Source organism: Pogona vitticeps, chromosome 1 (assembly GCF_051106095.1).
Source record: "Pogona vitticeps strain Pit_001003342236 chromosome 1, PviZW2.1, whole genome shotgun sequence".
Classification (NCBI taxonomy): domain Eukaryota; kingdom Metazoa; phylum Chordata; class Lepidosauria; order Squamata; family Agamidae; genus Pogona; species Pogona vitticeps.
This window is the reverse complement of record NC_135783.1, coordinates 284,242,164-284,314,252: the sequence shown is the minus strand read 5'-3', so window position 1 is coordinate 284,314,252 and position 72,089 is coordinate 284,242,164. Positions and strand designations below refer to the sequence as shown.

The 72,089-nt window shown below is 40.7% G+C and overlaps 1 protein-coding gene across 1 annotated transcript; it reads right to left on the bottom strand.

Annotated features, from left to right (window-relative positions):
- Positions 1–34,313: 34,313 nt before the first annotated feature.
- LOC140707508 (uncharacterized) lies at positions 34,314–41,555 on the bottom strand. Its single transcript, XM_073001211.2, has 2 exons — positions 39,598–41,555; positions 34,314–36,091 (listed from the first exon to the last, which is right to left on the bottom strand). The coding sequence occupies exons 1-2, from the start codon at positions 40,091–40,093 to the stop codon at positions 35,481–35,483; spliced, it is 1,107 nt and encodes a 368-aa protein (XP_072857312.2). The 5' UTR covers positions 40,094–41,555; the 3' UTR covers positions 34,314–35,480.
- Between the last annotated feature and the right edge of the window lie 30,534 nt (positions 41,556–72,089).

Sequence of the window (72,089 nt, the reverse complement as noted above, 5' to 3'; positions counted from 1 at the left end):
AAAGCACCTTGTTTGAGTTCCAGAGGTGGTTGGTTCAAGTCCCTGCTGGGGAGCAACTCATTTGTAAAAGTTTGTTTTACAGGCATATATTAAATGCAGGATTCTAGGGATTCTATATATATATTTTAGGGAATTTTATAAAGGGATACACACTCCTTAAGATAGCCTGGACCCAGGCTAGAATAAGTAATAATATCATTAACAATATATGTATAGCAATACTATTTACAGTTTGCAAGTTGCTAATTTGAATTGCCTGTACTGTTTAGGAGAGCTTAAATTCATCATAATAATTGAGGTACCCATTTGGATGCGTTGTATCGGAAATCACTGGCAATTTTAATTGACAAAAGTCATTTTGTATCAGCTTATTATGTAATTCATCATAATACAGTTTGAGAGGCAAAGTTTATTGTTGTTGTTGTTGTTGTTGTTGTTGTTGTTGTTATTATTATTATTATTATTATTATTTAATTTTTTTTTCTTGCCATTGGGGTTAACAGTAACAGATATGGCCTCGAAAATTAGTTTAATTAGCATTTACTCTCAACTGTCAATTAATATTGATATATAAGGAGCAGCAATTAATCATGGGATTTAATTACGGAATGTTGACTATAATAGAACAGTTGACTTAGGGCACCTTGAACACCCTTGTTGGAGTTGGCCCTATGTTCTCGGAAGGTTTTGGGACAGGAGTTGCAGATAGTTCCCACAGTTTGCGCAAGGCCATGACAGATAGATTGGACAGGGGAACTAAGAGCATCAAGAAGGCCAGACTTAAATCATTAGCACAGAGATTAACAGAGATTTATTACTTTTGAGCCTGCCCAGGTCTCGGACTGCGGCTAGGCGCGAGGAAGGCACGGCATCGGCGACTCCGAGGGTTTATATTACGGAGGAACGACGTTCATCTGCTCCGGTAGCGTCGGAGACAGCATTACTATATCCTCGTCCTACCAAGAACGGGCATGAGGAGGTCGGATTCAGCACCTTCACCTTGTGATGATTACTGGTAGGACGAGGATATCTTTATGCACGTACACCATTGCACTGGGAGCATAGACATTCAGTGGTTCTTTCTCCTTCTCAGAGAAAGATACCTTGACATTGCTCTTTGTGGGTGGTAAGGAATCTGATTGCCATGATGTGCTGAAGAGACGTCAGGCCTTGCAGAGAGTCTGTACAGAATCAAAATGTGGATTGCGAGCTATGAAGCCACCACTGGCATGGCATTTTACTTCAGACTCTTTCAGGAGAAAGGTAGAGAACATGACAGCCGCATTGAATGCCGGGGGCTTGCTCTATTTGGTAGCCGCCCCACAAAATCAAGGAGAGCCCCAGCCAGTACACCTACTAATTGATTATTATTATTATTATTATTATTATTATTATTATTATTATTATTATTATTATTATTATTATTATTATTATTATTATTATTATTATTATTATTATTATTATTATTATTATTATTATTATTATACACCTACTAATTGATTAGGATGGCGCTCACCATTACAACATTATAAGGGGGGGGTTGCAAGAAACTAACAGGGGCTAAGGTAACCCTGGAAAAGGGACCCGGCCATTTAAAGTTGAATGGAAAATTAGGCAAAGGGTGTATAGCAATTCTATGGCCCATTGCCTGATGAATTATTTTCCATCAATAAGGATTAGGGTAGCTGTAGTTTTAGGTTAATATTCATTTTATTTATTTATTTATTGTATTTATACCCCGCCTATCTAGTCATTTCGACCACTCTAGGCGGCTTGAATATGTATTCAAATGCTGGCAGCCAATCTGGGGTGACTCCTAGCCAAACACATATACAAACACACAAAAGAGTGCCAGTTGCATCTCTAATTTATATCGGTATAGAACTTGACACAGTACAACAAATGTCAAGGCTACCGTAGAATAACGGGGGTGACCTTAGATCTGAAGTAGGGGGCTTATGCTTAGAAGACTGTATTGCTCAAAGATTTACAAAATAGTTAGAGGTAGATGCTGCTCGGCTATCTGGCCTGATCCATGGCAGCAGGATTACAGCACGGGATTTCTAACCTTATGGCATTATCCACTTGTTGGGGACTCCTGGCTTTGAGCTGGTGAATGGGTAAATTCAATTCGGGCCAACACCTTGACGGTTTATATTGTGAGCAACCCTACATCGCAATCAGAGTGGGTGATGAGACTGGTTAGGGCCTTTACACTGTGGGCTTGGCAATTAATATTGGTGCATGTGCTGGGCATTGACAACAAATGATTGCCTCAAGGAAGGGGATGGAGCCAGGTGATATTCAAGGTAAGTTATGGCTGGGCCTTCTATCCAAAACAAATGGGCAGGAGGATTTTCTCAAAGATTTCAGAATTGGGAGAATGCTGGAAGAATGGTCTAATGAGAAGGGGCTGTGCAGGGGATGTTCAAGTCCCCATTGCTCCTGTTTATCTGGAATACACATGGGAGTAGTGGGTGCTCCTGTGTAGGAATGAATCAAAAGGGTTTTGTTACTGCAACTTCTCTAATGGCATTTTGATGCCCTTAATGATTAATGAGCTGTTTGATGGGGGTAAGGCTATCAAATCGAGGCCAGTGTTATAGGGTTAGGATGTTAGACCCTTAGGTGATAAGTTGGAGATTCAATTGGACGATCCAAGGCTGATCTAATGAGTAGAGGAAGGAGATTAAGTTTGGGGGCTATGCAGTATTGCTGGCATACGCCAAATCCATGTGTCAAACGCATGTGCTGCTAGGCACGGGTGAACAGTAGAATATTCCCTTCAACACACTGATCAGTCCCTGACTAAGTATCGGTTTGGAAATTGACCAATTTAGTCTTAACTAGGGTAGGAACTTCAGGCCTACAGTTGGGTACTTGTTCATAGAGGATAGGTGTAGGATCCACTGCGGTGGCCCAGAGGAGTAGAACTGTTAGGCTGGTGATCACCTGGAGGTTATACAAAGTACACTAGGAGCTTACCTAATGTGTAGATAAGGGCATGGCTTCTGTCTTTTCAGGTCCCATTGGGTACAGAAGGCATGGCAACTAGTGATCATTGGTCATAGTTATTTTCATAGGCAGAGCATTATGCTGCTGCATCCCCATGGGGGAACATTTTGGCTTAATGCCCAGGCACATGTAACTTGGAAAGGGTCGAAAAGTAGGCAGTGGATCCAGCTAGGGGGGATGAGGGCATTTTGCCAGTTACCACCAGATGTGCTTGATGTTCTCACTCGAGGCAAGGAATGGTCTAAAATTCAGGTATGGTTTTGAATCTGGATATTCTACATGACCTTAAGTCGTTGAATGCCAGGTATCCTACAAGCCGGATCCTGTGGTCCAATATTGTTCCTCGATTAGCCGGGCAAGGTTGGGTGAGGACTGTTGCTGGTAACAAGGCTTGAGTGAGCTTTAACGGAAAATGCGCAGTTCAGAGAATAGGGGACCTATGCCAATTAGAATTAGAACTGAGAAGGGGGATTAGTGAGTTATCAAAGGAGAGAGGGAGCAGAATACCTGATATTTGGGGTTGCCTCAACAGTGGCTACCACGAGAGGTAACACAGGTCAAATTTAGCAGTGAGGAAATGGGTCATCTGGTTACCACAAATATATAAGATCACTACCTAACCTATGGCAGAGGCTGTTTATATCATTTCAGGTGGCGAGACTTGGCAGTGACGAAGACACTTTGTGATTGGAGGCACAGTTTCGTCCATTGGGCGGCACATGGTGCTGCATCTTCCCCATGTGGGAATGATTTGGGGGCTTGGTGCCCATGCATTATGTCTTGGAATGGCATGCCTAGCATGAATTGGTTACAGCTTGGAAGAATGACATCGTTGGAAAATGGGCCTGCCGGCATTTTGGTGGTACATTTGGTTGGCAATGGTTCAGATTGCCAGAAAAGGCACTGATGTCTTGTTACACACACACACACACACACACACACACACACACACACACACACACACACACACACACACACACACACACACACACACACACAAAATGTGTGGCATGCAATGGTTACAATTTGGAAGGATGACCTCTTTTGGAAATATGCCTCCAGACACCTTGGTGGTTCATTTGGGGGGCAATGACTTGCCCAGAGTGCCGGGAAAGGCACTGATATTAGATATTTTAAGGGACATGAACAGGCTACACGCATTATATCCCGCCATGCGAATCTCCCGCCATGTGGATCGTTTAGTCAACAATTATACCGCGCTTAAATTGGCGTGGTGCACAACACATTGATAAGGTAAACAAGGCCTATCGTCAGGTCAATAAGGAGGTTTGTAGAGGCGTCAGCGAATGCGGCCTCGGATCTGTGATTAATCACAGAATCCAAATATCCAACCTGGAATATTTTCATGACGATGGAGTCCACCTGTCTGATGCAGGTTTGGACATTTTCTTGGAGGATATAAGAGGGGGCCTGCTGGTGGTACTTGGTCTGCTTGGTGGGTACATGGGACATAGCTGATGCTAGTCCTCATGCTTTGGCGGGTAGTGCGGGAATAACTGGTTGTCACGGTGTCTCCCTTTTGTAATTATCATAAAGCAAACAGTGCGTCAGTTCTGACGGTTCTGCGGATTGTGCGATTACAGGGCCGAAGGCAGCTGATGCGCTGGACCACTTGCGGACCAAAGGTCATCAAATACGATGGCTAGAGGTCCGGGGTGTTTAATTGAGGCCTTCCAGGTTCCTCCGGTCGTTAGACAGTTGGAACCTGGGGCCTGGGACTCGCCCATTGACTGATATGGAATTATTTGGCATTATTTCCCCGCATTACCGCAGGCCCCCTCAATTTTGGAGTTGATTTATTTGATGGCATTTAATTTGGTTTAATAAAGTGTGGCCCATATTTAAATCCAAAGAACTGTTGTCTTGCATCTTCATTTCGGGGCCTGGGGGAGCAAAAGCAAATACAATACTGGATTTTTCCCTACAAAAGGGTAGTGTCCAGATCAAAGGAAACAATGGTACCAATTCTATTCTGCTTTGGACAGACCTCACCTGGAGGACTACGTCCACAGGGACATTGAGTTCTGAGCAACACCATTTCAGAATGTGTCTAGCTTCCTGTTATCCAGGATGGTGAAAGATCTGGATGTCAAGTCCTGTAAAGAATGCTTAACAGAGCTAAAGATATTTAGCCTGGAGAAATTAAGACTGAGAGGTCGCAGGAGAGCCATTTTTAAATATTTGAAGAGCTGTCACTTAGAAGTTTGTTTTCATAGCTTCAGAGGATAGAATGCAAAGTAATGGATTGATAGAATCATAGAATAGTGAAGTTGGAAGGGAGCTATAAGACCATCAAGTCCAACCCCCTGCTCAATGCAGGAATACAAATCAAAGGACATCTGCCAGGTGGTTGTCTTAGTTTCTCTTGAATGCCTCCAGTGTTGGAGCACTCACCACCTCTTGAAGTAATTGGTTCCATTGCTGCACTGCTCCAACAGTTCAAATTACAAGAAGGGAGATTTTGTCTGAAAATTAGGGAGAACTCCTTGACAGTAAGACAGTGGAATGGACAGCCTCAGAGGGTGGTGGACTCTCCTTCATTGGTTATTTTTAAACAGGAATTAGAGGAACACCTTTCATAGATTTTTTAGCTGTGGATTTCTGGCTTTGCTTAGGGTTGGACTCAATGACCCATGCCATCTTTTCCAGCTCTACATTTCTATGATTATTTATTCTATAAAGATTCTAGCTTCACAAAAAAGGTGCTATCAAATCATACAGTGAACCTATGAAACAGTGCTTTGCATGCCTGAAAACTGATGTGCTGGGACTTATTCATAAGTAAGCATGCATAGGATTGAGTCTGTTTTGTACAGCTGGTAGAAAAATGCTGTGGAAAGAATGATCTTTGCCTCTGCCTTTAGCCTCATCCATGCTTAAATACAACCCAGAAGATTCTTAAAAGATTGGAAAGTGGTGATAGGTCAAAAACTGTTCCTAACCCCTCCATATAATAACTTAATATTTAAGGCTTTTCATAAACCAATGAATTTTCCTTGGAATATCAAAGCATTGCCCATTTAGAATGCTTTTCATTCTATTCTGAAGAGAATTAAAAATGTGAATTATCAACGAGATTAAAGGATCTATTGAAGTGGTCATCCTACCATATAAGCAGGACATACAAAATTGGCAGGTTATATGATAAGAAAAAGATTAAACGTGAGTTGGATTTTGCTTTATGACTCACTGGCAAGTTAAACTTTATTTCCAGGATCATAGTTCCAAACTGAACATTTTTATGATTATGAATCGGGTTGACTCATAAAATTCACACTTCAATAATACCCCGGCTGGTAAATGATACAAGAGGTAAAAGATAATGCTGTCAAAAATCTTTGATCAGAAGCACAGCTATTAAAGGATCAAATGCTAAGGTGAAAATAGGAAGAATCTAGGTAACAAAATATCTTGTGTGTCAATATCCAGAAAATAGTTCCACAGCTAACTCTTACTGTCCTGTGCCAACTCTGAGCCATATCCCAAGTCTGGATTCAAGACATGTAAGAGGACACATTCTCTATTATGGCACTACCATGGACAGAGGTGGTCAAATGATACTATTTTTTGGGTTCCACCACAACCACAGGGACTCTACCTACTTAATAAAACAGTAACTTTGCTGGGTTTTTTTCCTTAGACAGGCATGACAACTTTATTCTATTGGCCCTTTTATAAGGGCAGGAAAAACATTTCCTTTTCCCTCACGATTTCTAATTATAAGTTAATGAATTATCAGCTGATGGTCTTGTTCACATCTAATTGTTTTTGCTCTTATTGATCTTTGAATTTTGTAATAAATGTTAATGTTGTAAGACACTTTGGGAACCTCCAGGTTAAAAACCAAAATACTAAGTGAAGAAATGAATTTTTTTGTAAGAGAAATATCAGTAGGTTTAAGAGGATACATTCCTGGAATATGATACTAAATGAACACAATGCAACTAAAATTAAGCAGTTTAGGTCCCTTTGGTTATCCTGGAGGGGCTTCGCACATAAAATCAGATATAGGAGGTAATAAATGACTCTCCACCGCATGTTCCAGGAGAGGAACCAGGCCTGTGTAGCTGTCAGTGAGCACCCTCAGAAGCAGGGAATGGAACACGACTATTGAGTACTCTGCACCTAGAACACCTGGAAAGGATTGCCATAATTCATAATCGCCTTGACTGCCCATAATAATTATTATTATCAATTTCTACATAAAACAGATAGAAATATATGGAGCTTGGGTGGACTATAGCCAATGGATTGGATCCAGATTTAGTCTGATTTAGAGGATAAAGATTTATCAGCCAAGCTGGAAATCAATGGGATAACTTAAAACCTGTCTGAAAAATCAAACCGCATTGATTTTTAATGGGTCTAATCTAAGCAAGATTAAGAGCCGACCCTATATATTTGGACAGGAAGAATTTCAGGCCCTCTAAAACCATTGCAGTCACTCTCATCTGGCGGTAGTTAGCAATTAACAAGCATTTTTATTTTTTCATATAAGGTGGCAAGAAACAAATGATGATCACCTCAGGCAAACCTCGGGCAATCCCCAGGGAACAGTTAGTTAGTTAGGCATCCTTCAGTCTCGAAAGACTATGGTAACGTGCTCTGTGTGGAGGACTTGGAACAGCGTCTAGTGTGGCTGAGGAGGCCAATTCGAGAGTGACAATCCCTTCCACACTGAAGACAAATCCAATCTGTCCCCTGTCCAGCTCCCTGGTTTTGCTGCTTTTGTGATTTCCTCTTTGCCTCGGCCTGCTGGGCAAGGGTCGCTTCAAATTGGGAGAGGCCACGATGCAGTGCCTGCCTCCAGGCTGAACGCTCAGATGTCAGGGTTTCCCATCTGTTGAGGTCTATTCCTAAGGCCTTCAGATCTCGCTTGCAGACGTCCTTGTATCGCAGCTGTGGTCTCCCTCTGGGGCGATTTCCCTGCACTAATTCTCCATACAGGAGGTCCTTTGGAATCCGACCATCAGCCATTCTCACGACGTGCCCAAGCCAACGTAGACGTCGCTGTTTCAGCAATGTATTCATGCTGAAAATTCCAGCTCGTTCTAGGACTACTCTGTTTGGGACTTTGTCCTGCCAGGTGATGCCAAAAATCCGTCGGAGGCAACGCATATGGAACGTGTTCAGCTTCCTCTCCTGCCGTGCACAAAGGGTCCAGGACTCGCTGCAGTACAGGAGTGTGCTTAGGACACAGGCTCTATAGACTTGGATCTTTGTATGTGTCGTCAGCTTCTTATTGAGCCATACTCTCTTTGTGAGTCTAGAGAACATGGTGGCTGCTTTGCCAATGCGTTTATCCAGCTCGACATCCAGAGAGAGGGTGTCAGAGATGGTTGAGCCAAGGTACACAAAGTCATGAACAACCTCCAATTCTTGTGTAGAGATGGTAATGGAGGGAGGTGAGTCCACGCCCTGGCCCATGACTTGTGTTTTCTTCAGGCTGATTGTTAGTCCAAAGTCTTGGCAGGCCTTGCTGAAACGATTCATGAGTTGTTGGAGGTCTTCAGCAGAGTGGGCAACGATGGCTGCATCATCTGCGAAGAGGAAGTCCCGCATGCATTTCAGTTGGACTTTGGTCTTCGCTCTCAATCTGGAGAGATTAAAGAGCTTTCCGTCTGATCTAGTCCGGAGATAGACACCCTCGGTTGCAGTTCCAAAGGCATGCTTCAGCATGACAGCAAAAATACTGACAAGATTGCATAGAATTATACTTTTTACAAATACTGAGATATGAACAGTGTTAGACAAATGATATAATCGTGCCAAGTGAAAAGAGAGCTGCTGATTGTATATTATGACTCTAAAGGACAGAGGGTAACAAAGGTCAGAATTGTTAGCTATTTTGTTCTGCCTTATTTTCTTTATTAAATATGACACCTACTCGTGTTAGTTGAGGATGCGTTCATTTCAATTAAGACTTGAACTCTAGGGATGTCCTTTTGAAACATTGTGTAAATTTCTGCTGACCTTTGAAATAAGAGTGAAATTGGTGGAGAGCACAAAAAAATCAATGTGATTTTGTTCCATGCTCAGTGCTTTTCTGTCAAAGGTTAGCTTTTGCAAGCCAGTTCTAGTTGGGGTTTGTTCACATGCACATGGCCAGCACTTGATAATTGCAAACTTAAGGGATAGCTTACATATGTGAATGGGCCGTGACAGAGATAATGACGTGGAAAGAATTGCTGAAGAGGCTGTCGTGGAAAGTTTGCGCTTCAGTTCATATATTTGGAGCTTCGAAACATTAGTAATAACATGAACATGTTAACATTGGCATGCTAACCTTAAATCATGAGAAAAATAAAAACAGTTTGCTCCATTGCTGTAGCCATTCCCTGTTGAGAATGGCTTTCTTACTAGGAAAAAGAGTACTATGGTGTAAGGGACCAAGGGTTTGCTTATTTATTTTATTTCTCTCATTTATAAGCCACCTGCTTCCAAATGAGGGGACAACAAGACAGCTCATAGTGTTAAAACAAATAAAACTAAAAACACAGTAAATTACACACTAAAAACAATCAAACAATAATAGTCATTATAAGTACATTAAACAACTAAAATATTTAAAACTTTATAAAACAAACTTAGCTAAAAGCCAGCATCCAGGAACTCAGGCATGGTTATTAAAATCCAAGCTGAAGAGATGGGTATTCAACTGTTGGAGGAAGAATAAAAAAGAAGGGGCTATTTCAGACTCTGAGGTCTGCCCAGTCCCCAGCAGTAGCATGAGTTTGCCTGTCCTGCCTCCTTGTCCGAGTGGGCGACCAGCCAAGGAGGTTGGGCAGGGAAGCCTGTACTCCAGCCAGAGACTGGTCAACGTCTGAAGACGAGGAGAGGAACATGCACCAGCTGGTGAGTGGGGGATCCAGTCAGGGAGGCAGGGGAAAGGAATGTGCAGCACCTGTGACGCTGTGCATATGTACCAGCATGAATCTCTCAACCAATCTCTAGTTGAGACCTGGGCATTCAAGCTTATGGTTGAATTGAGAAGCACACCCAAGCTGCAAACCTGATTTTTAGGGGGAGTGTAGCCCCATACAGTACAGGCTGGATCCTTATCCCTTGCCTTGCCTTGTGACTGACCAGGAACACCTCTGTCTTCTCTGGATTGAGTTTCAGTTTGTTAGCCATCTTCTTGACTGTGTGGACCACAGCAAACTATGGCAAGTTCTTAAAGAAATGGGAGTCCCTGACCACCTTATCCATCTCCTGAGAAATCTGTATGTGGGACAGGAAGCAACAGTTAGAACTGGATATGGAACAACTGGTTGGTTCAAAATTGGGAAAGGATGATGACAAGGCTGTTTATTGTCTCCCTGCTTATTTAACTTATATGCAGAATACATCATGCGAAAGGCAGGACTGGGTGAAGACCAAGCTGGAATTGAGATTACTGGAAGAAATAGCAACATCCTCAGATATGCAGATGATAGCACTGTAATGGCAGAAAGTGAGGAGGAATTAAAGAACCTCTTAATAAGGGTGAAAGAGGAGAGGGCAAAAAATGGTCTGAAGCTCAACATCAAAAAAACTAAGATCATGGCCACTGGTCCCATCACCTCCTGGCAAACAGAACAGAAAGATATGGAGGCAGTGACAGATTTTACTTTCTGGGGCTCCATGATCACTGCAGATGGTGGCAGCAGCCACAAAATTAAAAGATGCCTGCTTCTTGGGAGGAAAGCGATGACAAACCTAGACAGCATCTTAAAAAGCAGAGACATCACCTTGCCGCCAAAGGTTTGCATAGTCAAAGCTATGGTTTTTCCTGTTGTGATGTATGGAAGTGAGAGCTGGACCATAAAGAAAGCAGACCGCCGAAGAATTGATGCCTTTGAATTGTGGTGCTGGAGGAGGCTCTTGAGAGTCCCCTGGACTGCAAGGAGAACAAACCTATCAATTCTAAAGGAAATCAACCCTGAGCGCTTACTGGAAGGACAGATCCTGAAGCTGAGGCTCCAATACTTTGGCCATCTTATGAGAAGAGAAGACTCTCTGGAAAAGACCCTGATGTTGGGAAAGTGTGAGGGCCAGAGGAGAGGGGGACAAGAGAGGATGAGACGGTTGAAAGTCCTTTACTCACAAAAGGCCCTGGTTTAGGCACAGAACAGCTTTCTTGGCATCAAATGGAAATGAGAGACAGAGTGGGATGTCATCAGCATAATGATGGCATCAAATCCCAGACTTCCGGACAGCCTCTCACAAAAGTTTCATATAGATGTTGAATATTTATTTATTTATTTATTTATTTATTTATTTATTTATTTATTTATTTATTTATTTATTTATTTATTTATTTATTTGATTTCTACCCCGCCCCTCTAGACAACGTCTACTCGGGACGGCTTACATATCTTAAAACATATTAAAACAGCTTATAAAACGTATATAGTGCAATTATTATAATTAATAGTATCCAAGACAGCAAAAACTCAAAAAGAAAAAGAAAAGAAAAGAAAAGAAAAGAAAAGAAAAGAAAAGAAAAGAAAAGAAAAGAAAAGAAAAGAATAGTCTGTGGGTCAGGACTGAACTGATTTCTCCTAGCACTCTCTGAGTTTGGCCATCAAGGAAGTATCAGAGCATTATGTTCGATACCCATTCCAGAAAGGCATCCCAGAAGGAGACAATAATTTTCATTAAATGATATATTTTTAACATAAATGCACAAACTTAATCTGAAAACTTTAAATCTCTCCAGGGCAGATTTTAAATCAGGGAAAGAAATGTTGTTGTAGGGTTGTTGTGTTGTGGTTTTCTTTTTTTTTTCTTTTTTGCTTTTTTCCCCCCTTTGGTGTTGTCTCCTTTACCAAGTAATGACAATTAAAGTTAGGATTTGCATTTCGTATGGATTCAACAGGTGCACATTTCAAATGGCATTGTTTCCCATTAGGTGGCAGGGCACACAACTGACTGAAAATACCAATGGGATGCAAGAAATGAATCACATGGTCTAGAAAATCTTGACCACATTCTGAATGGTGCGCAAGGTTCCAAAACAAATAAGAGAGAGAGAGAGCATACCAAGAACGTAAGACAGATGGAATTGATTTTGCTATTTCTATCTACTTAATAATCTACAATCAGAGAAAGGAAGAAGCATAAGTGAGAAAAGATAAGAGATTGAACCATTTACGAAGTTTAAAAACGAAGCAATACAATTCATGAGTACTATGCAGCATCAATGCTGGAGAATATTTTATTTTATTTTACTCATTCTTAATTGAAACCTGGAAAGCATGGTTGTCATATGGTGAGACGAAATCTTGCCCAGGGAGACAATTTTGTTGTTTTTGTTTTTAAAAATACAAGCATTTCTGAAATAAATATGCTGTTAGGACTGTTTAATTTCAAACATTCACATGACTCATCCTCCTGCCAGCATCCTCTTTCATTGGCAAATTGTTTATCACTAAGAAAATATCATATTTTTCTTCTCCGAAAGGCACTTTTATGGAGCTTTTAAAGATTTGCAGCAGTTAAATGAATATGATACAGTGTTCATACAAAATGTGGGGCACCATGCCTTAGAATTTCATTTGAAATAAATGATAGTTACATTATTTTGCTGCGATGAATATACATTTTTCTTTATTACTTTCTGACAAAGCCATAGATACAAAGAGATACGAAGAGACACTTGCTGAACCAGCAGCAACTCTGCACTCTTGCAGTCTTACAGATGTGTTATATTGCACTTGGCACAACACATACAAATGCACACAAGCTATAACATCCTGTTCTTAAATTAAATATGTGCTATAATCTTAGAGAAAATGGTTCAAATGAGAACTTTCATACTCAACAATATGCAAAAGAAATCTCTTGGATCTTTTATGGCCAGTGTTTATGGCTAACGATCTTTATCATCCTTATCTTTTTTGTATGAAAAGAAAATAAGTGGCCAGCTGGCTTGGCCTTGACTTAACAATGCCATGCTCTGAAGCTGATATCTCAGAATGTAAGATTTGAATTTCAGAACAAAATTTCCATTAGTCAAGTCTCAAGAATATAAAAAGATTAACTTCTGCTGGAGGAACAGTGGAAATAGGAAGCATACTCTTTTGTGCCCACTACAGCCCCTCATCCACCCAAAAACAAACACAAAATATAAACATTTTGAGAAGGTTTGGAAAACCCTCAAGAGTTGGTTTTGAGGCAAATTCCTGCAAAGGACTGAAGGGAAGGAAGATCTGTCATATTTGTTCAGTAGCACCAGTAATGCTGGGTTCAGGCCAAATACTGCTAAGTTAGACCAGATCTATGTCATCATTCTACACCAAAGGCCAACTTGTCATTCTGCATCTTTGCATAGGTTTGCCATAGTTAGTTGTAGATACTTTACAGTGCAAGTTTATACATGACCCATCAAGAGTAAATTCCACTATCCCATTCACTTATGCCTGAATTATGCCACTCATTCTATGTTCAATAGCTAAGCAGAACACTTCTGCTCTAAAGAAGACCAAAAAGGCCAAGAAGACCAAAAAGACAGCAGACTGGTACAAAGTGCATTTGGAGGAGTTGATGCCAGCCATCGAGGATAAGAGGAGAGCTCTAGCAGCATACAAAGCCTGTCCTAGTGAGTACAACTTGCAGGCTCTTCGACTTGCTCGTAGCAAAGTCCAGTAGACTGCCAGGAGATGGTCTAATGATTATTGGCTTCAGCTCTGCTCTCAGATACAGACAACAGTGGACACCGGTAACATCAAGGGAACTATGACGGTATCAAGCAGGCCTTAGGTCCAATACAGAAGATATCTGCTCCTTTGAAGTCTGCTACAGGCGTGATCATTCACGACCGAACACAGCAGATGGAACGCTGGGTGTAGCACTACTGTGAGCTATATTCCAGAGAGAATGTAGTAACTGAAGAGGTACTAAATAACATTGAGTACCTGCCTGTCTTGGAAGAGTTGGACAGCAAACCAACCCTAGCAGAAATAAAAGCGACCTTGGATTCGCTCGCCTCCAGCAAAGCACCTGGGAAGGATAACATCCCTGTTGAAGTACTGAAATGCTGTAAAGAGATCACCACCACCGAGCTGTATGAAATCTTTTGTCTTTACTGGAGGGAAGGTGGAGTACCACAGGACATGAAGGATGCAAACATTGTCACATTGTATAAAACAAAGAAGACAGGGGCGACTGCAATAACTACTGTGGCATCTCTCTTCTCAGCGTTGTAGGGAAGCTGCTGGCCCGTGTTGTGCTGAAGAAACTGCAGGTGCTTGCAGACAGAGTCTATCCAGAATCCCAGTGTGGATTTCGAGCTAATAGATCCATCACCGACATGGTATTCTCCCTCAGAAAGCTGCAGGAGAAATGCAGGGAACAACAACAGCCATTCTTTGTGGCCTTCATAGATCTCACGAAGGCCTTTGATTTGGTTAGTAGGGACTGCCTTTTTGAAATACTTCCCAAGATTGGATGTCCACCTCAACTTCTTAATATCATTAGGTCCTTTCATGAGGGTATGAAGGGCACTGTAGTTTTTGATGGCTCAACATAAGATCCCTTTGACATCCAAAGTGGAATAAAACAGTGCCGTGTCTTCACGCCGACCCTGTTTGAGATCTTTTTTTTTTGCTGTCATGCCAAAGCACGCCTTTGAACTGCAACAGAAGGTGTCTATCTCTGGACTAGATCAGATGGAAAGCTCTTTATTGTCTCTAGATTGAAAGCGAAGACCAAAGTCCAGATGAAATGCATGTGGGATTTCCTCTTTGCCGATGATGCAGCTGTTGTTGCCCACTCTGCTGAAGACCTCCAACAATTGGCCAGATAGGCGGGGTATAAATAAATAAATAAATAAATAAATAAATAAATAAATAAATAAATAAATAAATAAATAAAATGAACTCAAGGCCTACCAAGACTTTGTATTAACAATCAGCCTGAAGAAAACACAAGTCATGGGTCAGGGCATGGACTCACCTCCCTCTGTTACCATCTCACACAAGTATTGGAGGTTGTTCGTGACTTTATGTACTGTGGCTCAACGATCTCTGATACCCTCTCGCTAGATGTTGAGCTGTATAAAGGCATTAGCAAAGCAGCTACCACGTTCTCTAGACTCACAAAGAGAATTTGGCTTAATAAGATGTTGATGGCATATACGAAGATCCAGGTCTATAGAGCCCATGTCCTGACCACACTCCTGCACTGCAGTGAGGCCTGGACCCTTTGTCCGCGGCAGGAGAGGAAGCTGAACACTTTCCATATGCGTTGTCTCTGATGCATTTTTGGCATCACCTGGCAGGACAAATTTCCAAATCGAGTAGTCCTAGAATGAGCTGGAACTTTTAGCATGTATACATTACTGAAACAGTGTTGTCTACATTGGCTTGGGCATGTCGTGAAAATGGCTGATGGTTGGATTCCAAAAGATCTCCTGTATGGAGAATTAGTGCAGGGAAATCACCCCAGAGGGAGACCACAGCTGCGATACAAGAATATTGGCAAGCGGGATCTGAAGGCCTTAGGAATAGACCTCAACAGATGGGAAACCTTGACATCTGAGCGTTCAGCCTTGAGGCAGGCGGTGTAGCATGACTTCTCCCATTTTGAAGAGACACTTATCCAGCAGGCTGAGGCAAAGAGGCAGTCCTGAAGCCAGCAAAATCAGGGAACTTGACAGGGGACAGATTGTATTTGTCTTCAATGTGGAAGAGATTGCCACTCTCGAATTGGCCTTCTCAGCCACACTAGATGCTCTTCCAAGTCCTCCATTCAGAGCACGTTATCATAGTCTCTCGAGACTGAAGGATGCCTAATCTAAAAAGCTAACCAATAGTGAGGCCTGACTTAAGATACTTAAATGTCCCTCCAATCATCCATAAAGAAAAGCCAAGCAAAAGGTAGGATTGATGACAACATTGTATCTTCTATTACCCTGATTAATGAGTGATCCAAGTTGCCAAAAGTTTGCATGGCAGAATGTCTATCACTCACAGCTATGTCCCATAAAATATCACTGCTACATCTTCCCCACCCGAATCTGCCACCTACAGTACCACCTCATTCTGCCTAGTCTAGATTTCTACATTTAGTGGCTGAAAACCTATTGACATAACTATGCCTTGGAAGGGTGATAACTATCAAAAATTCTACTTCTAGATAATGTTACCTGCAAGGGAAGATCTTCATGCGTTAAAGACTTCCTTCTCCCTTCTCACAGTTTACAAACTATGGACATTTGTAACCAGTCTATGAAGCTGAAAGTCACTTTGATTTTTTACTTCAGCACATAGCATAACACATGATCTAGAGCAACCAGCTCACGCAATGTAGTGACACTCAAGACCCCATTAAAGACTTCCAAATAATTGTGGATTCTGAAATGGTGCCTCAACAGACCTTTCAACTTGTTTGGAGCTCTCTCCTTCCTACTTTTGAAACAGGTATGAGTTTTTAAAGTTGGTGAAAAAGCTTGGCAAGTAGACATGACAACCCTTACATAAAAAAATGGGCTTATAGCACTATGGAGGTTCACCAAGAAAAGTTATAGTAAAATTCTGAAAACAGAGAAGGAGTCAATATTTATCAAAGCCCTTCTGCGAATATGTGAAACCCTTCCTTTTTAAAGCTGGTCTTTGATTTCTCAGTGCAGTTCCAGCATATTTTTATCAGGTACTTTAAATTTGCTTTTATATTTGCTTTAATTTGTTTTCACTAATGATGTTTTGGACACTGTTTATGCTTAACTATATAACTTAATTTATTACGCTTTTAACCACGTATTTTTTATCTATTGTATACCACTTTGAGTCCCATCCCTGAGAATAAATAAAGTAAGTAAATAAAGAAATAGTATCTAATCAAAAGGATCCATACACAGCAGAAGTCTTTTCACTGAACAAAAAGTGTGTATAGATAACTTCCTTTATGAGCTCATCTCATTAAAACCTGAGTGAGGCTAATCTGCTAAAAAGGAAATGCTCATTATGGGTCCACCTAACAGATTGTACCTTAAGAGATCTGCGTGGGTTAATTATAGTATAATATTTAATGATCACTATCCTTTTAAATTTTGTCTCCTCTTCAGTCCTTCCAGCTCAAGCCATGACTACCTCTGCTACTTTCCATTCCATACTTCCTAGTTTTACTTTGATAATAAACTGTTTTAAACAGAAGGGTAAGGAACCAATACACTAATTCACCAGACCTCCGGCACATAATTTTCTACTCTAATGAAGATGTTATTGAAATTCTCATCAAGACTAATGATCCTCATTGTCAGCTAATATTAGAGGAAACTGTGTGCTACAATTTTGCACCATTCTGAGCGATGTCATTCTGGATGGGACCCATTTTGCCTAAGGGCCATTTCCCTTCCAAGTTACAGCCAGCACATGGAGATCAATTTGTGCAAGCAGCTCCCCACATGGATAAAGCCATTTCTTTAATGCAGTCTCAATCTGCAGGCAAACCGTATTTGCACAGACACTGGGACAATATCTGAAATAACATGCAGTACTACTTTACAGCAATTTTAATTTATTTTATTTGTTCCTGGGATAGCCTCCATGGGATGGTCATATATACCTCTTAATTCCTCATCAGCACCAAGTGATTAAAGGAGATAAATACTGTAATTCCAATCTAAAGCATTATGTAGAAGTTCATATTAAATTATATGAAATCATTTCTTTTTCTGTGATATTTGATATATGATGGCGCAGTCACACACACCATCAATCATGAAGTGAACTAACTCTGTGCTCTGGTATTTCAGCCAGCCGGTCATGAGATTTCCTTAAATAGGAAAACTAGGTATTAGAGGTACCATCTAGGCCTTCTTTAGTTTAACTACATCCTAGGATGCATGGATTTCCTTTTATCTTTGCCCATAATTCCAGAGACATCTTTTCAACATCCCTATAACCACACAACATCCAATTTTTATTATTACTATTTAGTCCTAGTAAGTTTTTTCACCATTTCTTCTCGTGCTTTTTAATTACATGTCAGGAAAGAACAATGCATGTGAAACAGAGAGCGTTCTGTATTGATTCATTGAGACAGCCTGATTCACCTCCTGACAATTTTTCTGCTTTTCTGTATCCAAGGTAGTGTATATGGGGGATGTATGTGCATGTGTATGTATCTGTCTCTGCAAAAGGTCTAAGAAAAGGAAACTGAGACATCTGAAATTGAGATATGTCACACGTATGAAAAGATCTTGGAGTGCTTTGGTTTTTAAAATTGATATTTGGTTTTTAAATTACATTGATTTTAATCAAATGTCTTTATTGCTGTCTTATTGAACCACTAATGGCAGGAATTATGATTATCAATGGTACGGTGGGCTGTTCAGGAGTGAATGTCTCCTGAAAAGTAGGAAGCCTCTATTTTTTTTTTCCAGACACAGCTAAATTTGGTGCTCTAGAGAACCATGCTACTTACAGGTCTATCTACAGCCCTTCCACTGCTGGAATAACAAGGGTTTTGTCCTTTGCAGCACAGATATTTGGTTAACCCTCTCTGTGCCGTACTTCAAGTATCTACCTATCAATCAATCAATCTATTGATCTCAAATGAGGGGAAAGGGAGAATCTTTTGTACAGTGCAGGGGAAGCAGGCCTTGTCTACCTTGGTGTCTGAAGAGAGTACAGAGGCCAGGTTTTGGTCTAAATGAGAAACAGATAGAGAAAGTTGCATTTGGATTTAGTTGATTAGCTGCATCTGGAGAATTGTCTGTCTTTAGAATAGGTCCTCAGTATTCTACAACTATTAAAATGGATTCACCCTTCAGTATTATCTTGAGCTGTTGCATGTCAGATATTCCCTAGACTGCCCTGATTAGTGAATTTTCACTAACTGGGTTATAAAAATGTGACAAACAAACAAACAAACAAAACCAAATAAACAGAAGAGCCAAAGTTGGAGGCATGCTTTAGTCACTTTTCTACAGAATCTCAAGGCAGCTCCACATTGTGCTTTCTTCCACACAGGCTCTGAACTGTTCAAAAATGAGAGAGGGAGCTGCTGCCTGATAAGAGGAAATCAGAGTCAGCAGAGACAAAGGCCAAATGAGCATCAAGAGGTAAAATAAAATCAGAAATAAAGCAAAAGAAGAGGGAGACAGGAGGAAAGAGCAGAGATGATGAGAAGATGTATTAAACATACTTAGAAATAAAGATATAAGCAAGCCTAGCATTCATTGGGAGGTGGATTGTAGGCAACTTCATGTAGTGCTTCTCTCTGCTGTGTTCCTGAAGTCTTCAAACAGTTACAAAGAAAGAGAAAAAGAGAACGAGAGATGCTGCTCCTTTATAACATGTCCTGCTTACTGGAGAGATATTTTCCAAGAGATCTGAGTCTCCTAACCAGATAGCACTCGAAGCAGATCACCCCTGAATATCCTGAAGCTCTGGCAGAGAACATACCTGCATCTCTTTCTCAAGAGGCAGGGATTCCTACTCTCAAGTTGCATAAAGAAGTGAGACCTCCACCCAGCCCTCAAAAGTACTGCTGGTTGAAAGCACAGGCATGGCCTGTTGCTACTCAACAGAGTACCTGTCTGCAAGGAAAGTCTCATTGGGCAGAATGGACTTCCTATCAAGAGGGTCTCTCTGTTGCAGCATTCTGGCAAAGTACCTGCAGTTTAGGCCAGAGTGAGATTCTGTAATACTCCACTGTAATTACAAACCTGTAAGGTTAATAGAAGCTCTGTGTCTAAGCTATTGTGGAACCCTGTTCTAAAGTGCTTTAATTAGGACTTTGCTTGACCCTTCCTCTAAATGGCCATGCCATGATAAAGCAGGACTCCTGCCTTTGGGTCCCATAATCTATAGCTTTACTCACATTGGACAGAGACAGTGTGTCCGACTTTAGCAGCTGAATAACACTCCTTGAATTTTTCTTTTATTTATTTTATGTCCAAAACAAATACAAGAATACAAAATGCTTACTAATACAATCTAAAACACAATGCACCCCCACACCCACGGGACCCTTCGGAGCAATACTTTTATTACAAAACTCCTTTCCAAAATTGTATTGATTGTTGCTTAGAGGCTTTCCCCTTTCCTTTCACTAATACAAATTCAATAAATCTACCCCACATAGCATAAAAATATTTAAACTTATTTCCCCTCTTTTCATCTTAAGTTCAGTAATCAATTTATCATTTAACGCAATGTCCCATACTTCATTATACCAATCTTCTAATTTAATATCATTTTATCTTTCCAGAATCTAGCTATTAATATTATAGCACTTGTCATAAAATTTGAGGAATGATCAAGTTCTATCTTAACAAAAATTGACAGCAAAGCCATTTTAGAATTAAGTTCAATATATTTTCCAAATATATCACATATTTCCTTTAAAATCAATTTCCAAAACTTCTGAATCAATTTACACTCCCACCACATATGATAATACATGCCAATTTCTTAATCACATTTCCAACAGGCCTTAGAATAGTCTGAATTTATTATGTTCAATTTCACCAGAGTCATGTACCACCTTAAACTAATTTAATATTTTCCCTTTATTCTTAGCAACATTAATCTTAAAACTCTCATCTTCCAAATTTTTGTCCAATCCTCTGTTTTAAGTTCTGTTTTTAAATCATGTTCCCAAATTGATTTCAAACCTTCCATTTTAGTCTCTTTTTCTTCTTGTTCCAAAATTAGGTTATAAATTCTACTTACTACTCCCTTCCTCAAAGCATCTTTCTGCACATCTTTATGTGATGATAGAAATTGTTCATGCGTAGTACATTCTCTACATTTGCCATTAGTCTTCAATCATTCATTTGTCCAACTGTCTAATTGGATATAATTATACCATGATAGTTTATCAGTTTGAAGTTTAATTATAATCTGATCCTTCGATCTCATTTTAATCATCCAATCCTTCAATCTGGCAACTTTTTTTATCCTTAAACAAATTAGCTGAACCCTTCAAGTTTGCTTGGAAATTTTCTACTTTGGTTACTAATTTTTGTGGTGAAGTAAAGGGACATAACTTCTTTTTATATCTGTTCCAGACATTTAACATGTTTCTTAAAAAGGGGTGTTCACCTGATTTATTGTACTTCTTTTTACTACATTAAACAAATATTTTTCAATACTCCCATTTATTTCTGAGGATTCCATACCCCACCAAATTAACCTTCCTTTGTTATGTATAATATCTCCAATAAATCTTAGTAAATTTGCTATATAATTTTTATATTAGGAATACCTAAACTTCCATTTTTAAAGCCTTATACCAATATCTTTTATTTATTTATGATTTTTTATCTTGATTACAAAATCCATTAATTAATCCTTGCCAATATTTAAAATATTCTAATTGAGGTAGAAAAGGGGAAAAACAAAGGCAACTGTTTTATCACTAGACATATATAATGCCTTTGATTGTGTGGAATGGACAACATTAAAGCTGCTTATAAAGGGTTGGGGATTTGGTAGAAGATTTATTGGGGCTATAGGTCAATTATATTCAGATAATACTTCAGAAGTAATAGTTAATGATAGTTTAACAGAGCAGATTTTTCTACACCGAGGTACAAGACAAGGCTGTCCACTTTCACCTATATTGTTTTGTATGGTTATAGAACTGTTAGCTAATGCAATAAGAAATGATGAATTAATTAAAGGATTTGGTAAAACTGATACAAGTAAGATTAATGTATTTGCTGATGATTCATTATTAACTATTAAAAAACCATTAGAAAGTATGAATAAAATTAAAAATAATGTACAAATATTTGGGGAAATAACAGGATTAACTATTAACTGGCAAAAACAGAAATAATGATGTTTAATTACAATAAATATGAACAAGAAACATTTATAAATAAATATGGTTTTAAAATGTGTAATTATATTTAATGTTTAGGTATAAATATAGTGACTCAAAATTTAAACGAGCAAAATTTTAAGAAATTAAAAAGTGATATTAAAGATAAATTGCAGGAATATTTTAAATTGAAACTATTGTCATTTGGGAGAATAGTTATGACCAAAATGAAAATATTACCAAAAATTACTCTTTTATTCAGGATGCATAACACTACTTGAAAGCTCTTTGTATATTATACTGCAAAGTCTATTATAGCTATTATAGCTATTACAGCCCTATGGAGGACTTTTACTATAAAATGAAAAACCTACCATGTGTGACATACTCTTGAGACAGAGCTGGGAGTGGCTGTCTTCCTGTCTGAGAAGATAGATGTGAAGCAGACTGCAATAATACACATAATACATAGCATACCTGCCAGCAGAAAAGGTAGCAGGTGAGTATTTGCCTAAACTTGGGCAACCTTTGGACCTCCTGATGTCTTGGGGGGGAAACTAGCATGGTTACTTACTAAAGATAGACATGAACCTCAGTTTGGAAGTTTGTGCCGATTTGTACATGCGGCACTACAGGTGCTTCATGTTTCCTTTCCCCACCTTCCTGGCCAATAACCCATTCACCAACCAGCACACACTTCTCTCCTCCTCCTCTTTGGCTGTTCGACCAGTCCCCAGCAGGAGCATGGGGTTGCCTGTCCTGCCTCTTCGGCTAAGTGTGCAAACAGCCAAGGAGGTGGGGCAGGGAAGCCCATGCTCCTGCCAAAGACTGGTTGAACAGCCAAAGAGAAAGAGGAGAGGAATGTGCATCAGCTGATGATTGGGGGATCCAGCTGGGGTGGTGGGGGAAGGAAATGTATGTGGTGCTGCGCTTATGAACTGGCACAAATCTCTGAACTGAGGTTCATGCCATCTCTGTTACTCTTTGACATATTTCTCAGGATTGTGCCTCACAGATCACAACTCAAAGATACACAAATAAATGTGTATCTTTAAGGAAAAGCCCCCCCCCCAAATGTGTATCTTTAAGGAAAAGCCCCCCCCCCAAAAAAAGGTGTGTGTACAGCAATTACACACGAATACGCAACTGTATCAGGGCAAAAGTATGCCCATTTGGAAAAGTGCATACAAAATTGTGCATATTAGGAAATAGCTCAAATATGCTACAAATTTTTATGCAGGCTTTTTGCTGCACAATGATGCTAATGTGTGCCTAAATTAACTTACTGTTGGAGAGATTAGAAACTCAGTAGAGTAAAAATGTGTAGATTTCTTATTAAACTGGAGTATTACTGCTTGCCTTAAAAATACCTGCCATTACTACTCTGAGTACACATATCTTGGCTTTTTACTATTGTTTTATATACACTTACCCCTTATTTAGGACACAAACCATTGTGCTTTGCTTCTATCTTAGACTCTGTGCTCATTTTCATCGCCTTAGGAAAGTTTTGATTCTTAATTTTCTGTAACTTACATAAGTACAAAGTGTTGCAATGAAATGACAGTTTAAGGCAATTTGAAAAGAAGAAAGACGTGTCCTTTATTTTGTTGTCATGGTAATAGGTCTTTCTTCTACTTATTCTTCTTTCTTTAACTTGCTGTTTTTATTTACACTGTCTTCTCCTCCAGCAGAATCTTTAAAGAACTAGCATCTCAGCAACATAGTTTAATTAATGATTTTTTGTTTGTTTTTTGTTTATCTAGTGGAGCCAAGTAAAGTCAATGAGATCTCTTAAGGCTCAAAGATGAACAAATTGAGCTCATAATTCCTTAATATGCAATATTCTATGTGGTGCAATTTATTTGCATATTTATTCTTCAAAATTAATATAAAATTCCATCGTGAGCTGTAAAAAGAAGGGGGGAATATTATCAGCCTTTTTCTGTAAGTTCATGAAGCTGCAAAATCTTGATTAACCAAGGAATGCATTCTTCAGCTGAATGAACTGATTTGTCTACCAAAAACACATCTTAAATTTGAAATTCAGTTCAACGTTTCCTTAGACTCTTGTCAATTTAAAAGAAAAGATTTGGAAATCAACAAAGTGACTTGAAACATACCTGATTAATGATCTTGTTAATAAACTAATCTAAATGCATGATCCTGGCCATCTTCCAAAGAAAAGACTTTGGGAAACAGATCAAGTGAGAGGAAAGGGTAATGGATTTGTTTGCTTGCATCACATATCTTCTGCTTGTAATGATAGACTTTAATAAATAAAAAAAATAGCAAGGAGTTTCAGTTGAGAGATGGTTTTGTATCTCAGCAAACCATCATTCAATGAATCTGACAGATCATTAACTTGCATATATATAAACAAATCAACTTGCCTAGAATTTACAATTATTATTGGAAGTTCTGTTGTATGTAGCACCTAGAAATGTTTGATGGGGACTATACAGTAGACAGAACCTTTTCTGCAGCAGAACCGAAATTGAGAACTCTCTTCCTAAGGGAGGTTAGATTAGCTTCCTCTTTATTATGCTCCAGACTGGCAATTAGAGTAAAGCCATTAAGACTCTGTTCTGTTCACATTTTAATGGTGACTAATGCTACCTTCTGTCTCTCTTTAAGTAATGTTGCTCTTTAATTTTACTGAATGTGATATTTTTACTCCTGTGTTCGTTTTTTTTCCAAAGATGTATATGTTTCATTTCATTTCTATCATAGCTTTATTGTATATTGTCCCCCAGCAATTAACAGACAGAAGACAAGATTCAAAGATCTGTCAAATAAATAATATATCACTTAATGTTCTGTAAAGTTCAGTGCCATTTTCCATGGCACATGCAGCACTAAAGCTGTTAGTTAGTCCCAACTGGAGTAGCCATTAAATCAATAGGCCGTGGCTTAAAAATCCTGTTAAACTCACTGCCAAGTATGCTTCACATGCTTCAGCTCCATAGTTATCACTTAAAACTGTGATATGTCTCTGGTTATTCAAAACTTCTGTAACTTCCATTGATTTAGTACATTTATGCTAATTGGGACAAACTATTGCATTGAATCTGCGACAGTCCATTTATTCCAATGGAAGATGTAGATCTTTGATCCTATGTGTGCCAGATCTGTTTCTTCCACTGAATTTAATGGAGAAAACCCGCAGGGAGTGAGCAATATTCCCAGCACTCACTGGGCCTCTTAGGTCCATAAGATACCAAGGGTTGAAGGTAAGTTCCAGAAAAAGAAATGGTTATCTTAAAATTTTCATTTCCCCACCACAGTAATTTCCCACAGTTGTGAGAGTATTTGCAGTTACCACTGTGGAGGAAGAAATAGTTTCTAAGATTATGATAACTGTGGAAATGGTAAAACATTGGGTATGAAAAGTACTTGGTGAGTTTAATGGATATTTAAAGCTGTGTTTGCGGGGGGGAGAGAGAAAATATTGATGAGCAGCCCCTGAATATATAAGAACCATTTGTCCAGCTCTGCAGAAGCATTATTTAGTAAATAAGTTTTTTCTCACTTTCACACATATTCCATTTCTTACCAGCTGTCATATCCCTTTGTATGAAGTCCTTGTCAATGCCATATTAAGATTCCATTAGTTGTCCCTGAGGGCCCACTGTTCTTGTAAAAGCCTCTATTGTAGTCTTGAGTGCAGCTTGTATCCATTTTTTTCCACTGAAAAAAAGAAAGAGGATGGATTCTATACATTTTGCCTAACTTTATTTTTACTTTAGGAGAGCTACTTGACAGTTTGAATGGATAATTCCTGTACCTTCTAGAAAATGGATTTTATGAAGCTGTTTTTTATACCGCCACACCAAACAATTAGCTGCATTATATTTTCAGCTGCATCGGATAATGATCCTCTTAAAAATTATTTTTCTGTAATGACTGGACATTTGAATCAATATGTAATGACCACTCACAAAACATCACTAGCATGCTACATTTTTAAACTTCAGTTGTTTCCACTTCTGGCTTTTCTGTATATTTTCTGATCTTTATATAGCTTTGCCAAAGGTAGCTTGTCTGATTGGTAGATAGTTAAAATGGGTAGATAGTACACCTCTCAACGTCTCAGAGCCAGAAAAGATTTTCAACTTCAATTTTACAGCTAGCTTTTTTCCAGCTGGGAGATCACCAGGCACAGCCCTTCTGTATCACATAATTATCCAAACAGGCTGGGGGAATCCAGCTGTGAGAGGGATTTTTCCGTAGGTAACATATGGCCGCTTGGAGAGTCCCACCTGCGGTGACTTCAACAACTGCTGACTGCCACATAAAAGACTTCCAAAGAGCTAAGTGGCTGAGAGAGAGTTCTCTTCTCTCTTGTCTTCTCTCATCCTGTTTTCTGTTTCCATCCAGCTTTGATTCAGAGGCAACTGTACACTGCAGAACCATTCTTTGCTTTTTCAATACTACAGGATTTGGGAAACCAAGACATAGAGTTATTGAGAACCATCTATTTAACACCACAAACTGAACTTGCCACAATATTCATGGATAGTATATGTTACAATTAGAGATGGAGGTATTTGTATATGAATACAAATATCCCTGCACAGTTGGACTTAATGAGGGTCTGGCCTCTGGAGCCGGACCATCCACTCATGTGTCCCATAGTGGCAGCAGCCCCACTCAGCCTTCTAATCACTCTCGGAGCCCCACTCTCTTTCCGCTCATCTAGCCAACCCCAGGCAAGAGGAGGGGGGATGCACGGCTTCTGAGTGGCCAGCTGTCCAGCTGTGCAGGGGTATTCTTACACAAATATGAATACCCCCATCTCTAGTCACAATCATTCTCTTGGCTAGCCTTCCTAGTGGAGAAGCAAATTTATTCATGGTTGTACTTGAAGCTCACCCTAAAAGGAATCCATTCTTAATTAATCTAGGTTCTAAAATGTGCAGCACCGTATTTATGGACAATTACTTCATTGAGTGAAGCATCGAGGGATACAAATGTTGAGTTTTCTGACTTTTGTCCAGACAGACCATGACCATGTCCAGTACCACCACACAGATACATACACAAAGGAAACAAGCAAATTAATAATGTGTAACATTGAAATCAGGAGTGGCCAACAATTCTATTGGGTCAGCTCTCTTCTTCTTTAACAGCCTTAGTCATCAGTCTGATCCTGATGTCATAGTTGACACATCCTTTTCATTAGAGATGTGAAAATCTGTTCATTTCATTTTCATTATGTTACTCCGAAGCCTTCCATGAATAAATACCATATAAGGTTACGAAGTTTTTTAATGTGTTTGTTTTTTCACATAGGTATGCATGTGTATTTTGGTAGACACTTTTCCTATTGTATGTGTTTCAAATTATTTTTCTTTTTTAAAAAGTGTTTGTTACTTTAAGACTATGGGGGCATTTAAAGATGAATTGCCATTAAGGAACATAATAAAGGGATTGTTTTACAAATACAGTACCTCATTATTTCTACAGCCTCAAATCATTCTCACATTGTATTTTTCCCCTTTCCTTGGAAATGTAAGTGTCCTTTCTTCTCCAGCCGCCCTCTATTTGTGGGATTCCTAGAGTATTGCCAGTGTGATTTCCAAATGTAATTAACATGTTTTGGTGCAACTAAGGATAACATTATCCTACAACTTCTTACTTACTGCTTTGTCACTTGAGATGTAAAACATAGTACCTGGCCCCAGAAACCATAAACTATTGAATACTGAACCATATGTGTAGATGAGTGCCCATCTTTCTGCACCTGTGCAGTCGAAATATTTTCCTTCTCCTTGTTGTCTTTTGTTCTGAACTTTCACTTTCTCTTGCATTTAATCCATCATTTACAAGATGGTATAAATAAATTATTTATTAATTTTATTTTTATTTATTTAATTTATACCCCACCCATCTGGTCTTGCCCATCTTTCCCAGTCTTCTCTTTAAAATTGGAAGCATATGGCTTTATTTGCCTGGATGCTAAGAGAGGAAGCCAAATTGTGCTGGTTTGCAGGATTGTAACATGCCACTACTTCCTTTATTTTTTTGGACTGCAGCAGCGGAGTGCTGCTGCTAGGCAATAAATCATAGGCGAAAAGACATAGAAAAGAAATGGAATTATTTAGCTGGTTATGTAAAGGTAAAGTTTAGACAGTCTAAATCAGGTCATAAGGGAAAAGGTCTACAAGATAGTTGCAACTCTTCTGTAGAGTGGATACAGAAAATAGGGGAAGGAAAATATATCAAACACACTTAAATTATGGGGTAATTATATACTTTATCTGACATTATCTTTTGATCTATTTTTCCTCACATGAAATACCTCAGAGAAGTTGCCCCTGTGTTTAATGAAGAAGGAGAAGCAAACGAAGGAGAAGATTGTGGCATGAAGAAGAGAGAGACAGAACAAGAATGCCTTTTGATTAGCAAATGCTTCACTACAGTAAATTCATTTCATGAGTAGATGGCAGTTTCTTCCCAAGAAATAAATAAGCAGAAAAGCAAAGTAGAATTGAAACACAATCTAAATAAGAGTTGAAACACAATCTAAATACTCGTCTGACTCAAAGCTTCCAGTCTGACATCTCATGTTATAAATAATCGAGGGTCCTTGTATTATCCCTGATGTAGAGCACTGGTACTCATGAATACTTAAAAATCCACTGACAGCTGGTAAAGTACAAAAGGCAAATTAATATTGTTTTTATCACCTTTGGGAGGAAAGAGATCAAAGAGAAGATTTTCCCACCTGCACAGGTCTGCCAATCTTTTTCCTTCCTTGCTTTGTCCTTGGCAAGGTGCATTAAAGTTATAGATAGTAGAATAATGGTCTCCTTTCCCAAAAGTGAGTATCTCTGACATCTCAAACAGGTGTTTACAGGTATTTCAGATGATTTATTGATTGACTGATCGATTTAACACAGAGAACCTGACAAAATGATCAGTATGTATTATTGCCTCAAACTGTGCTACAGGTAAAGTTTCTGGTGTATAAATATAAGTAATACAAGACTTTACTGCCATTGTCACAAGTCATATATTTTATTCCCCTTAAGAGCACAGCTATTTATTTGATAGCTGTAGTGCTAGATCTAGTATAGTTAAAAGAATCGTCCCAAATTAATAATGGCCAAAATCCTGTTCCATTGTTGCACCTGTGGAAGGCAAGCCATGTAACATGTGGTGGTTCTAGATGCTAATTAAAGAGTCTCACTTGGATTTTTGGGTGTTCACCAGCCTGGTGGATTGGCATGTGCCTGAAATTAAAGCTGGGGACCTGTTAATTGCTATTGAGAAGTCATTGCAAATTATACCATTTGCCATCTAGAGGTGTAACTACACAATAGGATTTTGCTCAGGATGAATTAGAATATGTATTTGTAATCAGGTGTTTATCTAACATGGAGCACTGTCTACACAGACAAGAAAAAAATACTTACTGATTTTAAAATTATTATCTCATTCAAAAGACTGAATTACACTGACAACTTTTAGAGAAGAATAAAAATGTCATCTGAGGGGACCCTTGTCCTGTGAGACCAGAAAAGATTTGCTGAAACTCTGGGTTTTATTGGAGAAGTGTCAGCTTCTTACAATCCTACAGGTTCATAGAGGTACCACCCCATCCTTTTCCCAACACTCACCACAGTCCAGGGACTATTTCTAATAATGCCATTTCACCTTCCCTGAGACATTCCACTCATATTTTCAGGGAGGGGGAGGGAGTATCACCCTTACCCATTGTTGCCACAACAGTCCTCCTGGGGAGCTTCACTAGCTCATATACCCACAACCTTCCTCCAGGCAGTGTCCAGTTGGTCCAGTTGCTCATTTGCCAGTGCTGTGTTGATTCTCATTCCTTGGTGCACTTACTCCCATACCTTACACCTCCATCTATGTCATCTACCCTTTTTTACCCATCTTTGGATTCCATACCCTTTCTTTCTCCTTTGCCCTTCTTATATCCTATCCAACTCTCTTGCCAGTCTCAAAAAGACTGTTCCTTGTCCCTATTCCATCTGGCAATCCTCTGTGCTCATTGTTTTGATAAGAGATGAGGAAGCCCTCCGAACTCACTCCATGACCTTGCCTGGCAGATGTCACTGGCTACAGGCACTTGACCCCAGCCTCTCCACCACTGGGGTAAATGGCAAACCTCTTCCTCCTCCTTTGCTTCTGTCGCCATCCACCTATGAAACTGCAGCACATCCTTCTTTCATCTGGCCAGTAAGTTGGGCAGCCTCAGTAGGGAGGGAGAGAGGGAGGGGAATCCAGGCAGTGGGCCCTCACAGCATCCAACAAGTGTAAAAACACACATAATAAATTACTTAAAGAGAATCTTATTTTGTTAGTCAGTTCTCAGAAGTCTAAACTATTAATGCATCTCTGACATCCAATGTTGAATCAGCCATCTGACTCAAGATCAACACCCCATATATGGAAATAAACAATATAAAGAATTCATAAAATAATTATAATGATCACACATATATGAAAGTGTTGAAGAAAGGTCTTCTTAGTGTCAAAAGCCAAAAATACCAGAATATATACTACAGAAGAAGAATCCAGAGTGACTAATCAATCTATGTTCAGATAAATCAGTGGTTCTTAACGTGGGCGATAATGCCCCCCAGGGGGCGATTTCATTTTTCAGGGGGGCGGTAGAATGAAAAGGGGCGGTGTGGGGGCACTGGAGCAGAAGGGGGGCGGTAGGGGGGCGCTGGAGCAAGCCAAACCTGTGAAGATGGCTGCAGCCTTTTTACAATGTGCATGAATTTATATTTTCCTCCAATTTTAATTTAGTTTCAGAGTTTTTGTCTTGAAATTTTTAGTTCCTGCATTGCAGTTTGCTTTTATGCCCTTTTTATATTTCTTTTTGCATCTTAAAATTCGCTTGAAACTAAATCATTAAATGTTACTTTTGGGGGGGCATTTCATTTTCTTGGAATTGAATTTTGTTTTCAGGGGTCATTGCATTTAAGTGTCTTAAATAAATAAATAAATAAATAAATAAATAAATAAATAAATAAATAAATAAATAAATAAATAAGATATCATCACCGCGGGGAGGGGTGGCGATGTTAACTTCCTCAATGGCTCAAGGGGGCATTTCTTTCAAAAAGGTTAAGAACCACTGAGATAAATGACAGAAAATCTTAGCTCAGGCCCCTGTAACAGTCCTGAGAAGTGATAACTCAATCCACATGGTGACGTTCTTGACAGTATTTTGGCAAGTGTTTCTGTTTCAGTTATTCTGAAATATACAGTGTGAATATGAGAGTTAAAATGTTTGCTTAGCCTAATATCTGTATCAATGGTATATTTTCGCTTCATCTAGAATAAACCCTAGCACTAAAATAAGTAGCCCTAAACCTATTCAATTCTTAGAAGAAGAGAAAAAGACAAAGCCCAATTAGTGAATGTGAGTATTGTGCTTCTGTAGCCATGGTTCAAAATGCTAGGAAATGACCCAATATTCATGCACAATATTGTGTCTGTATTGCCAGCAGGACAAAGAATGCCAAGCTTTTAAATGGCAAAGGAGAGCCTGAATGTCAACAACACTCTGGTCAACAGTCAAGATGGTCTGTAGGACATCCTCTTGTGCTCACTACCATTCACAAAGATGAACCAAGCAAGCAAAAATCCTAGAAGCTGATTCCTTATTCATTTATTTAAAATATTTTACCCTGTCTTTCTCTAAGAAAGGATCCAAGGTGACTTACATCAGAAAAACACCATATTAAAGCTAAAAATAGTGAATTATTTACAAATTAAATGAATTAATAACCACATCTTAAGAATGTTAGGTGAAGCATTATTAAAACTCAGCTCCTCGCCAACCTAGCAGTTCGAAAGCATGTAAATACGAGTAGATAAATAGGTATCACCTTGGTGGGAAGGTAAAACAGCATTCCCTAGTCATGCTAGTCAGCCGCTCAGAGTGGTCGCATAAACCATATGGGTGGGATACAAATAAAATAAAATAAAATAAAATAAATAAATAAATAAATAAATAAATAAATAAATAAATAAATAAATAAATAAATAAATAAATAAATAAATAAATAAATAAATAAATAAATAATGGCCACATGACAACGGAAACTGTCTTTGGACAAGCACTGGCTCTATGGCTTGAAAAATGGGATGAGCACCGCCCCCTAGAGTCGGACACGATTGGACTAAAAATGTCAAGGGGAAACTTTACCTTTACTTCTAGAAGCAACAAGATGTAAACTATCTCATTTTAAATCTCTCCTAAACAGGCTGTCACTAAGGAAAAGCCTGGCTGCAAAGAAAGGTATTTGCCTGCTTGCAGAAGGATAGAAATGGTCTTGTGAAGCTGCCTTTCCATAACAGGGAGTTCCAGAGTATGGGACTAGCAGCAAATAAAGTGCCCTACCATATCACCACTAAGCACGCCTGTGAGGATGTTGGGGCAGAGAGAAAGCCTTCCCCATGATCTTAACACTCAGGCAACTCATAAAGGGAGGCAAAGTCCTTGAAATAGCTTGCACCCAAGCCATTTACGGCTGTATAGACTAACTTTGAACTCTGATGGAAATGGATCAGCAGCTGGTAGAGCTGCTATAACAAAGGGCTTATGTGACCCCTGTAACCAGCCCCAGTTAACAATCTGGCCGTGGTGTTTTGGATCCACTGAAGTTTTCCATCACCTAACCACTTTTCTTTCAAGCACAAAGCAATGAGGGCTGTTTTTCAACAAGTGTGGATGACAGTGAGCTCAAGAAGGTAGATCATCTTGACTATTGCCACAGGTGCTGTCAGCATTCGGGCTGCCCTTTATTATGCAAAGCTTGCCATATTCTTTTTCTGTGGGCAATGTAGGCATGATATTGTGCAGCAATATTGGGCCGTTTCCTGGCATTCTGAATCACAAATACAGAAGCACAGTGTCCCACTTTTATAAACCAAAAGAGTTTTGAAGAATTAAATAATGGTCAATAAGCTTCATGCATTTTGATAAACATTTCTGTTGCATCCTGGATCTTCATAGAAGGGAGACAGCACACTACCTGACCTCCTGTTGGGTTTGCACACACCTGCCACCTCAGTGAGGAGTCAACAACCATTTTTGTATATTCCTCATCCACCACATGCTAGTCACATACTAAGATCATATGGAAAGTCATGGCAGGAAGCAACTGTGTCTGTCCACAATATTTTTTCCACCTCCACCCAGTTTCTGTTGCTCCAAATAAGTGAACAGAGTAAAAGTTTCAATTTCTGTGTATCTCATTAGGGAAAGGGCAGTGAAACATGAGGGACTGTGCCTCAGATGTTGGCCTGTCTTTGGGTCCAAGTCTCAAGTCTGAATCCAAGTCTTTGGTACCGAGCCCCAAGTCTGAGTTCCTGTTAAAAATAAGCTTTTTTTTCCCCAGAAAAAAAAAAGGGAGGGATGGGTTGGTTCCGAGTTGCAAGTTGAGTTCAAATCATTGGGTGAAAAAATGAGTTGAGTTAAAGTTAAGCCATTGGTGCAACTTAAATACAGCTGGGCAATGTCCTGCAGCTGGAGTCCCCATCTCTGGGGGACTCCATGCAAGTTTTCCTGTTGTTTGGATAAACTGGCCATCCCAAACAAACAGCAATGTAACCTGCTGTGTAGTTTGAACTGAAGATTAGGACTGTTTGCTGGATAGTTTGGTGAGCTGGATATCTGTCTGCAGATCGAGAGGTTGGGAGTTCATTTCCTCACTGTGTCTCCTGGTAGAAAAGACAACCTGTATAATCTTGGGCAGGCTTGACCAGATCATGAGTACCCCAGAAAAAGGGAGTGGCAAACTACTTCCGTCTAATCTATACTTGGAAAACTCTGGAAAGGGTTGCTATAATTTAGAACAGACTTGATAACACATAATTATTATCTTGTTAAGCTTAAGGCTGGATGGATTATCTGTATTTGATGCTTTTATTACTTCAAGAATGCAGCAGCTGACTAGAGACGTAGACAAATATTCCTGAAGAGCACCACATTGCCTACTATTGGATTAATTTCTAATTTCCCTTGTGGAAAAGGCACATGTTCACAGAACCAAGATTTCTGGCCAACCCCATGTTGCTGAATCCACTTCCCCTCTTCTCAAGGGGTGGGACACCATAAAATGTTTGTGATACAGTGCAGGACACTGGAAAAGAAATGTGGAAATTAGTTATCTCTTATGGAGACAGAGGAACAACTTAGAATCCAAGCTGTAGCTTGCTCTTACTAAGGGCAACTGGTACAAGATTTGTGTTTTAAAAACAAGAACAGTGACAACAGTGAATTGTGGTGCTGAACAAAGTATCAAAGGTGAGAACAGATTGCATGGTGGGTTATACTTTGTTTTCCTTTCAGATCCTCTGCGGAGATTGGTTTATTAAAGCCGAAGCGGGTTGATGTGTCAGAGCGCTTTTGCATCTTGTCATAGAGGTGTTCCCATTTTAAAGAGAACTTTTAATTTACATGACAAAGAGAGGGGCATTCATGGCTTTTGCTCCCCCAAGCCCCGAATAAAGGCACGAGACACCAAGCATTTGGATTTAAATATGGGCCACACTTTATTAAAGCCAATTATTTTTAGCCAAATATAAACCAATAACAATTAGATCAACATTAGAGGGGGCCTGCGGGAGTGCGGGAAATAACCCCAATATTCATAATATGTCAATGGGCGAGTCCCAGGCCCCAGGTGCCATCTGTCTACCGACCGAAGGAACCTGTAAAGCCTAATAAGACACCCGGACCTCCAGCCATCGTATAAGATGACTATTGGTCCGAAAGTGTTCCAGCGCATCAGTTGCCTTCAGCCCTGTGATCGCACGATCCGCAGAAGCTGTCAGAACCAATGCGCTGTTTGTAATATGAATTTACCAAAGGGAGACACCGTGACGACTCGTTATTCCCGCACTACCCGCCAGTGTGACCAAATAAACTGAAGAAACCGCCATCCAATGCCCAAGCAACCCATTTCCAGTGTGGGATAGGCGAAAAATCCCCCCATCCAGCAGCCAATCAGGATAGAGGTCAAAAATTCCTATCCGGCCCCAAAACAGGCGACCCAGAACACACTAGAAATATCGGGTGGGCGGGCGGGTGCCGAAGCGAAAGAGGCTCACGTGGCGCCCCGGCGCTGCCTTAAGTAGCGCCGATTCGCGCCCTGAGCCCCACGTGACCCCACCATGCTGTCCCGTCCCTTCGGCGCCGGGGGGAGCAAAACGCGCCGCTTCTTCCGAAGCCGGGACCGGCTCTCATCGCGCGCCCATTTGCTCCCCCAAGCCCCGAATAAAGGCACGAGACACCAAGCATTTGGATTTAAATATGGGCCACACTTTATTAAAGCCAATTATTTTTAGCCAAATATAAACCAATAACAATTAGATCAACATTAGAGGGGGCCTGCGGGAGTGCGGGAAATAACCCCAATATTCATAATATGTCAATGGGCGAGTCCCAGGCCCCAGGTGCCATCTGTCTACCGACCGAAGGAACCTGTAAAGCCTAATAAGACACCCGGACCTCCAGCCATCGTATAAGATGACTATTGGTCCGAAAGTGTTCCAGCGCATCAGTTGCCTTCAGCCCTGTGATCGCACGATCCGCAGAAGCTGTCAGAACCAATGCGCTGTTTGTAATATGAATTTACCAAAGGGAGACACCGTGACGACTCGTTATTCCCGCACTACCCGCCACAACATGAGGACTAGCATCCGCTATGTCCCATGTGCCCACCAAGGACACCCAATTCAACAAGCAGGCCCCCTCTCAAGTCATCCAAAAATTTGTCCAAACCCGTGACAGACAGGTGGACTCCATCATTACGAAAGCACTCAAGATTGGCAGGCCGGATACTGTGATGTCCAATCACAGCTCCAAGGCCGCCTGTGCAGATACCTCGGCAAACTTCTCTGTTGACCAGCCGCCGGGCATAATTTATTCGATCAACATTCAATGCTCCACGCCAAACCCGGCGGGGAACAATTGTCGACCAACAAATCCGCATAAGCGGGTAAGAGGCATGTAGCCTCGCAAGATCCCGGAGGATATCCAAAATAAGCGCCTTACCAGGCACTTGGGGCAAATCATTACCCCCCAGATGAATTAACAAAATGTCGGGGGGTGAACTGCCAAATGCAGTCACCCTCCCCAATTGGATCCAACGCATGCCGCGCCTGCCCTTCCAGGATATAGAAGCTTGGGCTCCAAGCCCCAAATCGCTCCCCCAGTGGGAATTAGCTGCATAGCGGGCAGCCCAAAAGATGTAGCTGTGTCCCACAATCATAATCTTCTTACGCGTCTCCCGCATCTCACCTCCTGAAAGACAAAAGAAAAAACAGCCCCTCCCTACACGTTAGGCAAGTGTCTAATGTATTTGCTGTAGCACCCCGATGACCAACGTCCCAACTGCTTTATTCTCTCAACCCCATAACCCATAGATGCTGTCGTGGATGCAGCCCCTATTCGAAAAGAATGTGTGCCAAACCTCAAATTCTTAACCCCTAACCTTTCCAGAGCCATGTCCGTCAGCTTCCAAAATTGGTATTTTGTAAGAGGGGATCCATCCCTATGCCGAAAGAAATACCCCTTCTCACTGCCTCTAAAATGCATAAACTGGCCTATAGCCCGCACCGGGCATATCTTCCTTACACTGCAAGTTCCCAAAGCTACCTGCCGGCCCTTGCCTAATTGATCAGTTTTAGATCTTCTAATACAGCAAATGACTCGCCCTTTTTGTAGTGACACATCTCCCCACTGTAATGCCCTTCCCGACACATCGGTCTTACTCAATGCTACCAATTCGCTAATCCTCATAGCCCCAAAAAAGGCTATCACCGCCGCTGCATGAAAAAGCGCTATCTCATAGTCATCCCTGCAAATTTCTCCCCATAACTTCGCCAAACCTTCCAATATCCCTGGGGAAATGGGAGTCCTACCATCCCTCAGCCGTCCCCTCTCTCGTAGCCATCCCTCTACCATTTTCTTGATCCTAAAATCACCTGAATTGTCCTTAAGTCCCTGTGCTCTTGCATGGAAGCCTAAAGCCGCCAGCTTACCTTGTATGGTACCCGGAGCCAGGCCCTTCCTATGCAAGGCCACGATAAACTGTTGCAAATGTTCCACCGGAATCGGCCATACCTGATCTAACTCCGTGGCCCTGCGGAACGTAAAAAACTCCCCTACTACCCTGTCATACTTCTTGCGTGTTTTCTGGGCCAGAGCCATACCTATTGCCCGCGACGCTTCCTCACGCCAATCTGCCAGACCTCCTCCGGGAGCACCTCTGGCACATCCCTGGCCTCCGGTGCCAATTCCCGGAAACGCTGGATCTGTTGGCGCGAGAGAGCATCGGCTATCTGATTATCAAGTCCTGGCACATGGCATGCATGGAACACAACATTAAACTGTAATGCCCGTAATGTAAATGCCCTAACTAACTCCATTACCCTCTCAGAACGCGATGACAAGTTATTAATGATATGAACCACAGCCTGATTGTCGCACCAAAAGCGTACCACCGAGTTGGACCAATCCTGCGCCCAGATCCAAAGGGCACCTACTATTGGAAAGAACTCCAAAAATGTTAGGTCCCGTGTGATACCCTGTTGGTGCCACTCATCCGGCCAAACCCCTGCACACCACCTGCCTCTAAAATAAATTCCAAAACCCAATGCCCCCGCAGCATCCGAATTTACCTGGACATCCGCCTTCAGGTTAATGTCCGACCTCCAAAAAGAAATGCCATTAAACTGATTCAAAAAACTCTCCCAAACCCTTAAATCGTTCCTCATACCACTGGTCATCCTCGTCTTATGAAACGGTTTGTGCAATCCCGACATGGCTCTGGAAAGGCGCCTCACAAACGCTCTCCCTGGCGCTACCACCTTGCAGGCAAAGTTCAAATGACCAACCAACTGTTGTAACTCCTTTAAAGTCACCTTCTTCCTTCCTCTCAAATGTGTGAGCATGCCCTTAAGGTTGGTCAATTTGTCCTGAGGCAGCCGTGAAGATTGTTGTGTCGTGTCCAGTTCTATCCCTAAAAAGGTCAAGGTTGTGGCCGGCCCCTCTGTCTTTTCCTCTGCTAGAGGAAGCCCTAACTCAGCTGCCAAATCCCTAAACGTAACTAACAGCCTTTGACAATTTCCTGAATTCGCACTTCCGCAAAAAAGGAAGTCATCCAAATAGTGTGCTGTCGACGCACAGCCCGTCTTCTGCCGCAACAGCCACTCAATAAAGGTACTAAATTTCTCAAAGGCAGAACAAGAAATCGAGCATCCCATGGGGAGGGCCCTGTCTACATAATACTGTCCTTGAAACTGAAAACCCAGCAAATTAAAATCTGCCGGGTGAACGGGAAGAATTCGGAATGCCGATTTTACATCTGCCTTAGCTAATTCAGCGTTAATCCCACAAGCCCTAACCATTTTGACCGCCTCATCAAAAGACGTATACCTAACTGAACAAAGTTCCTCTGGGATGGCGTCATTTACCGACTCACCCTCAGGAAAAGACAAATGGTGTATTAACCTAAATTCCCCGGGAGTCTTTTTGGGAACGATCCCTAACGGAGACACCCTAAGATCATCTAATGGAGGCGTGGCAAAAGGCCCCGCCACTCGACCTTCTGTAACTTCTTTATTAATCTTTTTTAACACTAAATCTTCCATACCCTGAATAGATTTCAGATTCCGGGCAAAAAATGCACGCCGAGTGCCCAAAGCCGGAATCCGAAATCCATAACGAAAACCTAAACTCAAATAAACCGCATCTTCCCTCCTAGGATATCCCAATAGACCGCTCTCTAAAATGTCTATGTCAATTGGTGTTGGTCCCCTTTCCAGGAGCACCCCCACCCCCTTCTGGCTTCTTACTGGATCCCCCGAGTTTGGCTTGACGCTGTCCGCCGGACTTGAAACAATTAGATTTTGGGTGCCGTCCCCCGCATGTGATGCATTCGTGTTTAAATCTGCAAGGGGACTTGGTACACACTCCCCTGTTATTAAAGTCGTAACAGGGCAGCCGGGGTTGAACCGCCTGCCCCGCCCCCTGGCGGGTATTATAACTTGCGGAAGCTTTGACATTAAGGTGGCCACAATCAAATCTATCCCCTAAATTAGTTTTTGCCGGTGACATATGTTGGAGCCAAAGCCCCGGATGAACCTCATCCCATCGAAGTTCAGGTCGAATCGCACTCCGCATACGGAATGCTTCATCATATCGTAGCCATGCCTGGCCCTCAAACTCCGCTTTTGCTCTCCTTAATATGTCATAGTACTGGAACATCGCGGAGGCCTTCCATGGCTGCATCTTCACTAACACACCGGCGTAAATCGTAAATCCAGTAACCCAATTGGTCCAATTCCTGTCCGGTCTCTTGCGCCTAATCTTTTCCTTAACCTCTTTGTCATCTTTGTCCAGTTCCTGCACTTCATATTCCCTGTTCAATAATTGATAAAAATCCACATAATCTCCTTTCCATATTCGCTCCTTAACCGCTGGCGTCAAATGATCGCCTAGCGGAGAACTGTAGTCGGTATAAGGCGTAGCCGCGAATGGCGCCGTATTATACCCTGTGTCAGGTACCGAGGGGTGCTGTGATGTGCCAGGCTGTGTACTATCTTGACTATGCCCTGGTTTGTCTGTACTCGCCGTCGGCATACCCCATCCAAACCATGGGGGTGCCATCATTGGCCAAAAACCACTTGACCATGCCCAAGGAGGTGAAGTGCCCATGCCAGGCAAACTTGCCTGCTGCTGTGGGCCCACAGACCAAGGCCATTGTCCCCCTATTCCTGTCATGTTGTGTGATGCATCATACTCACCGCGTCGCCCATTCCCAGCGACTTCAACCTCCCTTGGCATATCCGCGTACGGATCCTCGTAATGACAGCCTTCATTCGCAGTTCCTTCACCAGGATCAGCCTCCTCCGCCGCCTCAACCCGTCGGTGCTTACGCCCTACCCTTTCAGTCGCCTCTGCTACCGTGCTTCGATCACCTGCACACCCGGGAGACTTCCGACCCTGTTCGGACTCCAAAACATCAAAGCGTCGCATTAATTCCGAAGTAAGAGCCCTCAGTTCGCCCTTACGCTTTCCTTTCGACTCCCTAGGAGACCTACGAGGTGTGATATCCTTACTCCTATCTACCTGCCTCTCAAACCTCCTCGCCTCCATATTCGCCACCTTAGCATGCAATTCCTGTAGCAGAGCCCATGATTCATCATCCGAAGAAGATAGCTCAGTGGGCTGCTGCACCACCACTTGCTTCTTAACAGGGTTCTTCCCCTTCCTGTTACCATTTCCTTTTTTAGGTGGCATGTTGCTAATATTTCTTACCTCCCTTAAACTACCAAAGTCTCTGTTAAGGGACCACTTCTCCACCCCCCTTTTTTATTTTTTATTTTTATTTTTTAAAGTGAAACTAAAGGATCCAAAATGGCCGCCGCCAGTCAGACCATGCGGCCGGCCCCAAAATGGCTGCCGCTCAGCAACTTGGTAGTGGGTTAGATGGGGGAAAGCTGCCGGGTAGGGGGATTTCCCTCCCCCAACTTAAACGAAAGAGCAACGTAAAGAGAAAGGTAGCAGGCCCAATAAGACCCCCACTCTCCTAACTCCCTACCAAACTATGTAACAGCAAACACTGGGACCCCTCATTCACTCTACCCCAATAATGAAAGTGCCACTGGCCAACCTAAAGTACCTAGTGACTCAAAAAAAAAAAAAAAAAAAATTAACCTCACAATAATAACCGAATCAAGGAGAGCTGTAAAAGCCCCACTGGATCATTCAATCCATCCCCCCTTGACCAGACCCAGGAGGGAACCAACTTCCTAACTCCAGCTTCGCAGCCAGAAGCCTAAACCATTGAGCTGCTCAGCTGCTGATCCCTTATTAAAATAATTTTCTCTTTTCCTTTCTTTCTTAACCTTTAACAGCGAGGGACCCTCTGATAATTGAGTCCAACCCCTCTCCAAAAGGAACAATGAGGAATTGACTCCCAGTCTCTGACTCTGTATAAGGAAGAGCTTGACACAAAAAGAGACAGTGGGAATCGAACCCCAGCCTACAAATCAGCAATTAGAAGCCTTAGCTTGCTGAGCTATTCAGCAGCTCCAAGAGGGACAGTGCTGTAGAGACCTAATCCCTGAGCTATTAAGACAGACAAGGCTGAAGTTAGCTTCTTATTCGGCCAGCTTCTTATTCACTTAGCTAACCTCAGCCTCGTTTAAGACAGTCCTTTACGAGGGGGTGGGGTGGGGGGTGCAGTCCCTAGGCAGGCTCCCAAAGCCCCTCTTCAACCTCCAAACCTCCTGCCTGAAAAAAGGCAGCTTGAAAGCCCCACAGCGACCGCCAGGAAGAACCGGAGAAGAGCGGGAAGGGAGGGAAGTGCTTCCCAGCTGACTGTCGGGTCCCCGCCCAGCGCGGGGCGCCTCGCGCGCGGCGGCGCCGCCGCCTCCCCGCTTCCTCCGGTCTCCCTCCAAACCTCCTTCCTCACTGTCTCTTCGCTGCTTCTGCGGCCAAAACCACTCGCCCCCCCCGTCGTCCTCCAAGGCAGGAGAAGAGAGAGAGAGAGAGAGAAAAAAAAAACAACGGAGTCCTCCGATCTGCTCTCCTCCCGGCTGCCGAAGCGAAAGAGGCTCACGTGGCGCCCCGGCGCTGCCTTAAGTAGCGCCGATTCGCGCCCTGAGCCCCACGTGACCCCACCATGCTGTCCCGTCCCTTCGGCGCCGGGGGGAGCAAAACGCGCCGCTTCTTCCGAAGCCGGGACCGGCTCTCATCGCGCGCCCATTTCTTTTAATAGGTCTTTCCCCTTTTGGTCTTTTTATTTCTGCTAATATTTTCTGGCATGCGTTTACCTACAATTTTTTTGGCATAAATTGTCCCTGATGTAACATTTATACTAGAGTTGCTATTTGTTCTGTTTGTCTCTGGAAGCAAACAAAAGGAAACTATTTCTTTGGAAGAACAGAATTTGTAAAATACAAGCTATAATATATATCTATCACACCTGTACTGCCTTTGTCTGAATTGTATATTAAAAAATATGCAGGGGGCCATCTGCACATGTCTCTGTGTCCCAGCTGAGAGGTGGGGACATGCACAGCTGCACCCCTCCCAATGGCAGACAGGCCTGCTAACTATTAATAACAACAGCAATAATCCTAATCATAATTTTTAAATTTATTTTTAGTTAACTAGCTTCTCAGTCAGCCAAGAGCCATCTTGCATGTCTCCGCCTCCCCAGCTGAGAGTTGGGGATTTGTGCAAATGGCCCCTCGTCGGCTGCTACGCTTGGTAATTAAAAAAAACAAACTTTTATTGTTGTTCTTGTTGTTGTTGCTGGCCAGCTTGTAAGCCAGCTGGGGAACATCTGCACATGTCCCCCACCTACCAGCTGAGAGGCAGGGACAGGCATAAAGGCCATTGGCTCTCAATATGGTGGCAACAGTGGCGGAAGAGGAGGCAACAGCAGGAACAGGTAGGGAGGCAATGGGGCAGTGGGAAGGGGGCCAGGCTGTGGTGGTGGGGAGGCAGCCAAGTTATTGTTTGTTGCATTTTTTTCCTTTAAAAAGAGAAAATATCCCCCTAAATTGTGGTTTGTTCAGGAAAAAAAAATGTAAATTGGTGGCTTGTGGTTCATGGACTTCCACGAATCATGAACTAAGCCATTTGGGTAGTTCGTACCCATCTCTAGTTGTAACCTACAGCTCCCACCTGAAATCACTCTAATGCAATGTCCATGGTCTACATGATTATTCTGGACAATCACATCTCTTTTCGAGGCTCCAGCTCGATATTCTATACTTGTATACAATCAGTTGTCCAACCTAAAAAAAGAAAAAAGCTTACCTACAACAGCAAGCCTAGTGGCAAAGATACTGATACAGGAAACAGGCCTTATAGCAGACCCAGATGATACATTTGCCCTTTCCATTAATAGGAAATGCTATTAATGGTATTAAACAATGCCAGAATATAATCCACAAAATCAGGTCTATGTCCACCCACTCATCTTTCAAAGTTATATTATTTATTTATTTATTTATTTATTTATTTATTTATTTATTTATTTATTTATTTATTTATTTATTTATTTATACATACCCCACCTATCTGTTCAAAATGACCACTCTAGGTGGCTTCCAGACATATAAAAAGACAGTAAAATGTACATATAACAAAAAACCAATATACTCAACAATAACAATAGGCAGCCAACAATAAACAATAGACATATTTTTCAAGATGGCAATATAACAAAAAATAGATTAAAGAAGAAGAGATTAAGTATTATCTGGAGGGAAAGCCTGCTTAAACATCCAAGTTTTAAGATGGGTCTTAAAAATACCCAGCGATGGGGCCTCACGAATCTCTGGAGGAAGGTTGTTCCAGAGGCGAGGAACCACTGCTGAGAAGGCCTGATTTCTTGTTTTTTCCTTTCGGGCCTCCCTCGGCGTCAGGCTCCTCAGCCTCACCTCCTGACTCGATCAAGTGATCCGGGTAGTTCTTGGTGGGAGAAGGCGTTCCGCCAAATATCGAGGTCCTAAACCGGTTAGGGCCTTATAAGTAAGCATTAAAACTTTGAAGTCGATGCGAAACCGAATGGGCAGCCAATGCAGTGCGGCCAGGGTGGGTGAGATGTGTTGGTATTTTTTCACTCCACTAAGTAGTCTGGCCGCTGCATTCTGCACCACTGGAGTTTCCACAACAGCCTCAAAGGCAGCCCCACGTAGAGCGCATTACAGTCATCTAATCTTGAGATTACGAGCGCATGCACCAAGGTAGTGAGTGCCCCAACATCAAGATAGGACCGAGATATATAACTTTGTGTATATTTATTGTGTGTGTGTATATATATGTACAGTACATACATACACACGCATATACTGTGTATATACATATATGTACACACACACAGTATGTATGTATGTATGTATGTATGTATGTATGTATGTATGTATGTATGTATGTATGTATGTATGTATGTATGTATGTATGTACATATATAAAACTTTATATATGTAGATGCGTGTGCATACAATTTTATATATGTATACTCTATATATCATATATATTACTTATATATATTATTTTGCAAACAATGTACTGCAGCATTTTACTTAGGAGAACTTGTACAGTTTTATGCAAACAAATAGATATGAGCAGATCTGATATTATTCATTCATTCATTCATTCATTCATTCATTCATTCATTCATTCATTCATTCATTCATTAATGTCACAGCACTACTCTGGACGGGTTACAATTTGTAAAACAGAAAACAAAAATAAGAAAAGAAATCTTAAAATCAACAGCAATAACCTGAAAAAAAAACCCAGATGGCACTGACTAATCCCAGGGTGCATGGAGGAAAAGAAGGGAGGGAAGAAGAGGAGGGAAAAAAAGGGGGGAAGGTGGTCAGCTTGGGTTGGTGTGGAAAGCCTCCCTAAAAAGCAATGTCTTTAATGGCTTCCTACAAGTCCACAGAAGCTAGTAGAGGAATACTTCATCCTTCCTGGATGCTCTGCTCCTAAAACAGCAAATAATTTCAAAGACAAATTCTATAGGAAAATGGCCGCACTAGGATACATCAAGAGCTTCTAATCTATTCCTCTACAGTTCAGCAGATATAGGGGCTTTACATCTCATTGCATATGTTAAACAGCTCATCCATGAAAGTTGGTCCATATTACTATCCACTGTTCTATGACAACTGTCAGGACAGTTTTCTTCACTTGCAATTACTGAACTCCTCATTCCTATGCTCTCTTTGATTTCAACCTTGGACCATCTGTGAACTATATGTTTCCATTACAACAGAAGTAAACAATATTTCAGCATATTTTAACCCAGCCCCATCATAGCATAACCAGTCCCCTACAAAGTGAAAAAGGCAGGATAAAAATCAAATAAATAGATGAAAAGTAGAAATGGATAATTATGATAAAGTATGCCATGTTTAGAACATTTGATACATGTATAAAATGTGTCGCTTTTACAGATTATCATATATCAAGCAGCATGACCCCTCTTGGATCAGGAGGATGACCAATCCAAAAGTACTAAAGCCAATGAATAAAGACCAAGAAATGCATGAAAATAGTCCCACATTTATTTCCAGCTAGGGCTGGAGAAGGTTCTTGTTTTAAACATGGTCAGGGGTAGGTAAAGGCAGCTGGTACACAAAGGCAATTGGGGCACTGTCTCACTTCAGTCTTGGGCAATGCCTAGCCAGCCCCCTCCTGCCTGCCTCCTGACCAGAGATAGAGGGTCAATACCCGTTTGTATTCATCTCCTCTTCATCTTCCAATTTTAGCATACACTGCTTGGGAATTAAAAAATCAAAATTGCAGCAGATGGAAACAAATTATTATACCTGGCTCTTCCTCCATTGGCTGGTGGGCCTTCTGTCCCACCAATCACAAAGGATACCAGCTTCCATTGGCATAGACACTTACTGAGCTAGAAGGAGCCTTGGTCTACTCAGTAGCTTCCTGTGTTCTCATAGGAAGGCATTAGCACTTACAAAAGGCTTCCACAGATTTTGTCTTTTTAAAGTCAGAAAATCTGTGATCAAGGGAGGCATTTAGCTTCGTTTTTATTTACCACTTCTAAGAAGGTAACTGGCACATAATTTTCTGGATAATGGTTTGCTGCTTTTGCCTTCCCAAATATCTACAGGCAAGAAGAGTTATTGAAACAGGTGTACAGGTTGTCATTTGATTTTATTTCTCTGCAGAATCCATTGAATTCTTTCCAAGATGCAAACAGTAACAATTACATTTATTTGGATTTACTATGCCAACATCTGCTCAGTATTCACTGTTTATAAACTGAGCTGGCTGTCTTAAAATGGAATGAAGCTGCTGTCATCTGTTATAACCATACTTATTAATTTTAATATAGTTTAAATATTCATACTGAAAAACCATATGGAATTCTGATTAATTAGCCAATCATAACCATCAAAGATCTGTTCGTTTTCATTAGGGTTGCTGCTGAAGGGCAACTCAAAAATCATCAAAATGTTGCACTGGGATAGGAATGAAGAAAAATGGTCTTAAATTTTAAATATACTTTCACACTTCATTTATGATGCGTATGACATTATTACAAGGAAAAACTGAATCCTGGATAGAAATGATGCCATATTTGTATGAGAAAAGGAAGAATTAAAGAAACAGAAAAGGGAAAGAAATAGAGGGACATATTTCAGGAACATTTTTTTTAAAAAAAATTGTATGTGTACCCTAGACATGGGTGAAGACATACTTTCTAAAGTGTAGCAGAAGAGCTTTGAACTAAGAATTATCGGTTGAAATCATGATTGTGAAGCTCTGCCAAGTAAGTCTCATGACATCCTCAGCTACTAAGATGTTTAGAAACAAAATCTTTCCAATTTCTCCCCCAGAGGTCCTGAGGCTCCCTTGGAATCCCTTTCATCATCGGAAAGCCACTGAAGGCTGTAGAACAGGAACAGAAATCTTCAATTGCTGAAAATCACCAGTGCCAGGATTGCTTTACTGGAGGCTGCTGTGTTTTGTTTTCTTTTATTTTTAAATTAAAGGCTATGTGTAATGAAAACCCATTATATTTGTTTTATTTCAGGTTCTTTTAGGGGTGCCTCTTTGATTTTCATGCTTTCAGGTAGTGATCCTTTTGCTTAACACAACAAAATGGACCCCTGCTTTCAAGTTTTTTTCATTTTCCCCTCTTGTGCTTTCCTGGTACTCCTCCAAAGCCCTAGAGAAGAAGAAGAAAAAAAAAAGAGTGGCAGGGCAACAAAGAATAAATTTACTTCTAAGCACACAGTAACACAACAAAGAGGAACAATTACCCACACAACCTAGCACAGTGACAAAGCTCACCCCTCAATAGCTGTTTAAAAAGCTGTACCTCCTTACTAAAGATCATGGACTAACAGAAATGGTCACTATTCTACTTCAAAACCAAACAATCTCACAAGAAAATAAGAAAAGTAGCTAACCTATGCTAATACAGTGGTGCCTCGCATAACGAGCGCACCATTTAACAATGAATCCGCATACCGATGTTTTAATAGGGCGAAAATCCTTTTGCGACGATCGGTAAGCATTTCGCTTACCGATCTTCGCATTGTGATGGGAGAACAGCTGTTCGGTGGTTCCAAAATGGCCACCGGAACACCCCAAATGGCCACTGGAACACCCAAAATGGCCACCGGAACACCCAAAATGGCCACGGCCAGATGGGGAAACATCGCAGAACGGTGGGTTTCGGGCCCATTTGGAACTCTGAGATAATCAAGAACAGATACTGCCCCTCCTCATGGTGCAGTGGTTAAACTGCTGTACTGCAGCTAAAACTGTTCTCACGACCTGGGGTTCAATCCCAGGTAGCCAGCTCAAGGTTAACTCAGCCTTCTATCCTTCCGAGGTTGGTAAAATGAGTACTCAGTTCACTGGGGGGGGCAATGTGTAGCCTGCATAACTAACTTGTAAACAGCCCAGAGAGTGCTTGAAGCACTATGGGGTGGTATATAAGCAGCACACTTTGCTTTGCTTTGCTCCTCTGTGTGACAGACTTTAAAGTATTTGAAAGATGCTATCATATTTCCCCTCAGTCTTCTTTTCTCAAGGGTAAACATGCCCTGTTCTTTCAGTATCTCCTCATAGGGCTTGGTTTCCAACCCCCTGATCATCCCTGTTGCGTTCCTCTAAACTTGTTCCAATTTGTCTGCATCCTTCTTAGGTTGTAGTGTCCAGAACTGGATGCAGTTCTCAATATGAGGCCTAACTAGTGCCAAATAGAGGATAATGAGTACCTCATGGGATTTGGAGACTAAAGTGGGGTCTCAACGTACGAACAGTTCTACGTACAAACTTTTCGACTTATGAACCTGCCTGATAGGAAATTACATAACATACGAACTTCCCTCGCGTTATAAACAGGAAAAAAGTGCCCCCTCCCTCCCCTTAGAGGCGTCTGGAGGGGAAAAAAGGTCAGAAACTTAAAATAAATATAAGAAAGTCACTTACCAGGCCTTGGTAGCCCCTGAACTGCAGGAAAAAGAGTAGCAAACAGATAAAAGCCAACACCCAGAAGGGAGCCTGGCAGCCATTTTGTGCTTTTCTCTGCTCCTGCCCCCTCCTCTCTCCACCTAACAGCTGATCGGCTGGCTCTGAGGAGGCTTGGGGAGGCTTGCTCAACCCCTAAAAACCCTGACTGTGTGTCTTTGTGCTGAAAAAATCAGCACAACATGCTTTAAAACATGCTTTAAAATTGGCTTTGTTGGAAAAAGAGATTTCAAAAGTGCTTTTAAAACTGTTCCCTGCCTCCCCCTTCCTTTCCTGAACTTTTCTTGACCTAAGAAAAAAATAAAAAAATATCCCGCTCTAGTGGCAGAAGGCGGAATAGCAGCTTCCCATTAGTTTCCCATTAGTTTCTATGGACGGAAAAGAGCAGATACGGATTAAATGGTTTTCAATGCATTCCTATGGGAAATGCAGATTCGACATACCAACTTTTTGACCTATGAACCGCCTTCCAATACGGATTAAGTTCGTAAGTCGACACCCCACTGTATATTTCTGTTAATGCATTGTAAAATAGCATTTGCCTTTTTTGAGCCACATTGCACTGTTGGCTGATATTCAGCTTGTGGTATACAAGAATTCCAGGATCCTTCTCACTTGTAATATTAGTGAGCCAAGTATCCCCCATCCTGTAATCGCACATTTGAGGGTTTTTTCTCTCTCAGTATAGGGAACCTCCTGCTCTGCTCCAGCCAAGTAAGATAGAAGCTGAACAATCCCAAATGGAATCAGCATCTTAGCAGCATCAATGAATATTATGAGTCTGCTCCGAGCTTTCCAGGGTAGGTAAATATAATTTGCCTTTAAATGTTAATATTTTATAGTGCTTTTTAATAAATGTTCATATTTTTGAAGAATATCAGAATGTACAGTCAGGACAAGAAACCACAGCATTCTTCTTATTGCCAAGGAGAATGAGAGATTTCTTGATGCTATTAATAAAGAATTTTTGCAGTGATCAGAAGATTTTTGTGCAAATTGCATAAAATTGAGAAACTATGACTATTGCTGTGTTCCAGGACTTATTAATAACTAGAAGCACCAAATAAGTTCTTTGCATTTTTTAAGCAATAACTCAGTCCTTTGGTTTATGTATACCCTTGATTTATTTCTCAAAGGGAAAGGAAACTAATTTTGCACAAAAAAAATGGAGGAGGGAGTATCCTTGTCTTCAACTTACATTTCAGGTGTGGAATCTCAGAAGGCATCTAAATTGCTTGTCACAGTGTCTCATAGCTTCTTGTCTGTGCATTTCCAAGAACAAGAAATTACAATTTTTTTCTCTGCAATTCCAAGGCAGAGAGGTATATTCTGTTAATCTCAGTGCCGGTATTCACATTTTGCAACAACAATTTTCACACAATTGCATAAATTGCAAACTATGATAGCTTTGTTGCATGTACATTCAAGAGAAAGTACATTTAAAGCACTGAACAGGTTGTTTGCATCTCTCTGATCAATCTCTTAGACCTACTGAACTTGCTGTGTTCTTGTGCTTTTCCTCACGAAGGGACAAAGGTGCTTGTTTTGTGGAGATTTTTTGTGCTAACAGTGAAAACCTTAACACCACTCCACACATACCTGTTTCATTCTTGCTCTCCAAGCAAAAAATATCTAGTGGTAGTTAACAAACTCTCAATAGGCTGTTTCAATGTGTCAAAACAATCAGTCTCATCGAGAATGAATAATTTAGCAAGATTTCTTCACATACCTAATTACTCTGCCTTATTTTTTATTTACATTTCCTGCTGATTTTATTCTGCTTAGATGACACTGTGTGTCTTTCCTCTCGAACATCTTTTTGAGCTCCATAGGTACAAGTTGTAAATCAAAGTCACTTTGCTGTGTTCAAAATGTATTACTAATGCATACAGGTGCACAGGAGAAAAAAGCTACAAAACATCATCATTTTGACATCTAATTTTCTGTCCTCTGTGTAAAACTGAAAAGAAAATGTCTCAATCTGCCTGGAAGCTTATCATGTGACAATGTAATCCCATTATCATTTCTGGATCCCTTTTCTTGATGTCACCAGGTAAACCAATACATTAAGTTAAACAAAAAGATTCACAGCAGTGTACAAAAACCTTAACATCCTTAAAATGCACGTTCAGTGAATATGAAGTACAGATATCCATGTCCATGTATTATGGTCAAAAAAGGCATGAGAAGAATAGTAATCTGAGCTTCTGTGAAGTTCGAACAATCAGATGAAGACTGTGTAGCTAAAAATGGTGTTTACATTTACGGAAATAGTAAATATAAGGAAGAGGAGTCTATTGGGGAATTTTGGTTATTCCTATTAGTTAGCAGGTATGAGGTAGAAAATGTGGAAAGATAAGTAGAGTCTCATCAGCCCTTCCCCTCCTTGGTTTCTTTTGCACTTTGTTATGGTAAAATCACTCTTGAAGCATTTAAGTGGAAAAATATATCTTTGCTTACAGTTGCCATATGTAGTTATAGTCAGAAGGGCGGGAAAGGTGGAAGGAGAGTCTCTAACATGTAGGAGACCCTGCATGCTTGTTGCTTGGAGAAATGTCAGTGAATGAAGAGGGACTATCAAGAAAACAATAGAAGCAAAACAAATAGTAAGTGGGAGGGGCTTGCCTCAAATGCCAAAGGTGGGAAAAGAACTTTCAAAATCAAGTTAATTGCAATCATGTTAGTCTGTAAGGCCCCCTCTCACTGATACCCAGTGTTAGTGCATGCAAGATTGCTGTTATCCCAACAGAGTTGACCAATCCATCTCATTTATTGTCACTCTTCCCAACTAAAGCACAGCAGTCCAAATAATAGCATGCTTAGAGAAATCTTTCATCTTCAGATTGTTGACATCCATGCATGGGGATGTGTGATAACAGAGAAGGCAGGTCAATATAGCTCCCCCTTATGGATTAACTGTTTGTATATATACAAAGCCTGAATATACAAATGGTTAGCCCATAAAGACAAGCTACATTAGGCTGCCCCTCTGTTGTCACTTCATATTCATGGAGATCTTGTATATGACAACCAAAAGAGGAGAGCCTTCTATAAAGGCAGTCTTCTTCAGCCTGCTGCCCTCTGTGTGGAAGGAGTAGCAATGCCTATGTGGCCCTGGCTGGATAGTTCGGCAAGTTAGACATCTGGCTGTTGATCCAGACATGGGAAGTTTATTTCCCTGCTGTGACTCCTCGAAGAAGAGCTAGATTCTGCAGTTTGGACAAACTGCTATTCCCAGAGCATCCATGGAAGATAGGTATGGTAAGCCACTTCTGAGTACTCTGTATCTTGACAAAAACCTAGAAAGGCTTGCCATAAATCAGAATTGACTAAATGGCACATAATTATTTTATTAATGTCTGAGTCATAGTGTTTGTGTCTATTTGTTACTTTCCCCTTGGAATGCAATGTATTGCATTTTCTTTTACTGTTTAAGTACGATGAAAGTATTTGTGCCTTCTTCTTGTAAATGAGGAATGACCTGTTGGTGGGGATACTTAAGAAATGTGCTCTTTGTGAATTCCTGTGTCAAACATCCTGATTCACATTGCTTAATTAATGTACAGATCAGCAATTAGTTATCCAACAGAGTGTAAACTTGTCCAGATAGGTGATTCACTTCTTAATTATATAAATGTATTGGAATCAGGTTTTAAAAATATCTCCTACCAGAGAGCAATCAGTTTGCTGTAGCCTCTAGTTACTTTGGAGTCTCACAAATACCCCTGATTCGGTCCATTTTTGCATAGTCAAAACACAGTGCACATGTCCAGTAAATACGCCCCAGTACGTGCATCATCATCATCCATAGTAGTTGAAAGACAATCTCATTCTGCCCTGGATGATCAGGGCTTAGAGTTCTGTTATTTTCATTATTAATTAATTAATGAGCCATCACTGCAATGCTGCCATTTAGATAAAATACATTTCACTAGAGTAATCATGTAATCAACAGAAAATGCACTGCCATCAATGCTTTGCTAACAAAGAAAAATTAATCAGCCAACTAGATAGACTTTGAAGCCATACCGCTAGTGAAATCAAGACATATTTAATGGGGGAGATGAAAGGCTGAAACACAATGCAGGCAGTTCAGTTTCTGGCCCATCCTTATGAGAATATCAGAGCTTTACTTTCTAATGATGCCCTTGGGAGTATTGGCAATATACTGCTGAAGCTTTAAGAAGAAGGTCTCAGTGTTCTACCTACCATTTTATTGAGAATTCTTCCCACTGCACCACTCCCCCATTGTTTCTCATCAAAGGTTTTGCTACTACTGTAAAGCTTCAGCCAAGTATTCACATAAAAATAAGCCTGTTGATTTGGTTGAGGTGTCAGTGATCATGGTAGTGTCCAGAGTACGAAAATACCTGTCTCTTTTTAGGTTTTTAACCACTCAGTGTTATGAGATGGAGAAATCTTTCTTGGAACTCCTTTCATTGGGACATTGTTGAACAAGACCCAAGGTTATTTAAGATTCCTTAGTTTTTGCTAGCTGTCTGGAGAGCTCAGTAGTTAGGTAACTGGCTGCAGAGGCAGAGGCTGGAAATTGGATTTCACACAGTGCCTCCTATAAGTAGAGCTAGTCCGCATGGCATTGAGCAAGCCACACAGTCCCAGGGCAATTTCAGAACAAGGGAATGGTAATCTACTTCTGAGTATTCTTTACCTGGAAAACCCTGACGAAGATTGCCATAAGTCAGAATTAACTTGGCAGCAAACAATAATTTGTTATTACTTAGTTTTAACTAGATCATTCAGAGTCATGTAAAAATGTGTGTACCATTAAAAATACTAGAATACTTGGATAACATATGAACTGTTATAACAATAACAGTGGTGTAACTTATATAGCCTGTATTTTCCAGGATCATGCCCTTTTATTCTCCTCTCTTTTTCATTTTTAAATAGACTGTTCTTGAAAACTGGAGTGACAGTGATTTATATTGCAATGTTATATTCACAGCTAATGAACTTAATGAGGTATAACATGGCCACAAGATTTCTTCCTCCACACAGATAATTTGTTTTTGAAAATGTTGAAGCATGTAAGTGAGAAATGTTTAGAAGTAATTGTTAATTTGTTTAATTTTATTTGAATTAAATGCCAAATCCCTGCCTTGCAACAGAATGCAGCTGAGAATATATATATGTTATCATCACTTTGGGTTTTCTACAGCATTTTTAATCTCTCAGGCTAATTAACTAGAAATGGCCATAAGATTCATTAGACTCCTTTTTTTTGCCAAAGCAGCTGTAAGCTCCTTTTTCCCCTGATCATAAATTGTCCCTGAATTAACTCTGATTTCTGTAGTAGCCTTGTTCATTGAGACTCAATGCATTGGTGCAATTTTATGCAAGCAGATTATCCTATCTTTAACTTACCTCTTGGAGGATAATTTAATCTTATTTTAAGCAGAGCACCCCTCTCACTAGAAAACTGTGAAGGAAAAATATGGATCCCACATTAGCCTTTTGAACTGATTCTCATGAGAAAAAAAGATGCTGTATGAAACACAGGGATGGTGCCAAAAATGGCATTTCTGAGGTGATTTCTTCCTTTCTGGCCAAATTTGCTTGTGTAGTTACACCAGCCTATTGTAATATTTGGAAGAAAATTGCTTCAGGTCAAGAGATTACTACAGACATTGTCTGCTGTGTGCTGAGTAGTGTGACTCAGTTTGCAACAAATAATGTCTATGGGCAACTTGCCTCCAAAGGTTATATCATTTGCATTAGGCTGGCATAATTACACAAGAGGATTTTACATTCTTTCTGGTACATATTTAAGAACACAACCAAGTGGCATGACATTATACAAGTCCCTAAACTCTGCTTGACTCCATATCACTAGCTAGCAATAACAGGAGAATAGAAATGCAATATCAGAATTGAACAATAAGGAATAGGTTTTTCTAAATGTTGAAGAATATGGGAGTGGATAGAAACAGTTTAAAACCATTCTAAAAATGCATACATACACACACACGTTGCAGCCCTACTTTTAGGAATGCCCATTTGGTAGCCAGGTACTGAAAGAGTAACTGGTGACTCTCTGAGAGAATAACAGCCTCTGTCAGAAGAGAAGGGTCTTTCATTGCTTGTGGAATGACTCCTATGGGAGTTCCACAACTTGGGAGCAACATCAGATAAGTTGCTATATTATGTCTGCACCAAACACACCTGTGATGGTGGTAGGTCTGAGAGAAAGGCATCCCTGAAAATTTTAAAACCCAGGCAGGCTCATAAAGGAAGTTGCTTTCTTTTAGATAAGTTGGACCCATCAACTGCCGTACTGCAGCCAAAATTGTGCTCATGATCTGGGTTCAATCCCAGGTAGTTGGCTCAAGGTTCACTTAGCCTTCCATCCTTCTGAGGTCAGTAATTTGAGTACTCCGATCATTGTGGGTTGTGTGTGCAATGTGTAGCCTGCATAATAAACCTGTAAACCACCCAGAGAGTGCTTTAAGTGCTATGGGGCTGTTTATAAGGAGCATGCTTTGCTGTATTTTTCTTTTTAAACTTAGGGCTCAATATGTCAAAACCACTACTTTGGACTGTGCAGAAACAGACTGGCAGCCAATATACCTGTTGTAACAGGTGAGTGATATGATCTCTGTAACGAGCCTCTGTTAACAGTCTGGTGGCAGCCTTTTTTATACAGCAAAATACTATACACAAAATAAACATTTATTTCCTATTTCAAATATATGTCTAACGCACACAACTTTCTTAAAGTTAGTGTTGTTTAGCAAAGTTACCACAAATTTGCCTGTGCTCCACACTGAAATTAAATTGTCTTGAAGAATTTTCTGAAAAGACATCTAGGAATTGCAGTTGTGTTGAAGGCGCTTTAGAGGAACACTGTAAAGGAATTAAACTTTCAGACATTTTGTGTTTAACTTGATGGCTGAAAAATTAATGTGGTTGACTGGCTGATATGTTTGTTTTATAGGTTTCTCTGCACATGAAGGGCAAATTTTCAAGCAGCAAATGTAGTATTTAAGAGAAAATGGGCTCATGTGCAGAAAAAAAGTTCAAGAACACCCAGCTAAGACATTAACTATAGTTTATATATAAGCTACAGTATCAGCCAAAGTGGGAACTGTTAAGTGCTGATGGCACGTGACTATCTGTTATGTAGGCATCCTTCAGTCTCGAGAGACTATGGTATCGTGCTCTGTACAGAGATCTTGGAACAGCATCTGGTGTGGCTGAGAAGGCCAATTCGAGAGTTACAATCCCTTCCACACTGAGGACAAATTTAATCTCTCCCCTGTCTAGCTCCCCGATTTTGCTGGTTTTGGGACTACCTCTTTGCCTCGGCCTGCTGTACAAGTGTCTCTTCAAATTGGGAGAGGCCATGATGCACCACCTGCCTCCAGGCTGAACACTCAGACGACAAGGTTTCCCATCTGTTGAGGTCCATGTGACTATCACAGGAGGGCTTTTACTCATTTTCCACCTTTTGCAAAGTACCTTGTTTTGCTTTTGTTACTGATCTTCAAGCCATAAGCAATTTCCTTATCCATAAGTCTGGTTTTCCATATGCAAAAGATTGCCTGAATCATGTTCCTTGAATACTACCATGACTTCAGCTCTAATATTTATTTAGCTGTAATCCAGTTTGAGCTTCAGAAGAAATAGAAACTTAACCAGGGCTTTTGACTGATCAAAATATTGACAGAGGAAGTGGAAATGTTGTGTGAAAATAACACTGTAAATCAGAGAAAGAAAAGATAAATGGGCAGGGGAAGAAAAGACCAGAGAATTCAAGGGATGAAAAACAGGATTTAGATCAGTGTTGAAGAAAGTTACCAGTTTAAAAGCTTGCAACTGACATGGGCTTGAGAAGTAAACTGAGAAAGCTGGAAGCTGCTTTATTTATAGATAATATGTGAGTGAGGAATACAACTTTAGGGAGCAGGCCAGGTAGGTGGGACTTGTCAGCCTTGGGAGGCAGCCCATCTAGGAGAAGGAAAACTCTGATTTCAAACCTCCATTGCCTTGCGACTATATACACTGATGGAAAAGGCTTCGGGAGTCAACCTCGAGGCCAAATCTAGAGCCAGAGTCCTGGAGGCAGTTCGTGTAGTTCTGGCAACTCCTGCGATGTCGCTGGAACCAGTTGTATTGACTATTGCCTCTCCATTGGACTATTTCAGCGATGTGGAGAGGGGGGATTTGCTGCTTGGGTAACAGCCATTTATTTTACCCAGGCTTCGTGCCCTGGAGAGGACACTCGAGCATCCTCCATACAGAGCACGTTACCATAGTCTCTCGAGACTGAAGGATGCCTATGTAAATACAACTTTGAACAAATTCATCTCTGTTAGTGTTCCTTGCTTTTCTGATTAACCATTGTAAAACTGCTCAGTAAAAGCTTTGCCTGATTAAAGCAACAGTTGGGTTGGAATAACTCTGCTTGAGGCTTTATTATTTAATCTTTAATTCAACACATGCAGCTCTAGCCAGCATAGCAAGTTGGCTGGGATGCTAAAGTTTGGCAGTCACAGGGCTGTTTAATGAAGGAAGGCAGGGAATCTAAATATCTATGCGATGACAACAATATGAACCAAGCAGGGCTAGCTTAGCTGGTTTACTTGCTTATCCTACTCCAGCAATATGAGAGTACAGTATGTCATTGCAGAGTGCTACCTGAGATCTCACACAAAATCAGAAAATGAACCAGGTTCTGCCCTCAGTGCAACATATGATAGAATTTATAAATAGAGAAAGTGAGGAATATCTTACCTGCTGGATAGTTCAGTGATTTAGATATCTGACTGGGGAGTCAGTGGTTAAGAGTTCAATTTCCCACTGTCTCTTCTTGACAGGAGCTGAACTCGATGATCTGTAGGGACCCTAAAATTTGGGAATATTGCCTTTTTAGACCACATTTCCCAGAATCTTGCTGCCAGCATGGCCGTTTTATAAATCCATGAGAAAAAAAAATAGCCACATTTCTAAAATACATATGTTTTAGTAAGTGGCTGATTAGGTCCAAAAGTGTCCATTACTAGAAAAAAAATACACACCATAATAAAGGTATGTGTAAAATACACATGGATTGTTTTGGAAGGGGGTCCAGAACAGTCTGAGCTTGGTGGTGGAAAGTGATGGAGTGGGCAAAATGTGGCCCTTGGGAGCAACCTCTCCTCCCCCATTGACCCCAAATTCTACCAGAAAAATACATCTAAAAACATGGGAAAATTGCAAATTGCCCCCAGGAAGCCTCAAGATGTCATGACTTAGATTAATTTGGACCACTTCTCCAGATCTCTTTCTGGCCTGAAATGGCTTTTTTCATTCTTTCTTTTTTTAAGACAGCAGAAGGGTCCATCTGAACCATCAGAGTATGTTATGATCCAGAACAGGCAGGGGAGGGATTTGAGTGGCAACACCTCCCCCCCTCCCGGACATCTGGAGATACAGTCTGACATTTGGGTACAGAGGAGATTAAGAAGGGTTGAGGGGTGAGGCAGTGCAGTCTTGTGGAGGCAATTTATTCTTTTGATTAACACTATGAGCACCAAAATTCTCTGCAAGGTACTAAGCAAGTGGAATGTTATTCAGGAACATTGCTTTGACTACCCAGTCCACCCTTCAGAAAACCTGCAAATGAATTATGCCTTTTAAGCTTATAAAACTGAGATTGCTTCAGCATATTGAAAGCAACTGAATTCATACATCCATATCAGTAATACATCAAATGGAGTTTGTGCGCAGCAACTACGCATTCACCATTGCTGCTAATTATGTTCCTGAAACAAAAATTAGACATAACGTATTTTACTGCTTGTTAGAGGCTTGTCTGCTCTATAATATACAGGATAATTGTGTGTTTTAAGGTGAATTAAGAGGTCAAAATGTAAATTGCTAGTTTTACAGCACCTTTAAATAATAATCACCCAGTATGTCTGGATTTAAGGCTTGAGTGGATATAGTATTTAAGGAGCAATAGCACAAGTCATATTTTTATACTTGTTCAATATTTCTAGGGCTTGCAAAAATCATCATCTGTGACACTAAATTATGGTCTGCAGCTGCAAGGGTTTTTTTTATAAGATGTTAATGTAGCATCCAGTGCCTGCAGTACAGCCCAGATCTACACATAGATCAGTTACATAAGCATCCTCATGTGGTAAGAAAGACATCCTTGCTCCTTATGACAAATGCCCAGTTTCCCTGAGGGCAGAACCAACCTGTAACACCAATGCAACTGAAATTTAAGTATATTATCGCTTCTCAGTTTTATTTTGTCTCCCGGATGAGATGACATCCAAGAGCTGCAAATTGTGAATGGAGACAGCTACCTCCTAATTCTCCAGTCAATACTGTGCATGACAATGTATTTTGCAGTGTGCCATGCATGGATAATCCATGGTTTGCTAAAGGTATACCATCAAATGCCATGTTCCAGACTGAGAAGCCCTTTTAAGATGAGAAGTGGAGACAGTGTTGCTGTGAGTCCATCAGAGCTTGGTCTGTGCTCATCTGTCTGAATAATTTCCGTCTCTCCTAAGAGGATGGGATCTGGATTGACTCCATTTACAAATGTTTGTTCTGGAAATGGCTAGAGACCATGCCTTGGAAAAGCTATGTTTTCGGATTACATCTCCCAGAACCTTCTAAGTAGCATAGCTGGTGTTTCTCAGAGTTGTAGGCCAGAAAAATCACTTTCTCTATCATATGATGAAGAGAGGCATCATGGCGGATCTTAGATCGGAGATACATGGAAGGGAATGCATGTATGAAGTTGGACGTGGGATGGGATGTAAAGGACGGGAATGGAATGGGAAAGAAATTAAAGGATTCTGAGAGACATACTATTAACTTCTGGATCTGATGCAGCACAGATTAGTGGGATTACTGAGTACGTAAATATCAGAACTTTTTGCACATGAAGATTTGAAACCCCAAAACTGACTGGTCCATTAACTGGTTTCGTCTATTTGTGGTGCGGTATATCGTGGTTTTATTGTTGTTCATTTGATTGTTAACAATTTATTCGATGGTTATTATTTGATTGTCTTTTATTTGAATATGTTGGTATAGCTGATCATCTGGGAAGTTTTTGTATTAGTCTATTGTCACTCATTTTTTTTATTTGCTTAGGTTTTTTTTTAAAGATAGGGATATAGCTTTAATTACTATTTTGGAATTTTACCTGCTTATCTATGCAGTTTTCCTAGGATTTTTTTTTTCATTAGATAGATGTATAGCATCATTAGATCTATTTGGTTGTTGTTTGAGTATAACTTGGTTGTGGTTAAGATCTTGACCAGGAAATATGCCAATGCCTTAATATTGGTGAAAAAGGCATTCAGTATTAAGGTCATTAGTGAGGCTGTGAGCCAGCAAGTGGAGCTTTTCCAGGTGGTTCATTACTACACTCATCCTGGTCAGCAAGGCCACATCAGAAAGAGATGATTTTGCAGATTTTTTAAAAATGTAAAACTGGGGCCATCCAATAGGATCTGGACTCCACTGACAGTTTAGTTGATTGGGTTGGGATACCTGATTCCTCTGCCTGTTTGGTTTGGTTCCAGATTGTTTCATCAGAGGATGTGTCCAGGATACTGGTATATTGCAGACCTGCTGCCTCTGTGCTCAACCCTTACCCATCATGGCTTTTAAAAGTGATGAACAGTATTACTGTGGACTGGACTGTAAATACCATAAATACTTCCATTAGGGATGGTTATCTCCCCCACCTCCCAATTATATGCCCTACTTTGAAGTGGTTGGATTTGGCAAAGGTTAATCTAAATAATTTTAGACCCGTTGCCAATACACCTTTATGGGCAAGGTTATTGAGCTGGTGCCAAGACAGTATTTGTTATGCTGCAAGATGACTTTTTAAGGAAGGCCAATGAGGAAGGAATGACCCTGTTGGTACTCCTGTATCTCTCAGTGGCTTTTGATGCTTTTGACTACGGTATCCTCCTGGACAAGTTTGCAGATCGGAGGGTCTGGAGCTCAGCTGGCTTTGATCTTTCATCAACAATTTTGTACAGATAGTGCAGCTTGGGGATGAATTGTTGGCCCCTTGGCCCCTCAATTGTGGGGCACCCCACAGTTTGTCAATCTCCCAAATGCTGTTTAATATCTATATAAAGCTGCTGGGAGAGGTATTCTAAAGATCTGCAGTGTGTTGCTATCAGTATGCTGATGACATGCAACTCTGTCTCTCTTTTACATCTTCTACAGTGGGTACAGTCTGGGTGCTTGAGCACTGCCTGACATTGGTTTTTGGAATGGACCAAGGCTAACAGACTGAAACTGAACAAGCTGGAGATCCTTCTTCTGGAGGGCCCTTTTGACAGACTGGACAATTCTCTTCCTAAGTTGGACAGGGCACCCCCTTCCACTTAGGAATTGAGTTCAGTACTTGTTCCTGGACCAATCTCTCTCATGGGATTCCCAGACTGCAGCTGTGTCCTGGTCAGCCTTCAACCAGGTGAGGCTGATTGCTCAGCTTTGACCCTACTTGAATGAGGGGGCCCTTTGGTCACCAGGCTTGTGTCAAATGTAAGTTTGAACACATTTCCCCAACCCTGGCTTGCTTACCCTGGCTTACCCTGTGATGTTCTGGGCCAGGTTCAAGGTTTTGATTCTCATCTATAAAGCCCTTCGTGGTTTGGACCCTCGTTACTTGTCAGAGCACCTTCCCCCAAGAACCAAGGGAAGCCAGAAAGATTATCTGGAAATGTTTGGATGATGTGTTTCTTGTTCTGATGCTAATGTAACCTATTTTAAACATGATTTTACTGAGAACAAGCAATACATGAAATGTTCTCTGGGAAGCGTACAAAAATTAAAGTGTATGTGTGTAATAAAATGTACACAAATAGGGCAATCCACTGAAATAAAGTTGAAATATATAATAAAGTGAGAAGGGTTATCAGCATCACAGATAAAAACAGAACACTTTACTCTCTGAATAATGTGTTTGTTCCATTATAATATTTGCATACATAGTTTTAACTTTAATATTATACAGTGGACCCTCGACTTACAGATGGCTCGACTTACAGACTTTTCGAGTTACAGACTTCTCTGGCTGCAAAATTTAGATTCGACTTCCAGCCGGAGAATCAACTTACAGACCAGAAAAAAGCCAAAATGGAACAAAAATGGAACAAAAACGTCTGGTTATTTATTTATTTTTATTTATTGAATTTATATCCCGCCTATCTAGTCAGTTATGACCATTATGGATTAATCGGTTTTCAATGCATTGTAGGTCAATGGAGACTCGACCTACAGACTTTTCGACCTGCAGCCACTGTTCCAATACGGATTAATTCCGTAAGTAGAGGGTCCACTGTATTTTAATAATGTAAGCTGCCTCTTTATACTCATTGTTTTCCACTTCAAATATTGTCTTTGAATTATATAAGCCACCTTGTGTCCTTTTCAAGGAGAAAGGCAAGGTATAAACAAAGAACAAACAGACAGACAGACAGACAGACAGACAGACAGACAAACAAACAAACAAACAAACAAACAAACATACATACATACATACATACATACATACATACATACATACATACATACATACATACATACATACATACATACATACATACATACATACATACATACATACATAAAAATCAAATTTGACAGAAATAAGTATCCTCTGTGGTACTAAATATACACCAACTTTGCAAAAGGAATAATCCCCTATTTTAATGCTATAGACAGTAGTTTGGGTTAATTGCATAAGGAGAATCTCCTAATCAGACATGGCTATAACATTTGTCAAAATACTGGCATTTAACAATATGCCACATTGATCATATACATAAGCACTGTCTATGGATATGAACAACTGGACTCTTTAATAAGACAGCAAGATGGAAATTAAAAGTGAGAACTAGAATAGATTTCCTTCCTGTGCTTGATTGACAAGAACCATCAAGGCTTTATGTCACTCTATGTGCTGATAAAGGATGTCTGAAGTGTGACGTTGATATTACTTGCAAAAAAATGTATTGGTACAATACATCATATTGCCACCTAGTGCTTGCCTGACTAGATATTGTGCCACAGAGCAAATCAGAATTCCATAAGAGAATTCAAACAATGGGGGAAGCCCCAAAGAAAAAAATGTAAAACTTTGAAATTGGATATCAGCACCAAATCTGGCAGAAATGTAGCAGACACTCTTCTTTTTCTCTGTGCCAGATTTGGGGGCCATTTGAAGAAATAGTTTTTGAGTCATGATTTTATAAAATGTTTTTTACTCTGCTAGTCAGGACCAAATTAAATAACTATCAGGAGGAGAAGTTTTTAACTTCTTCCTGGCCAAAGAGACATTAAATATAGATTCTGTATCTGATGTAAAATTATTTAAAATATATTTTAAAGATAGAGAATATTCAAAAGCTCACTCATTCATGCTGTGAAATTATTGGGTTTTCTTGTTTGGTGGTTTTTGATTTTTGGCCAAAGGAAAACTTTGGCAGGTATAATCCAACCTGTGTTGAATACATTGCTGATAGCCTCCCTCGATGCTAAGTAATTACTGTCCTTCTGATTTTAAATGATGCCAGTTGAAATGGTTTATTCATATTGCATTTTCTTTGCTAGAGGATACAAAATCCTCCTTAAGAAAGCTGGTATCTGAATGCTGCTTATTGCCAGTTGTGAGTAGAAGGTTGATGACTTCATGGTGTTCTTAAAAGATGTGCTCCAGTCAAAATTCTGATTTTATATTATCTAGCTGATTTTTGTTTTTGAAGCTACCAGAATAGGCAGCTGCAACTTCATGTATTTAGATCAGCCGTTTCACAGATCAAGAGGAGAAATAATATTGTTGTCACACTGCATGTGTTAGTCATTATGGAGGCATTCATTATGGATGCTAAATGCTTGTAATAATTTATCGATACATTTTGGTCCTTTGCCTAACAAAGAAAGGAGCTCATTATTACTTTGTATACAGTCCTTCTCCTTCATGGATTGCTGCCTTGTCGTGGCGAAGGGGCTTGAGTAACTCAGAGAAGCTATGGGCTATGCCGTGCAGGGACACCCAAGACGGACAGGACATAGTGGAGAGTTCCGACTAAACGCAATCCACCTGGAGTAGGAAATGGCAAGCCACTCCAGTATCTTTGCCAAGAACGCCCCATGATCAGAAACAAAAGGCTAAAAGATATGACGCTGGAAGATGGGCCCCTCAGGTCGGAAGGCGTCCAACATGCTACTGAGGAAGAGTTGAGGACAAGTACAAGTAGCTCCAGAGCTAATGAAGTGGTTGGGCCAAAGCCGAAAGGACGCTCAGCTGTGGACGTGCCTGGAAGTGAAAGGAAAATCCAATGCTGCAAAGAAAAATACTGCATAGGAACCTGGAATGTAAGATCTATGAACGTTGGGAAGCTGGAGGTGGTCAAACAGGAGATGGCAAGAATAAACATCGACATCCTGGGCATCAGTGAACTAAAATGGACAGGAATGGGCGAATTCAGCTCAGATGATGATCATATCTACTATTGTGGGCAAGAATCCCGTAGAAGGAATGGAGTAGCCCTCATAGTCAACAAAAGAATGGGAAAAGCTGTAATGGGATACAATCTCAAAAATGATAGAATGATGTCAATACGAATCCAAGGCAGACCATTCAACATCACAATAATCCAAGTTTATGCACCAACCAGCATTGCTGAGGAGACTGAAATTGAACAATTCTATGAAGATTTACAACACCTTCTAGAACTGACACCAAAGAAAGATGTTCTTCTCATTCTAGGGGACTGGAATGCTAAAGTAGGGAGCCAAGAGATAAAAGGAACAACAGGGAAGTTTGGCCTTGGAGTTCAGAACGAAGCAGGACAAAGGCTAATAGAGTTTTGTCAAGAGAATAAGCTGGTCATCACAAACACTCTTTTCTAACAACACAAGAGGCGACTCTATGCATGGAAATCACCAGATGGGCAATATCGAAATCAGATTGATTATATTCTCTGCAGCCAAAGATGGAGAAGCTCTATACAGTCAGCAAAAACAAGACCTGGAGCTGACTGCGGTTCTGATCATCAGCTTCTCATAGCAAAATTCAAGCTTAGACTGAAGAGAGTAGGAAAAACCACTGGGCCACTCAGGTATAATCTAAACCAAATCCCTTATGAATACACAATGGAAGTAAAGAACAGATTTAAGGAACTAGATTTGGTGGACAGAGTGCCTGAAGAACTTTGGATAGAGGCTCGTAACATTGTCCAGGAGGCAGCAACGAAAACCATCCCAAAGAAAAGGAAATGCAAGAAAGCAAAGTGGCTGTCCAACGAGGCCTTAGAAATAGCAGAGAGGAGAAGGGAAGCAAAATGCAAGGGAGATAGGGACAGTTACAGAAACTTGAATGCAGACTTCCAAAGAATAGCAAGGAGAGACAAGAGGGCCTTCTTAAATGAACAATGCAAAGAAATAGAGGAAGATAACAGAAAAGGAAAGACCAGAGATCTGTTCAGGAAAATTGGACATATTAGAGGAACATTTTGCGCAAAGATGAACATGATAAAAGACAAAAATGGGAGGGACCTAACAGAAGCAGAAGACGTCAAGAAGAGGTGGCAAGAATACACAGAGGAATTATATCAGAAAGATTTGGATATCCCGGACAACCCAGACAATGTAGTTGCTGACCTTGAGCCAGACATCCTGGAGAGCGAAGTCAAGTGGGCCTTAGAAAGCCTGGCTAACAACAAGGCCAGTGGAGGTGATGGCATTCCAGTTGAACTATTTAAAATCTTGAAAGATGATGCTGTTAAGGTGCTACATTCAATATGCCAGCAAATTTGGAAAACTCAACAGTGGCCAGAGGATTGGAAAAGATCAGTTTACATCCCAATCCCAAAGAAAGGCAGTGCCAAAGAATGCTCCAACTACCGTACAATTGCACTCATTTCACACGCTAGCAAGGTTATGCTCAAAATCCTCCAAGGTAGGCTTCAGCAGTATGTGGACCGAGAACTCCCAGAAGTACAAGCTGGATTCCGAAGAGGCAGAGGAACTCGAGACCAAATTGCTAACTTGCGCTGGATTATGGAGAAAGCCAGAGAGTTCCAGAAAAATATCTACTTCTGCTTCATTGACTATGCGAAAGCCTTTGACTGTGTGGACCACAGCAAACTATGGCAAGTTCTTAAAGAAATGGGAGTGCCTGACCACTTTATCTGTCTCCTGAGAAACCTATATGTGGGACAGGAAGCAACAGTTAGAACTGGTCATGGAACAACTGAGTGGTTCAAAATTGGGAAAGGAGTACGGCAAGGCTGTATATTGTCCCCCAGCTTATTTAACTTATATGCAGAATACATCATGCAGAAGGCTGGACTGGAAGAAACCCAAGCCAGAATTAAGATTGCTGGAAGAAATATCAACAACCTCCGATATGCAGATGATACCACTCTGATGGCAGAAAGTGAGGAGGAATTAAAGAACCTTGTAATGAGAGTGAAAGAGGAGAGTGCAAAAAACGGTCTGAAACTCAACATCAAAAAAACTAAGATCATGGCCACTGGTCCCATCACCTCCTGGGAAATAGAAGGGGAAGATATGGAGGCAGTGTCAAATTTTATCTTCCTGGGCTCCATGATCACTGCAGATGGAGACAGCAGCCCTGAAATTAAAAGGTGCCTTCTTCTTGGGAGGAAAGCGATGACAAATCTTGACAGCATCTTGAAAAGCAGAGACATCACCTTGCCAACAAAAGTCCGAATAGTCAAAGCTATGGTTTTTCCTGTCGTGATGTATGGAAGTGAGAGCTGGACCATAAAGAAAGCAGACCGCTGAAGAATTGATGCCTTTGAATTGTGGTGCTGGAGGAGGCTCTTGAGAATCCCCTGGACTGCAAGGAGAACAAACCTATCAGTTCTAAAGGAAATCAACCCTGAATGCTCACTTGAAGGACAGATCCTGAAGCTGAGGCTCCAGTACTTTGGCCATCTCATGAGAAGAAAAGAGTCCTTGGAAAAAACCTTGATGTTAGGAAGGTGTGATGGCAAGAGGAGAAGGGGATGACCGAGGATGAGATGGCTGGACAGTGTCTGCAAAGCAACCAACATGAACCTGACACAACTCCGGGAGGCAGTAGAAGACAGGAGGGCCTGGCGTGCTCTGGTCCATGGGGTCACGAAGAGTCGGGCACGACTAAACGACTAAACACACACACATACCGTCCTTTGCCATGAGAAGGCAAAATCAGTTATTCTGAAAAACAGCTGTGGACCTAAGAAATTCTTTACAGGCTAAAGTCCGCTAAACACATATTGTTAGACCTGAGGGACCTCTTTCCAAGTGGAAAGAGAAGACTGCGAAGATCAAGGTGATGTTTTTGAAAAAATATATACCAAAAATTGTGTAAGGGTGGGCAAGAATGATTTTTTATTAATTATCAGACAATTGTACAGTGACAAGTGAATGGTTGATATACATCAAGAAATAGACACCAAAATTCTGCTAACACTGAGTAAAACCATCCACAGCCACAAAGCAAAAACAACCAGTAATTTTACAGTTTAAACAAGTGAATTTCTTAAGATTTGTTCTTTATTCTTTTTAAATATCTTTTAAAATATTTTTAAAACTGTTCACACAATTGGTTTGCCAGCAACAATGTCTATCTGGCCAGGATGGAGTTAAAATATCTTCTATGAGAATGGTTAAAAGTTCAGATTGTCCCAGATTTGGAGCTGATTCCCCCTTTTGTCAGGAGCCTGATTTCACAAACGTTTACTGGAAGTATTCAGGGCTTAGAGGAATACAACCTATGCATTTTGAAGAAAATCTAGGACAGATCCTGAAGCCGAGGCTCCAATACTTTGGCCATCTCATGAGAAGAGAAGATTCCCTGGAAAAGACCTGATGTTGGGAAAGTGTGAGGGCAAGAGGAGAAGGGAACAACAGAGGATAAGATGGTTGGACAGTGTCATTGAAGCAACCAACATGAATTTGACCAAACTCTGGGAGGCAGTGGAAGACAGGAGGGCCTGGTGTGCTCTGCTCCATGGGGTCACGAAGAGTTGGACACAAGAACTAAACAACAAAAGTAAAACCCTGCCCTCCACCATTGTGTAGCAACTAGAAGATGACATCAAAGTATTTGCATAAATGTAGATTGTTGTACATGAAAAAAATAAAACATCCCCTGAAAATAAGTCCTAATGCGTTTTGTTTTGTTTTTTGAGTAAAAATTAATATAAGACCCTGTTTTATTTTTGGTGAAACATGGGAATCATAATAATTCTCTTGGCAATGCCCCAGCCTCTCATAGTGATTTAGGGAAAGATGCATTATGTTAACTAGCAATGCCATTTGATGGGCTTACGTAAGCTTACTATGTAAAGTATAATGGTTTGTAAATATTTTATAGTTTAAAAATAGTCCAGTCATTTTAACATTTTAGATTTGTTTGAATTTTTATACCTATTTTCACTATGATACCTGTTTATTTTTTCCCTTTATAATGCACTTTGAAAATATCTTAACAGTAATTGAAAAATTGACTAGAAAATCAGAATGTCAGCATTATTATCACAAAAATGGTATTTTATAATTGTACAATGTATTAGTGGCTGAAATCCTTTGGCATAGGTGTGCCTGTGTAATTCAAAGTAGTAGGAAAAAAATCATGGGAAGGAATATCCAGAAAGCAGTTCCACAGGAGTGTTGCACAGCAATTGTGACTGGAATAGCATGATCAATTAGGCAAAGGAATTATGCTGATTGCTGGGCATAAAGTCCAGCACATTTCCATAGAGGTTACTTTGTTATGCCAACATCCACAGAATTTCAGACAGTGGGTACTTTTTGTACAAGTTCAGTAAACATTTGACCACATAGGCAGTAGAATCTCATGTAAACTGTATGGAAACAGCAAGATACTGCTCATGTTTTTTCAATAAAGCTTTTTAGTTAACATCAAGCAGTTGCTTAGCAGAATGGTAGTACTTTTAAAAAAAATCAAATTATAGTATTCTGGTACACAACAAAACAACAACAAGAAGAATGTTGTTATTGTATAATAGGAGTCTGACACACTCTCTCTGAAAACAAACTATAATTTATTTCAGCAGTAATTGGAGTGTTGCTTTAAAAAAAACCCAAAATGCCATCATAAAATTACATCAATCAATGTTTACAACAAATATATGGTGAATTGTGTTAGGTTCATTTTTTTCTAGTACATCTTTGTCCATGTCAAAACCCTGCCTTTTTAAAAAGACAGAAGACCAGCATTCAGGACATCTATACTCATGAATGTTACATACTTTCCCCCATTTTCTCCAAACAGCTGGACTTCTTGATCTATTCCTGTACAGCAAGCAATGCCTATTGGTGCATGAATACTAATTTCTGATCAATGACCTTACAATATGAGCAAATATTTAAAGCTCACAAATTTGCACCCATGGTGTCAGTGGACCCATGGACTATTTGTGTGTGTGTGTGTTACTGTGATATGTAACGGGTGGTGGAAGGATCAGGGAGTGCCAATGAGAGAGATGTCCCTGGCCAATTACTGATCTCCCTGTCCTTCCTTTGTCAAACCTGGAGAGAGGCTGAGGCAGAGAGATTGGGGTAGGGATGCTGGAGGAGAGATGAAATAGTATTGAAAATGGGGGAACACCCCCCCAAAAAAGAGAGAGAAGGAGCTTAGTGTTCTTCTAAAAGTTCTGACATACCCTTAAATCAAAAGGATTTGTGCACTGCTGAATAATTTGTACATTGAAGCTTGGACAAAAACCAATTAATTAGGCATCCGTTTTAGAAAAGTGTTAAGAGATACAAGAATTTTAAATTCAAAGGAAAAGAAATAGATCAGGGAACAAGACTTTGCTTTAATACAACAAAATAAAACAAAAAGGCAGTGAAAGTTTGGCAGAGGAGGGCTTTTTAAAAGTTCCCCAAGCAAAATATGACTGATCCTTTTTAGACAACATGGACTTTAAATCTGAATGTGAACCTTCCAAGGAAAAGTAGTGAAATAGTTTTCTACCAAGCCACCACATTGACATGAGTGAGGCGAATGATTCCTTGAAGGGAACTAAAGAGAGAGAAAGTAATGCAGGAAAAAAAACCAAGTCAGTTTGGCCAGGCACTGAGCAATGCACCAAGATGGCAGCCGGATAGACTTTTATGAATGAGAATGAGGGGCTATTGTCCATTAGAAAGGTGAGGAACTCAGAATATTTCCCATATGCGAGGATGTGGGGTAGATTCCCATCTGAAGCACAGAAGAGTGGATTGCTTTCCATTTTGGATCATGGGAGCACAGGTGAAGGGTTTCCTTGCAGCCTTCAGGACTTTTTTCACTAGCATCAATAGAATGGTAACAGTTCTACTATGTGATCCAACGGAGAAACCATAGGTCCAAGTGTCTGATCCTGTCATTGCGCTGTGTTATTAAGTCTGGGTGATGATGGAGTCAAATGGACTATTGATGGGAGAGATAAAAGAAGGAACTCAAGTTGCCACGGTCACCCTGATGCAATGAGAATGGCTCTGGCCTGGCCCTCCTGAATACTGACCATAACACTGGTGAGCGGAGAAAAGGAGGAAATAGAAACATGAGGTCTTCAGTCCATGGGGTGAGAAAGGCTTTCCCTTCCATTCCTGGCCAGAACCTGCCATGGTGAAAAATCTGGTGTGTTTCCTGTCATCTAAAGAGGCTAGTGGTTGATCTTTCCCATCTGGCTACCATGTTTCTCTAAACCGCTGACTGCAGTTCCCGTTTGTGACTTTGGCAGCACAATCTATCATACACCAGGCTGAGTTTATTTGGTATAAGGCCAACTTATGTCCCCTGCATGAAATGTCCGGGTGAAAAGCTTGTGGTCCTCTGGAAGCAGAGATTCCAGTTTTTCTCATAAACATTTTTGGTGGCCTGGCAGGGCAGAGTGGGATTCTGTCATCCCTTCATCTGGGCAGCCACAGCCACAAAGGAATTAGTTTTGGGATGTTGAAGGAGAAAAGATGCATCCTGAATTTGATAAAGGGTCTCAATACTTCTTGAAGTTGGAGGGACCAAAAGGGTTTGGCCCAGAATAGATGATCCAGCAATGTCAAAGTGGGAAGAAATGGGAAGAATATATGTGTCAAGGAGGGCTGGTGAATCCTCCCGAATGCTGGATCCTCTGTTGGTGGTGGGAGTTCCTTGATAATACTTGGGACGCGACTGAGCCATGCTTCAGCAGCATGGCTCATCTTTGCCCCCCTCCCTGGAGGATCGCAAGACTCTAAGTCTCATGAGACTATTCCAGGGGGAGAGGGGGGAACAACGGGCTATTTAAGGGCCATTCTCTCCTCTCTCCTCCCTCTTCCTTGTCTGGCAACAGACATGGACTGAGTTTCTTCTCAGCTGGTTGTTTTTTTGCTGCGTAGTTCCTATGAGGCCTGGATAGTTTGGGATGGGGGGGTAGGATCAGCTCCCCCCGGTGGTTTGATTGATCCTTATTTGATTGCATTAATTGCATTATTTAGCTTAATTCATTATTTATATATAATTAATTGATTCATTGTACTAATCAGTAATTTGGCAAGGAAAAGGGGGGCCACGGCCGCACAGTAGCAGTTGCACGGCCTGTGCATAGTGCAATCGGATCTTTTGTGTTGAAGGATGTTGGCCTTGGGCTTTCCTTGCAATAGCCTTTGGAGGTTTTCAAAAAGAAAAGAAAAAAAAAGGAAAGAGAAAAAGAACACTAGTCAGTCGTAAGAACAATGTAGCTGGTGTGCATGTCTGTTCACCTTGTCTATCTTTGCTTCCATCTATTCCTAACCAGTTAAGCCATTTTCTCGTTCCCAAGGTTTGTGCTTCCTATTTTTATATACATAATTCTTTTCTTTCCTTTTTTTCAAAAACTGCAATACGTAGTTCCATGCTGTAAATGTTGCTGCAGTGGAAATGTTGCTTTTGATTTTAAAAGTGATCTTTCAGCTGAAACAACTTTTTCTCTCTAATGAGCAAATAATTTAAACTTGAGTGGTATATGAAGAGACCCAGGACTGCATGGGCCTGTCCAAACAAAGGACTTACTGAGCAAATACATAATGTGTATTTTCAAAAACATTCTTAAAATGTTGGAGGCATACAAGATTGCTGAGGGGGGCAAGGAAGAGGCTGCCTTCTGCTCATCCTTAGATAGATGCTGAACATTTGCTAGTTGTTTGCGGAGGTAGCTGCGTAGTTCCAATAAAGCTGGATCAGCAGTTTGTCCACCTGCAGTAAAAAAGTGCAACATAGCCTAAGGAGGAAAAGAGATAGCAGAACTGCTGCCTTAAATGTGCTACCATCCAATGGTCTATTAACTTCTTCGGAACTGCCACAAGAGAGAACAACATGTTCTCCTGGAACTTTCAGTGCTCCAAACCAGGGAGTATTATTCTCTTGAATATTTTGGTCTCTTCCATTTTTATTTGTTGCCTTACATTTTGTGTAATAATCTTAGAACTGCAGAGCTAGAAGGGACCATATGGATCACCACCAAGTCCAACCCCTGTCAAGGAGGCCCAGTGGAGAATCAAACTCCCAACCTCTGACTCTGTAGCCAGATGCCTAAACTACTGAGCTATCCAGTAACTAAAGCTTCTCCAAACTTCCCATGATTCAGAGATGGACAAAGGACAAGCTGCATGAGGTTTTGGGAACACAGAGGCAGCTGGAGGCAGATGTTACTCCTCATATGCCACTAACAAGCTTATTTGCTTCTGCTTTTCATACCTAAGCTTATTATGGCCTTATCACTGGTATAGGAGTAGCTCATACAGCAGTAGCACTATTCAAAGTATAATGTAGTAATGATGACCCAGCTTCAGCTGATTGGTGTAAACAGGCAAAACTTTATAAAGATTGGTTGTTCTAGGTTTTTCGGGCTCTTCAGCCATGTTCTGAACATGGCCAAAGAGCCCAAAAAACCCAGAACAGCCATTAGTTCCCGGCCATGAAAGCCTTTGTGAATTTATTTATAAAGATTGTTTGCTTTATACTGGTCAAAAACAGCTGTTCATGTTTTTTTGGCTTTTTTTCATGCAAACTTTTAAAATGTATTCCTCTCTAAAATATATTTTTACCTCACCTTCTTAAAAAGGACACAAGGCAGTTTACATAATCTCAAGACCATATATAAAGCCAAAAACAGTAAGTCTACAAATATTGAAAATGGATCAAACAAATACTACACTAAAAGACAGTAAACAAAGCAACACCCAAAACACTTTGAAAGCAGTGAGGTACAACCAGCTATTT

Excerpts from the sequence above, each read along its gene's own strand:
- LOC140707508 (XM_073001211.2), bottom strand. The coding sequence starts at position 40,093 with ATGCCACCTAAAAAAGGAAATGGTAACAGGAAGGGGAAGAACCCTGTT. Across the intron at positions 36,092-39,597 it reads CGCTGGGAATGGGCGACGCG|GAGGTGAGATGCGGGAGACG; the intron begins GTGAGTATGATG and ends TTTGTCTTTCAG.